General features: G+C 26.2%; 1 protein-coding gene and 1 long non-coding RNA gene across 3 annotated transcripts; one reads left to right on the top strand and one right to left on the bottom strand.

Annotated features, from left to right (window-relative positions):
- Positions 1-14375: 14375 nt before the first annotated feature.
- Positions 14376-36188, bottom strand: LOC129611103 (GATA zinc finger domain-containing protein 14). Of its 2 annotated transcripts, none has more exons than XM_055524054.1 (7): positions 36039-36188; positions 35053-35254; positions 30994-31775; positions 24910-25001; positions 19201-19942; positions 16684-17042; positions 14376-15724 (listed from the first exon to the last, which is right to left on the bottom strand). In XM_055524054.1, exons 3-7 carry the CDS (start codon positions 31229-31231, stop codon positions 15632-15634), a joined length of 1524 nt encoding a protein of 507 aa, XP_055380029.1. In that variant the 5' UTR covers positions 31232-31775; positions 35053-35254; positions 36039-36188; the 3' UTR covers positions 14376-15631. The 2 variants fall into 2 exon arrangements, with proteins under 2 accessions (XP_055380029.1, XP_055380030.1); XM_055524055.1 differs by having other exon boundaries at positions 35053-35155.
- Positions 33436-34315, top strand: LOC129611104 (uncharacterized). Its single transcript, XR_008697122.1, has 3 exons — positions 33436-33760; positions 33815-33863; positions 34139-34315. It is a non-coding gene; the product is annotated as an uncharacterized LOC129611104 (long non-coding RNA).
- Positions 36189-72089: the final 35901 nt, after the last annotated feature.

The following is a 72089-nucleotide window of genomic DNA, read 5'->3' as shown; positions in this document are numbered from 1 at the left end:
CAAAATATAAAAATACAAAATATAGTTATTATAGTTTCATATTTTAAAGTTTTTTAATAATCGACTTGTGCTATGGACTTTTCCAAGTATTAGAGGAGAGGAAAACATGTTTGTCCTGTATTGAATACTACAGAATGAAATTCGAATATGCATTAGTATACATGTACACACACATAACTATTCACTATAGAAATATAAAACCCACTCTATATATTAATAATTATAATTAAATTATAATATTCGATTCAGTAGTCGACTATAGTGTTTGATTTGAAATTTTTCCTTCTTATTCCATTGCTATTAAACATTAGTCTAACAACATAATAAACAGAAAAAATTGTAAAAAAATTGTGAAGTAAAAGAAAATTGAATACAACTTGCTGATAAAACTGGAAGCATATTCTATAGGTGATACGACAAGCTACATTTAAATGCATACGTATATTCATATGTACATACATACCCATGCATAATGAAATCCATTAATCGAATATAATGTTATGCGAGTTTTCGACATTCAATAAATTTTCAATTTAAAAATTTTTTATTTAAGTACGTTTTTCATTAAAAAAAAGAAAAATATAATATCAAAAAAATAATAAATGATTCACTTAGAAAATTTAAATTGTAAATTAAATTAAAAAATTATCGATAATCATATATTAATTGAATTTTACGATTGAATGTTGATTTGAAATTTGTAATAAAAATTTCAAGTTCCCGACGTGAGAAATTTCCTTCGTGACAAAATCAATTAAGTAAATTTTTATGTAAAAATCCTTACGCACAACTTGTTGTTTTGGAACTCTTAAGTAAATTTTGTGCGAAATATAATTTGAACTTTGTTCGTTTTGTTTCAGAATAATAACCCTATTAAAGTGGTTGACGGATTAAGCTCAAATGGAAAATAAAATAAATTTGTCTGACGGTAATTGCAAGGTTATATTATTTAATAATAATAACATAGTTGTCGGTCAGTTAAGTATAATGCAAAATTCATTCGAGAATCGCTTTCGAATAATGAATTTCTTTTTTAACGATTCTTCATGAACCTTCCCAATCTTTCTTTATTTCATGAAATATTCTATAAAAATAATAACAGAATGTTTTGCAATTATGATTATGATGTTTATATTTTCTCAGTGTAAAGTTTTTTCGAAAAATAATTTCATATTTTTAAAAGTAGATTAATTGCTTCAAAATAAAACTAGAAAATTACTTCATAGTCTTGCCAGCGTGTTTCGAATTTGTCTATAGAATGATATTCAATATTTTGAGAAACCTTTTGGCTAACAATTTTTTTTTTAAATATTGAATTTTGTATATATTTATGTGCACAGAACACATAAAACAAATATAAGATCGCAGTTATTTACGTAAATTGCAGTACCAGTTTAATTTTATAGTTAATTAATAATTGGGTAAAGCAGAAATGTTTCTGATTATACTTTTAATACTCGACTTATAGTCTATTTTAAATTCTAAAACAGATGAATAAATATTAAATTATTGTTTGTAAAATTGTTACCATATTTGGATTTATATCTATCAAACAAATTAAATCACTCTGTATTAGTTTTTAAACATAAGTTTGTTAACCTTTTAGTCGCAGTTAATTGATTTTGTGTAAACCAATTATGAATATTAAAAAGTTCAACCATAAAAATGAGGAAAAACACAACTGATCAGCTAAATTAAACATACAAAAGTATTATTGCAAAATTTCAAACAAAAAAGCAATACTAATTAACTTGAAATTTGTAAATTTGAAATTGTAAAATAATAAAATTCTAAATCATAATATTTTGTGCACTTATTGTGAAGTATTCATATTATATAAGTTTTTATGATATAATTAAATCGAGCACCGGAACTGAAACAAAAAAAAAAGAAAACTGACAGGCCCTGACATTTATTTGTACACGAATGTATGAATGTTCTATATTTATGATTTTTGAAAATTGATTCTAAAAAAACGTGAAAATTTTATACATTAATCTAGATAAGCGAACAATAAAATTAGAAATATGGACATACGTATATATATATATTTATGTATATTGCGTGTTGTATAAAGATTTTGTATTTTTCTTTTATTAATTGTGTTATTTTACATAATGTACATAATATGTAACTATAAGTGTGTATAAATAATATAAAATTTATATAAATAAAAATATATAAAAACGAGAATAAATAGAGCTGACTCTGTCAAGTCCCTGACAGTTCAGTTTCATTACGAATAGTTTTCTGTTTTATAAGAAGTTTCATGTAATCAGAATAAATTTTAAATAATTTTGAATACAGGTTTGTGAAATGGTTGCATATGGTAATAGTTTATGTAAAATTCAAATACTCCAGTTTAAATGTTTTCTGAGATTTGATTCAATTGTAATTATGAAATAAAAGTTTGTTTCTATAGCTTCAACATGAGTCTGAGATGTAAGCTAATTACGTTAAAAGTTTCATGACTTCATTCTGAAATATAACCAATTTACTTTGGAAGTCACTTTAATCTCGGTTTCAATAGTACTCAAATTAAACACAGTTCAATTTAATTTTGTGAGCTTAGTTTCATCAGTTATTGAGCTATAGCTGAGACGGACTGGCAAACAGAAACAGTTAATAAAGCTATAATTTTTTTTTAGCGTTAGCTGCATTATTTTTGAATTTTTTACAGAAAATGTATGACGAATAATTAAGAGCCGGGGAGGTTACGAAGTAAATTTTTTATGGAATATGATTTCAATACCATTGGTTGGTTTTTTGTTTTATGTTTTTATAGCATTTAATTAAATAAAATTTCAAAATTATTTGGGGACGTTGTAGTTAACAGGAATAGCAAATGTTATTATAAGCCCAAAATAATATTTATGATACATTTTGAATTTAATTTGTTTTTAAAAGAAAATTTCCAATGAAGTAAAAGACTTTTCTTTGCATGAAAAAGTGAGATGTTTTTTTTTTTATGTGGAAATAATTTTAATAATATTTCCGTTACTTATTTTGGTTGTAAACGATATAAAAAGAAAGCAACTCTGTAGACATGCAATTATAAAAGCATTTTTGCTGTCCCAAGTCATATAAAGCTGTAGCTTAACTTTGACATGTCAGTTTTTGTTTTTTTTATGCTTTTTTATTTTTGGTTTTTTTTTCGCGATTATGCCGGTACATATAGCTAATTCTTTTTGTTTTAATTTTTCTTTAAAAATTCACCTTATTCATTTTGCTTCATAAAATATGTATCTGCAATCGGTGAAAGCGAAAGTTTAAGATGCGAATCTAAAATTTTTGTTTAAACATTTTTATTGTGTGATCGTATATTGTGATTATTGGTACAAGAAAGAGTAATATGAGTACGAGCTCTTAAAACTAGTTTTATTATAAACATTAGTTATAAAAAGAGGAAATAAATGTTTTATATAATATTAGGAGTATGTATAATAAGCCCGAGAGTACATATGATACTATATACAATGTATTTATGTACATATACTCTTTTTTTGATCCATTGTTAGTAATATTCAATATATTTACGTTTTGTTATTGAAAAACTATTATTAAAATCTTCAAAATAAGTAAAACAAAAACAAAATCCAATAGTAAGTGTATGAATCCAATGAGAAAAGAGTAAAAGACGTGTTTTAAAAATATCAATTTGGAAATGTTGGCATACTTAAATTATAAATTTACGCAAATTTTTATATTCAGTTTGTGTTTGTGACTCACTTACTTTGTACCTTAATTAAAAGGCAGATAGAATTAAAGAAATTATATAACCGGTTTCTTCCTATATGATTTTTCTTTTAGTAAAAGATTGATTGAATTTTTTCGATTTTTATCATACCATTTTTATCATTTCTTTTTTTGATTTTTACCATTTTCGATAGCTGAAAGTTTAATGCAGTTGTTTGGATGTGAACAAAAACAAATTATTTAAAATTATATTTGTTTTAAGCAAAATACATATATGATTAATTAATAGCTAATACAAATGTGTGGTGTGGTTGTGCTTTCTTCTGTTTTTCTTATCAAAAGAAAAGCAATAAGTGTTATAATTGATTAAAGCGCTTTAGTTTTTTTATTTTTACATAAAAGTTATTAACATGTTGCGAAAGAGTGGTTCAATATCACAAGAAATTATTAAAAAATTATATAAAAAATTATATAACTTTAAAATTTATTAAAAATAATAATTTTTTTTGCTTTTTTTTTTTTGTAAAACTAGTAGAACTGCTTTGTAAATTATGATCTTAGCTGATGGACTTCGTTTAAAAAACCAATTAACCACATATGTATACGAGTATTTAATTTCAATTGAAAAATGATTTTAACAAGTTTAATTTAAATTTTTTGTCTGCTTGATTTTTTAGCACATTATACACGAAATATTTTGGTTGATTAATTTGTTAAGGAAGTTTTTATTTAAGATTTTGGCAGAAAAATTAACAACTTATGTTTTTGTACATGAATTTCAAGTTAATTTTGTTTTTTTGAAGCAAATATTTTTGTAACAAAATAATAATTATAGCATTTTAATAAATTTAATTAAGGATGGAAGTTAACATTTTGGAGGAGTTTTGAATTTAATTAAAAAAACTGGACCCAGAAATCTTATTAAATACTTATTGGATGCAAAAAGTTGTGGGGGGGAGGGGGAGGGAGGCGTACAGATATACTCTCTTTCGAGCTACAGCCTGTGAAAAAAAGTATTTGGTTTTTCCTGCATATAAATAAATTCTAATAGCTTCGAATAGTTATCACACTTATTGTACAGGGGATTGATTGTTCTTAATTCTTGGTCTTACAATTAATTTAATTTGAGTCACAGTTTTCGAGATCCATCTCGTCAAATTCAGAATTCATGGTTTTTTTTTTGAATTTTGTTTTTACAAAACTCGAATCCCTGAAATTATTTGCCATTTTATCCGAAACACCCTGAATAGATTCAGTTTCATTACAGCATATTCTTTTTGATTTAAGAAAGACTTAATTGTCGAATAGAAGGCTGTCACAATTTATAATTAAATATTTTTATTATATTTATTATTCAAATACGCATAACTTTTTCTTAATTTATCACAGTTATTTATATAACATTATATTTATACATAATAATATAAACTAGGTATTATTATTCACTCGTCCCTTAGTATTATGAAATTATAATATTCTCTTGATAATTATGATAAAAATATTATAAAATTGGAAGCTAAGTCAATCTCTTCAATGTATTTTCAGATGAAATTAATTCTTCCACTAAAAATGAAATTAATTTTCCAAAACATTTATATTTAAATTCATCTTTAACAATTATTGCTCTCATAATTTATAATTATAAAGAAGATCTCGGTTCTAAGAATTTTAATATTCATTAAATAATAAAATAATACGTTATTTATTTATTATTTAGTAAATACTAATGTATAATTTGTGTAAAACAGTAGCCTATTGAGAAAAACAATTTTATAATCTGGACAAACGTAGTAGATATAGACATCATTAAAGAGCAACATACAGTTTTTTGACCAATAAGCAAATTCAATGTTTTTTCTTCATAAAAGCTCTCCGGTCTTTCATGAACTATTTCCCATTAGTATAAAAAATGTACATGTACCTATTTTAAACAATTGATTGACTGATCCTACAACAGCTCAAAAATAATACCTTATTCTTATATGTAGACTAAAATCACTTTTTACTAAGTACATACTTGATTTTATTTTCTAATGAATAATTGCAATGGGTCGGTAGTATAATTTTCTTGTCTTTTCGGAAAATAAAACGAGGAAATTTGTAAATTGAATTTGAGGAATAATTTTGTTTAATTTATGAAGAAATTAGATTGTTTACTCTAATGTTTTTGCACTTATTCTACACTGTATGAGTAGAGTACATATTTATTATATATTTAATGAATTTATTTATTATGTATTTAATGAATTTTTTAAATAATATTAGTGTTCCTAATTTGTATATCTTTAGTTATAAGACCAAAGACTACAATAATCAGATGGAGTGTCATGATAACATTGTTTGGTTTTCTCTTTTTTGGTGAAAAGAGAAGTGAAAATTTTTCCAAATTTTCGCCGGTCTGTTATCTGATCTGACCTCCGAAAACAAATTATCTTCATGTAAATAATTTTTTATTTTACTTTAATTATGCACTTTCATTGGAGACAAGATTATTTGATTTTCCGTGTACAAAACTTCGAAGGAAATAAACGGTAATTTCTTTTAGAAAATTTAGCAAATTGCAAATAAAATCTTATTTATTACAAGAATGTTAAATTAAATTTAATATAAATAAGTAAATTCAATTTCAATACTTAGGTAATTGTAAAATTTTATAACTTTGTTACTTCGAAAATATTCCAAGATTACAGTTAATTAAAAATATCGATTAAATTTATTAGTACTCAACTATAATTGTTGACGACACGTTATATTTATCATTATTATTAATATATTGTTCATTTTTTGTGATTTTAAAATTTAGTATTTTAGTTGTTAAAATTGTTTTTAGCACTTTTCCAAAAATTTTTTGAAAAAAAGTCTTTATTAGTCCATCCGTCCGTCCGTCTTTTCGTGTGTTTGTTTACAAAACTTCTACATTCTTAATGATAGAAAGCTGAAATTTAATACGTACATAGATCTTTACTAGAAACTTATTTTCGTAGAACAAAATTTTTACCTAACTCCCTCCTCTAGAAGTTATACCCCCCCAAAACGCGAAAAATGTCCTTTTTTAACTATTTGTTGCAATGATTTGTTGAAACGGAGAAAGGCAGTGGCTTGCTTCCCCTAGTGCGGTATACTATAGTTAAACTTTAGAAAAACAAAATGGTCGTTCAAATTTACCGTTATCTAAAGTCCTTTTTTTCCAATATTTTGATGTCGTTTTTCTTCTAGACCCCAGCCTGTACAAGCTTGAAATTTTAGGGGCTTTTAGACACTTTAGATGCTTTATTTCGTTAGAAGAAAATTTTTTTCCATCTCCACCCCCTCTCAAGTTATCACCTCTTGAAATTTTTAAAATTTGAATTTTTGATACCTTATATTTCCGAAACCGCAAGCTTTTTCAAATTTCTATAAACACAAAAAGCTAACGGTAAATTCCATGACATTAAAAAATATAATTATTTTTTTTAACTCACACAATTAACCCTTAAAATCGAGCATTATATTAACCCTTGTTTATATTAATTTTTGCTTTATTTCAAAGACTGCATAAATGGTTAATCCTAAATATATGCAATCGTAGAAATAGTTTCGTTTATGAATGAAAATAATTTTAATAGTGTGGTGGATATACATAGATTGTTTTCAAAAGCAGTATTTTCACTTGTGGAAGGGAAAAGTGCTACAATACAAACCATTGGTTTGACCCAATTTTATTAAAATTGCTTTAAAATTAGGTTTTTGCTTTTTCAATACTAATAATAAAATTTTTTAAATTCTACACATGCAGAAAGGTAGTGACCAGCTTCTGTTACTTCGTGTAACTATGATGGAATATTCAAATGTCAAACTGTTGAAATTAACCGTTATTCAAAATCCCTTTTTCTTGTAGACGAAAGTCTAAAATATTTGCAGTTTTAGACATTAATAAGTAATTTATTTTATTAAACGAAAATTGTTTGCCACCTTCCCGTCGGTCGCTTCTTGATATTCGTAAAATTTGAATTTTCACCGCCTTGTATTTCCGAACAATTTCCTGTAAAACCCTAATTAAAGTAAATCAACTAACGTGAATGCTGATATAAAGAAATTACTTATCGTTATCCTTAACCACCCAATCCAATTATTAAATTAATGACTCTTTCAATATTTTTTTTTATCCTAAATGTATGCAATATTTTTAAATATTTTGGTAAATAAACAAATGAAATTTTAATGAAGTAAACAGTTCTTAAAAGTAATATTCTCATTTGTTCATGGACAAAGTGCTTCTTTACAAACCATTGATTTGAATTAACTTCACTTAGTAACTTTCTCTTTTACTGTTATTCTTTATAAATACTGTTTGAGCCTTGGTTTGTATAAAATAGTGAAGTTTAGAAGTCATTCCAACAATTTTTTTAATTTTCAATTACGTTGGTTAATTTTTTTGAAACTCGCTACGTATACAAAAACGACTTCAAATACGTAGCCGAACAAGAGTTACAAAATTTCATATGGCTTTTCAACGTCAGGAAAGTTCGTCTTTGTACTTTTTCGCAGTCTATAGCTTCTCAATATTAATTTCTACTTTTACAGCAAAACTTGTGAAGTTATCCAACAACTTTTCTCTGCTGCATAAGTTTTTCATCATAAATGTACTTTACCATGGAAGGGCGTCTCGATCTTACTTCACTGCACGTTATCGAATGCCTTTTTTCGTTTGGTTTGAAATTTCTTTCACTTTTTGCCTTTACAACGAATGCCGTACTAATTTGTTAAATATTATTTGACAAAAAACCAAGAATTTGACAAAAAATTTGTATTTGGAACTTGTAAAAAACTTTATTCTAAGAGTCTATATATAAATAAATTCACTCATGCTTTTTAATAATATAAAATTCATTTTTGTGTACGAAATTCTAATTTTTCTTTCGGTTTGACTTTTAGAATTTTTTTTTCTTCGTGATTGAACAAAAACAAATTCAATTTATGTTTCTTTACATACCAAAATATTGAAAGCGAGAAAAAGAGAAAAGTAATCTTATTTTTCACTCCATTTATTTCTCAATAGTATTTTTCTACTCATTCTTAATCTAATTCCCTATTTATTTTTCTAAATTGTACTGATTGAAAATTATTGTTTACAATAAAACGTGCACATACTATACGAAAATACATACATACGAACGACATACAGACATTTTCTACTCTATTTCTAATTTTATAATTAAATTTCTTCGAAAATGTGCACCGAACCATTGCCAAAATAAATGTACAATTAACAATAACTATTTTTTTAAAACTAAAATTACATTTTCTCTTCTTTGGAGTTCATTCATTAATATTAAAGATAGTGAAAAAAAACCGCGTTAAAATATAAAAGCAATTGTAAAAGTCAAAACTAACTACTGTAGTAATTAGTATTTCACTGACTTAGCATCGTAACTTACGAAAAGAAAAAAAGCAACGGAAGAGTTCTGTAACTAAGAAAAATTATGTTGCAAATAAAGTATATAGTCTTAATGTTAACATTAACTTCAACAAATATTTTCGGTAATTGTATGGATATTTTCAATTTTGAAATGTCAACACAAGACCCGTCTACTGAAGTCGTCCTAGAACCTCAACGAATATATAGAGATATTAAAAGATATGATAATAATATTGATAATTTTCGTAATCAATATGAGTCATATAAACAACAACAGCAGCAGTTACAACATTATAATGAGGATAATAATTTTGGATTTAATTCTAAAGAAAATTTACCAATACAAAATTATTTATCAGCGTTACAAAAAGGACATCAACAATTAAATTCAATTCAATATCCAACGGCAACAATTAGAATTGTAAATCGTCCATTACAACGTCCTAAGTATTATGGGACAACCACAGAAATTAATAAAATTCCAATGCATCATACAAAAAATTGTAAAAATGTTTCATGTAAACTAGATTGTATGAAAAAAATCAACGGTAAATGTATGATAAGTGAAACAAATTGTTTATGCAATAGTTGACAGATTGAAACTTAATTTTTGAAACTTTATTTATGCATAGCTTATATTTAAGTTATTTTTTAAATTAGAAAATGTGTGTGCATAAAAGAAATTTGTTTGTGAATAAAGTACAAATTCGAAAAAAATGATTTGTTAATTAAAAAACTAATCCGATGTTGTTAAAAGTGCATACTTTTTCTGGTTTAAACAAAATTAAAAGGCAAAATTTAAAAAAATTTAAATTTTGTGAGTCGTAAAGAAATATACGAAGCAATTTCTGCATATAATTCGTTAATTTTACTACTATGATTTAAGAATTATTCGATATTATTAAAAACGGATTAATGAGAAACTTGTTTCTTCACAATAATTTAGATAAATCATCCAAATCAAGTTCGATTTTAGATTTTGTTGTTCGCAATTAATTGCTACTGGTATAAGTTTTTAAATGTTAGTGATTCATCCACGATATTTCTTTTTGATAAACTAGCTAAGCTAAGTGTTTTGTTTAAACATACGAGCATGTTTACATATAAATTTAAGAATTTTTCCTTGAAGAGTGTAATATTGTATAAAGACATTAAGATTTCCTTTGTACGGAAGGGTGTAAAATGTATAGCAAAAATTCTGCAAAATAATTAAATTTATTAAGATTCGTTTGCCTGTCTATCTGTGTGCCTTGCTATTTTTTAGTTGCGGCTTTCGAACTTTTCTTCATAGAATCAATAGATTCTTTAACTTTTATAGTTGACTTTTGACTTTAGCTAAATCAATATTTAAGCGGTATTTTTTTAATAATCTACAACAACTATTTTAACATGGGAGCTTTTGCTCATGTCATCTGATAAAGAGAGATTTATTTAACTGAAATTCGTTTAATTCTTTGAAAAAAAACGATATGACCTAAAAATATTCACATTATTTTTTAGTTGGTGAGTTCTTGCACCTATAGACAGACGACTTTAAACATACAATAAAAGTTAATTTTTCGATACATTCCATAATATCGTTTCGATATATCTTAATGCCGCAATCAAGTTTTCGCATTTAAAAAGTAAATTTTTTTTGTAGTTCTTTACGATTTTTGTGACTACCAATAACATTCGCACTTTTGTTTATGGACTGGATCTTGCACCAGTGGGCCGCATATAATATTATTATTTTTTTAATGATATTATAAAAAGCCACAAATGTGTGAATTTTGGATTTTTTTTTTGAATTTTTATAAAATATAATAAAATATTTTCCAGTAATATTCAAAGTATACCCAGCAACACGTCATGTTAAATGTTTTCAAAACTACGTATTTTTTCCAATAAATTGAAATCGAAACAAATAATTGATTTTTTACTTTAAAATAAATTTTGTAAATCAATAACTGTTTATTGATTACACATGTAAAAATAATATTAGGACAAACGTTCAAAGCGAGTGGCCCTTCTTCCGTAGTTGTTTGCTGGAAATTGATCAGAGAATTATATTCCTAAAAATATTCCCAACCTTTAGCGAATTACACTGTATAAAACAAAGGTTTAAAAGATTTGACTTTTAAATAAAGTTATGGCAATAAAGAATTTTTGCTTTCTGGTAATTAAAACTATAAATTCGTTTTTAAATTTGGAACGGGGTCCGACATAAATAAGTATTATGTTTTATTTCTATTGCAATAACAGAAAAATTCACTGCATGAACTTAATATAACTTATAACATGAATTTACTGGCACAACTATCAGAAACTTAATGGAAATGGCTTTTTCATTTGTTTTGCATTCACTTTTAAACTTTTAGAACGTCACCGTTTTAGATATCTTACGTCAAACAAAGAACTATTTATTTAGCTCTAAATTTTTAAAAATTTCTATAACAACTGCTTTGCCATATTTTTATAATACTTGAGTTCTTACTACTGAAAGTAAATTATGAAAGTTATTTCAAAAAGATACACAACTCCATTTCTTTTATTTATGCAGTGGATGAAATTACCCATATATCTAAAAAAAATGAATAATTTTTAATTGAAATATAAAAACAAAAATTATTTAATTGTTATTCAATGTTAATTTATTACATTATATTTAAAATAATTAACTATCAATTATATTAACTATAAATGTATGTTTACAGAACTATTTTTCAATTTGTAATCAATAGGATAATTAATGGAAAAATTAATTTATGAATTAAAAATATTTATAAAGGCCCGTCTATTTATGTAAGTAAACATATAATATAGATTTATATATGTATATGTATATTTACAATATTATTCATTTTAAATCGAATTATGCGAATATTTTTTACTTCAAATTCATATTTTGACTTTAATTTTATTTTCCTGAAGGTACTTTGAAGAATTTTTAATTGTTTTATTGTATTTTTTTTTTAATTGTCTAGTTTATATGGCATGCAATAATCTTTATAAATAATTTTAATTTATTACTTTAACTATGCATTCACTTCGATCAAAGGACTTTCAAATTAACTAGGTAACATTAAAATAATTGAAAAATAAAAATGGCCGCGTTTAGTAAGTACGAGTATGGAATGTAAGCAGGGATTTCTCAACATGCAATAGTTCTATTAAAAAATTATTAATGCCACATTTGGTGTTTTAAAACCAATTATATACATACATATATGTACCTGTAATGTAAAAATATTAAATCTGTTAAGATAGGTACAAAATTTTCCCGCCTTACGATTTATATTTTGAGTCGGTTTTTCTTTGCTTTAACCCAATTGATCACGGCTCAATTTGCCACTTTAGTAAAAACAAAAATTTAATTACTGGTATTTAATTGTTTTATGCTAACTAGATTTTATAACGTTGACAAAATAAACCTTCTCGTTTAGGTTAGCATAACGATTTAGTTAATTAATTTGATCGAAGCGATGCATTTGACAAACACTTAAGAATCAAAATAAATTTAAATTTTTTATGTTTATAATACCGATAGTATCCTTTTATACGTCTTAATAGAAGTTTTTAGTTGCATAATAAATTTATTATTATACTGTAATGAATTTATATACTGTGTATTAAAATGTATAAAGTTTTGCCACAAATTTGGAGCACATTGCACATTATAAAAAATGTCGTATAACAATTACATATGTCAAAAAATAAACTTGATTTTAATTGAAGTATCTAATAGAAATTTTTTTGAAATTTCCGAAATTTCAAGAATAAAATTAATAAAAACCAATAAAAGAGAAATATCTAATAAAAATTCTCGCAGGTTTATTGGTACAAATCATTTTTGTTATTATAAATTGAATATGTCTGTCTGTATTGTGCAGTTATCCTTTCCTATTTGTTTAGAAAAGTTAAATGTGTGCGAAAAATGCAAGGTGTATAAAAGAGTTTTGCTTATATACGTGTTGAAAATAAGCGTGTTCGAATGAAATCGGTTTTTGTGCTTGATAGTTTTTTTTCTGTTCAAAAAAACAACAAAATGGCTGTTTTTAATTTAAGAGCATTGTTGTATATGTATGCATATATGTATATTAAAAGCTATGATGTTATAAAAAATAATATACACATTTAAACATTTAGTTTTGAACTTAAATAATTTAAGATTAAAAAAAAAACTTTTAAATTTATGTTTTTTAATATTTTAGCCACAAAATTATAGTACAAAATTCATATTAGGATTTTTTTAATTATGTTTTTAATTTTCAATATAGCAATGTTAGTTGTATATATATGTATATATGTATATTTAATATAAATATTGTTAAATTAAAGGCCTTGCTAAAAGTCTTTCTGTAAATAATTATATTTTAAATACATGTATAGGTTTCTATAATCTGATATAAATATAATTAATTTAAATAATTTTCATTTTGTTATACATTTATACAATACAACATTGTATATAGCCATATAGGTACATATATATATATTAATTTTCATATTAAAAAATGTTTATTTGGCTGAGTTAGTACCATACTGTATAATATAAATTATTTCGTTATGAAACGTTGATGATCTTATCAAAAATCTAATATCGTACTTTTGAAAGTAGATCGTCATATTCTCGAAGTCTTTATGACATATTATATTCCGCTTCTAAGTAATTCATTCATATATTCATAAATTTGCAGCCATTCTATTTTTCAAGAAGTTCTCAAGCTTTGGAGGCATACTATTTTTAATATGCCGTTTCATTACTTTATAAGCTCAATGTCAGTATAACGCTATACTAATAAATGTTTTTGTTCTTAGACTGTAATTAATTAGTGTTAGACTATTTTATTACTGATCACATTGCGAAAGTTATGTGATGGCATTAAATTTCGTATGTTGAACTTTTGACGCAAATGAGCTTTTCCGTGCTAGTAAAGCGTAAAAAATTATTTAAGATGTTATTATTTTTATTACAGAGAGATGTCTGTGAGATCCCCCTGCGATTGAGATAATGAACCAATTTTCACAAAATTTATAAATCTGGTTATTAAAACGATGAAACAAAATTTTTCAGTAATATAAGGGCTTCGAAACAAAATTTTTACTGGGGTCAGATTTTACATATTTTTACCAAGATTCCTTAGAAATAAGCTTATTGACAAATTATTTTTAAAACCTTATAGATTATGAATTTAGTACGTACTGTGTACATACTACATACTGTATATTCAAATTAATGTTCTTATGGCTAAAGTCTTAGCAAATTTTAAATAATTGTCTTACAATATTTTTGACAATTAATGTAAAATGTTTAAAAAAATTAGTAAAATCTCGTAACTTAAAAAAATTCATTGTACGTCATTATTTGTAGCACTATTTTAGGCCATCCAAGCAATATTTTTTTATAGTATTACAAACTCTAAAAATCTGTTTTAAAATAATAGGTAACACGTGAAAATAACTGCTAAGCATAGTGCCTACGGAATTTGTTATTTTGAGTTCATTTTTGATATACGATATTAGAAGTAATTTAATTTCGTTTTATCCAGATATGTATGATGGTTAATGAAATATTATTTCTAAATGAACACTTTGCTTTCGTGATCTGGGATAAATTATTGAATTAAATATAAATGAAACATCATATTAAAAGTGTTTTTCTGAATCCTACAATTTACCCCAATTTTTTTTTAATTACACCATTTTTTTTTGTCTGTGTATCATGCATACAAAAAAGGGACCCTAACTATACCGTTTAGATATTGATTTTTCTTCGTTTAAATAGTTAAATTTTTTGAAACGGAATATGAAATATTATTTTTTTCAAAGCGAAATATTTTAAATCAGTTTGTAACACTGAAAACATTTATTATACTATGGAAAATACATTTATTTTTAATCAAATTAATTATTCCTGACAAAATTCTAAGCTTTCGTAGTAAAAGTTTTGCATATGCAATATTAAATGAACTTACACAGTGCTTCCAGCTTCAAAAATTTGGCTACATGTAAAATGAACCTTAACCATTACTTTATAGTTAAGGTTTTCAATTAAATTTATAATTTTAAGTTACTATTTAATTATACTCTATATTCTATTTATGTAATTATGTAAATAGCTTTTAATAATATTCTTGGTAGTCCATAAATTTGAACAAATACTATATGTGAAAAAATATCAGTTAATATTTCGTAATTCAACTAACTTTAATTAAACTGGTTATTTTCTATGTAAATTTATTAAAATTTACAATAAATATTTTGTTACATTTAAATTGTATTTTGAATTCAAAATTTTTTTTATGTGTATAGAAAATTATAGACTTTTCTTCCAAAGATTCGCTTATTTTACAAAATTAATGAATGCATCACAAAAAAATTTCCTTTGAAATTTTTCAGAATTATTTTAGTTATTTTTTTTCGTTTTTTGTTTTGTTTTTTAAAGCTTTACTTTTACTTTTGAATTTTTTTTTGATTTTTTTTTTTTTTGGTTAATAGGCAACACCTTAACTTTGTAGAGGGTCTCAAATAGTTAAGGCAAATAATTGTTTTTATTTATAAAATAGTACAAGCTGAACCGTGCATTACTTCGCTTATGAACATTGGAGTACCAGCACCCAAACCGCCATCAGTTTTTTGATGTTCATTCTAAAAATATAGAAAAAGAAAACAGATTAAAGTTTAATATTTCATTTTAAAATTTATATGTATACATACAGGGTGATTCAGAGAGATATACAACATGTGTGTATATACCCATATATAAGTGCTTATACATATGTATATATGTATATATTTATATATATATACTTATACATATAATAAGTATACATTTTTTAAGCATATATGTATATACTTATATATATATGCTTAAAAAATTTGTTATAAGAAAGGATAACGGTTTGAGGGAAAGACTAAGGAATTAAGAACTTTACATCATAAATGTCTGTTTGCAAAGGTTCTACATGGATCAATATAAAAAGATGCAATTCGTAAATAAATTTTAGTAAAGGCTGTGTTTCACAGGAATAAAATTTTTTCGTGTCCACCTTCCACTCGAAGTTATAGTTGATCAAACTCATGAAAATACATTTTTTTTTGTACTGGGTCCAAATTCTATAAACCAAACGTATAAATATTTCAGGTTCCCGAACTTAATTAAAGCAAATTTCAGGTTTTCGAATTATTTTATTAACCGTAAGAAAGCAAAAGTGTAATGCTATAACAAGCCTGTCTCCCAAAACGGTACTCTTATTCTTTAACTATTCAATTTTAGTTTTATAGTACACTATATATACGTAAGAGTACCTCTGCAGAGTTATACATTATGTGGTAGGTATATGGTACCTCCATATATTAATTTTTTGAAAATTTTTAGAAAATAAATTAAACGTATGCCAAATTTCATGAAAGTACATGAAAGAAAAGGATCTTGATCTTTATTGTTAAACATTATTTATGCTCTCAATATGCTAATTATAAGTAAAAGAACTCAAATTAAATACTTGCTAAGATTTGGATAAGGATATAGTTTCCCTTATCTTAAAAATAGTTTTTTAATTTTATGTAATTAGTTTATATGTGTAAATGCATTATGCTACAATTACCTGGTCATATTCACAGTCAAAATAATTACTTTGACAATCCATACATCGACACTGGTCAGACATCTTACATGTTATTCCCCATTGTTTAGCTACTGCTTTGTAAATTTTCTTTGATGATTTATTACTTATAAAGTGTTGTAATTGCTCATGTGATATTGATTCAAGATTCTGCTGATTTGAATCCCAATTATTATCATTATCTTCATCATCGTAGTAGCTATTTTGTACATAATTTCCACTATTACTATAATTATCTTCATTATTCCTATTACTATTCTTCAGTTCATTCATTTCAGCAATATAACTGGGGCATTCTTGATCATTTTCTCCAGTACAGTACTGATGGCTGTGCATATTATCTATGTTTTTTTTAAATGAAAAAAAAATTAATTTGAAATATTTTATTCTAGTTTGGTGAATTTAGCAGTTAACTTCATAAGGTCTTAGTTATTCTTCACTAAAACATGTGTGCGTGTGGTACGACACTTAGCAAAATTAGGTCTCTTGAATTTTTAAATGTTTTGAAACAAAATAAGCAAGCTTAAAAATATCCTCGATATTTATATAGAAGTATGTATGAACGGCAGGAGATTCATTCATGATTGGTAAAAGTCTTACACGATAAACGATAAAGCTTTCATCAATATTCTGCTACTCACATTACTTGAGGTCATGTGATAATATTGAAAAGTATTTTGCATTACAGTGCAGAATTTCAAATTTTTAAATTGAATTTATTCAAAATATTAGAAAAATTGTTGAATACAAAATATTACGTTAAGGACGCGACTAACAGAACATGCGCGACTAGTTTTCAGAGCAGATGCTGTTTGGTATACACGAATGGAGAAAAAGTTACAATTCTGTTTCCCAATACAACAGCTATTTGTAATGTAGCAATTATTTTAAAAGAAGATAAAACAAGAGAAATAGAGTTGATACCGTGAACTCTGTGACATGCATATGAACTTGTTGCCTTATTGTGAACAAATTTGCAATAACTGACTATGGAACAGATTATGACTTTAATTACGCTGGATTAAACGGTTACAAACGGATTGGAGAATTAATAACACCCTTCAAACATACGTTCGCAAGGATATTATAGTTACCGTATTACCATTTCAATTTGCACACAGCAATTGAAGTTTTATGGTAGCTACCGCAAGAAATCAAGAAATTTCGATGACTTTTATCACACATAACAGTTCTAATAATATATTTGTTTGTGCGAAGTTTCAAAATTATAGCTTCCGTAATTTTAGAGATATATTCAAATAACTTGAAATAAAAATGAAGTTTCAGGGTAGCTACGCGAACCACTGATTTGATCACATCCAATTTAAATAAGACTCCGGCATTTACAATTATAAATCATTTGTGAAGATTTGGTGAGTTTAGGTCAATTAGTTTTCGAGTTATCGTTCGGACGAAGGGAGGAAGAGTCGGACGGACCTGCAAACGGATAGACATATCCGTATTATTTTCCAAAAAACCAAATTAAAAGGAATTCAAAATGAATCATTAAAATTTCACCAATTTTTTATAAAGAATCTCACAATACAAATAGCATTCTAAAGACAAATAAAAAAATCTGATGTGGTCAGCACATAACCGACCGCATTGTGTATTGTCTAGTTAAATGAAAGTGTTACAGAATATTATAAAAATGTCTGTTAAATACTTCTTTCCAATTTTTAGGACATTAGTAAGCTTATAGTTAACATAGCTAGAAAAATGTAAATATGGCTCTTAGTAGAGTTTCGCTTTGTGCTACCCGAATTCCCTGAAATGCTCGCCAGTGAGTTTCGGTAACAACCAGAACTCAAATATCAAATTTTCAAACATCAAATTCTATCAACCCGTTCCGTAGGTATAGTAAAAAATGTAAAATCAGCCCGCAGATCAGTTTTCGAGAACTGATCTTTCCAAAAAATTTACATGTTCATGTAACCAGGAATTCATATATTAAATTTCAAAGAAATCGGTTGATTATTTTTCTTTATATACACAAAAATGTATATTTGGCCCGTAGTAAACGTCCAGTTGCTGATGCCTGATTTCTTCCAAAAGTTAGGAATTTTTGCGGACGGTCGAGCAAAGCTTATATATGAAATTTCAAGAAAATCGGTTGAATATTTTCTTCAAAATGTTCAAACATGTCAAAAAGGCCCGCTCAAAAGTGCAGTTCCCGAGGCCTGATATATACCAAAAGTTGATCAATCCGTGCCATGGTAGAAATAAACTTACATATAAAATTTCATCAAAATCGGTTCAGGTGAACTTGAGATACACGCCTGCACACACAGACCGACAGGTTGCTAAAAATAGTTTATTTACACTTCCCTACTATGGAGAAGTGCATTCCAACCGAAAACTCGATATGCAAAATTTGTTGCCATCACATGACCTACCTATTGTTTACACAATACGGTCGGTAAAAATTAATAAACATACAAATATATACATATGTACATATATGTACGTTTGAAAATCGAATAGTTTAAAAATATTTACCGTATGAATTTTCATCAATATCATTATCAAGAATCACTCCTTCAATAACATTATCATCATTTTGTTCATGTTCATCATGTTGTTGTTGTTGTAGATGATTTTGTTCATGCTCTTGATGATATCTTTCATCTTTACTATGTTGTCGATTATTTGATGTAAGTAAAGATGGTGATATTGATGCTCCTGATGATGTTGATGCATGAAATAACGGTTCACATGAGCCGGTACATTCATCGTCATTACTATTTAATAATAAATTTTCTTGTGATGATGGTGGTGTTCCTGTCATTGTTGATATTAAATATTCTGTTGAATCTATTGATTCTTTACGATTTCCATCTATATTGTTCAAACCACATAAAATTTGATTTGTATCATCTGTTATATTTGAATTTATTGAAATATTGTTAATTTCGTTTCCGATTCCGTGTATATTATTATGAGAATTTCGAATAAAATTTGAATTTAAATTTTTCAATTGTGATTGTGCTATTGTATTATTAGCTGCTGTTTCATTTTCTATTGTAGATGTAGATAATAAAATATTTTTTGTTGTATTTAATTCCTTTAAATTTGTGTTATATTGTTGGGTTGATGATTTTATTATGGATGATATTTCTTGATTTACTTCAGTTTCAATATTAACTAAATCACCATTTACAATATTACTTTCTGATAATGATGATGCGATTTCTGTTGATATTGTTAAACGACTCCCTAAATCCAAATTTCCTAAATGCTTCTATAAATATAAATTACAGAATATTAATATCTAATATAAATGCAGATATTATACATCTTTTTATGCTTATAACTAGGTATAAATTGTATGAGTATATCTAATATCTAGAAGAATATAAAAATTAATGGATTGACTTTTATTGTTTTCTTTCCACTTTATGATAAATTAGCAAATTTTATGGATTGGATTCAATGATGGATGTTAGTATAAAATTACTTTCGTATTTATGCCACATCGATCCTGTCCACATGAACATATTTTTTATAAGTAAACTACAAGGTATATGAAAAGATGAATATGTATATGTAGATATGTAATTGTAGATTTTATAAACTGATGCTTTAGATCTCAGGTTGCTGATACCAGATTCTTTTAACATTTTTTTAAAATATCTTTTATTAAATATTTTAACACTATTTCAATTATAATTTCATTTTTCTCTGCATTTAATTAAAATAGTATTTTATGATCATCTTTGGATTTTAGTTAATTGAAATCACAAAACTAAATCTATTAAAAATTTTACCGAAAACATTAGAAAACTAAATTATTTGCTAATCCCTCTCAATTGTTTGTTTTAACAAAAAGTTTTGACTTCATCATTCAATTCAATTTCAATTTTTTTTAGCGTAAAACTGATGATATTTTTCAATTTTGTATGCCCACAACTGCTATATGAAAGTAAATTCGGGTCCCTGTTATTAATTATACATACTTATAAACCAAAATTTATGGTTTTTATAAAAGAAAATGAAAAATATTTAAACCCAGACATTAGATAAGGTTTAACATAACAAAAATAATACAATAATATTTTATTGGTTTGCCTTTCGTAAGGAGTTAAAACCAAGGCATGTAAAAACACCCATATTTGTCATAAGTCCGTTAACTTTTTCAAATTCTTTATAATACAATATATATTGGAAAAGATTCACTTTTATATTTCTTGCTCGTATATAAATCAGAGGAATTACTAAGTTTTCAAGAAATCGAGCTAATGGTTATAAAAAACGTAAAGTTTACATTTTACATTTACAAATAGTTTACTATTTGACAGAATACCAATTGTTTGTACATTTTAGATAAATATGAAAATGTTCACCTAATATTTTTATGAAAGAAGTATGTAGCTATATAAAATAATTACTATAAATATTAACAAGAATTAGAATAGGCTAACATAAAAATAATAAATTAAAAACTGCCAAATTTAGTACAAAACCTTGGGAACAAATCGACTTGCACTCAAGAAAAAACTCAAGTGTTATAAAAAAACTTCGAATCGGGCATTATACACAATTTTATTTTTAAATCAGCTCCAGGAAATCCTCCAACTTGCCAACGTAGTGAAAATTTTCTTTTAATAATTGATCATATTTTTAATACAATTGTGCACTTTATCACCCAATAAAGATTTTCTATGGCATAGAAAATATCAACATATTAGGAAGAGATTATTCTTTAAATTTTATTAGGGAAAATGATTATTTTTCTTAAAAAATTATTGAAAGTTAAGTGATTAGAAAAATATGCAATATTTCTTACACTTTTTTAGTATATTGAATTTTAGTGCTCTTATTTGAAAATATAAGTAAGGTATGGTCTCCTAGATTTATAAAATGTGAATGCATATTATATAAAAAAGTAAAATTCAATTAGAAAGTAAAATGAAGGAAATCAAATATAAAAATGCCATTATAGGATCTCACTCAGTTAAAAGAAATGCATAAAAATACTCGGAAGCCGGAAGTAGAAGGATAAGCAAGAAACTAAATTCATATAGTCAACTTTTATATAAAATTTAAGGACAAAATTTATTCTGTTATAGAGGCAATTATAAAAAGCTAACACAATTTTGCATCTAGATGTAAGGTCGAAAATATTTCAAAAATTTAGTTTCTATAGCTATAATGACAATTAAATAATAGTTTTTCGACACAGTTTAAAAAAGTTTATAAAATTCAAATGGTTTGAAAAATTGCTGGTTATAAATTCAAGATTCTGTTAGGGTTTGGAGTATAAAAATATGCATAATAAGAAAACTTTGTTCTACGAATAGATGCTAAATTTATGTGTATGATTGTTATTAAAGTAAAAAAGTGATTCTTCTTTATAAAAATTCTTGCAGTATTTTTTTGAATAATTGAAGTAGGGTAAACTTTCAAAAAAGTAAGGTCTGTTGCAATAAACAATTTTTGTTATTTAATAATTAAGTATTAATCAAGTAGTTAAATATATCATGTGATTTTATTAGTTTGTATGTTGTTTGCAAAAAATGCATAGTCGATACATTTGCAACAAATGCTTTATTATACATACTATACTAAAAATATTTAGATATGTTATATTTGTTTGAAATGTTTACACTATGCATTTTTCGCATGCTTTTAAAACACATTACACACGTTTTACTGACAAAACTATATGAGTGACAGAGGAAAATTTTTTGTATGACATATATTCTAGCTCTCAATGTAGCGCATCGAAAAAAACCAAAAACAAACTACAAATTTCGAGAAATTTCGAGTTTTAATAAAAAAAAAATTCAAAAAAAAAAAATTCCAAAAATAAAAATTTCTGATTTTGGCGAGCTTTATCGCGAAAAGTATGTCTCAAATCTAATTGATTGTAAGAAAAAGATTGCAAAAAATAGGACCATCAATTACCTGTGAAACAAGCACCTGGTAACAGGCTGTAGCTGAAAGTCTGCTGGAAAGTTTGCTGAAAAAATTATCCCCGAAATTATTTGCCACCTTTTGCGAAATACTCTGTATACATTAAAATTTTTACAATTGAAAAACATTTTTCCGATTGGCAAACTTTCTGAAAGTCGGTATATGAAACTATACTAATTTCACAGATGAAGAAAGTAATATAATATATTTTTTATATTTTATTGTAAAAATTTTCTTTTGCTTTCATTTATAGATTTTTTAAAATCATATTAAAAAATAAATAAATATCGGATACCTAGCACTTACACAATGTATGAACTCGAAGACTAAGTAATTGAGTTAGTATAAATGATTATATTTTTTAATGGCGTGGCATTACCGTTCGGTTTCTGGTTTATAGAAATTTTGAAAAGCTTGCAGTTTTGGAAACATGATTTCGAAGTTAATTTGGAGGAAGATGAAGCTGGAAAGAGAGTTTCTTTTCACAAAATAAACCATTTATTTCTGCAAACTAAAATTTTAAACTTCCAAAATTTTTCGTTTAAAGAAAACCGATGTCAAAAATTAAAAAGGAAAAATGGGTTTAAGATGATTAAGACAGGCGTTTTGCAAAATTGACAGAAAAACGGACGGAATGAAACAAATCCCAATATCATTGAAAACATGCTAAAACATTAACTTATTCCATAGAGAAAGAAACATTGATTTTTTGAATTTTTTAAATAATTTTCAAAATATTTAAATTATAAAAAAAAATGGAAAAATTTCTAAAAGATTTTTGAACATTTTGGCGAGCCCGCTAGAAAACATCATGGAAGCCGCGGCTGTCAACGCTCAAGATTCGCTGCTTTGACTCTTACCCTGTACTATTCTGACGAATCATGCTATATATTCCATAACACATTTATATTATATGCATAAATACAAATACATACATACATTTAGAAATTTTGTTTAGGTATAACAAAATTATTGGGGGCATATTTAAAAAGGTTAAATTGATCGATATTACATCAAAATGGGGAATTATTGAACAAAAATAAAAAAAGAGAAAAGGTATTACAACTTCCAATTCAATGATTACATTATCCTGGGGGAATATATTTTTTATAGTACATTAAATTTCTGCTGTATATGTATATTGTATCTAGGTTAAATTTGAATGTGAGTACATACAATATTACATTTGAAAATATTATTCATTGTGCGGAGGAGTCTTTGGTTACAAATGAAGATATTATGATAATCATAAATTACCTAATCTCTATTCTTTTTATAAATATACATATACAAAATATTTTGAAGAAGAAAAAGAATAAATTAAGAAATTTATTATTATTTTTATTAAGAATTTTTTTCGGATTATTAAATTTGAACATAAATTTGTGGTGATAAATATTATCTTTTATTTTCATCTAAAAAATTTTGATTTTATATTGATTTTGCAATATTATAACAATATCCATATACAGACGCAGATATTAGAGTAAAACTAAATTTCCTTAAAAAGCTACCACTGTTTGCGTAAAAGAAAATTAATGCAGTAGGAAGAAAATTAATGCACGATTGAAGTAAATGTTTAGGTGGCAGAAGACTTTTGAATTGTTTCATTATTTTTAATTTATGATTGAATAAAGTATTGCGAAATTGCAATATAGACTTTTTCAATCAATTTGCATGATCCGTAAAAATTAATATTTAAATCTTAATTCCTTTTTATATGACGTCTTGACGTCTTGGCTATAACGTCCGTAAAATCCTGTTTGATAATTAAACTTAAGTTTCAATTTCTACCAAAAACATTATTTTGCATTGTCGTTTAAACAAAACATAAAAATTTTAATATTTTTTTTTTTTCTATTCTTAGGTTAATTGTTTCCAACTGAATAAAAAGTATTCCACACATTCTTTTAAAAAACATAACATTCTAATCTACTCCGATTTTATACTTAATGAATCAAAATTTGTGAAATAATAAATTATTTAATCACAACACCGACGCTGTTGTAATTTTCTGACTCTTATAGAATTTTCAATATAAAAAAAAAAATAAGAAAAAAAAATTATAAAAAGTTCTTTCCTGCAGAACGTGGAGAATTAAAAATTAATGAGGGGAAAACTTACAATGGGAAGTTTTCACTTTCACATTATTTGAGGAATAAAATTTATGCTTTTGATGTGCATAACTTTAAATGTGATAATAAATACACATACTTATATAAATACGTTATGAAAATACATATTTATATCTAACTATATGTAATACTATATACAAAATATCTACATACTTACTTCTTCTAAAACACGTTCATAAGATGATGGTGAACTATTCCCATCAACTGACGTACCATCAGTCGTATGTGTAACAATTGGATTTGTATAACCTGTGGAAAATATATACGAAAAATTATGTTGGAAAGCAAAAAAAAAAAAAAAAAAAAAATTGGACTAAAAAAAGGAACAAAAAAAAATATCACCTGAGAAATTTTATTTTTGCACCTCTTACTTATATTTTTGCAATTTAATTTAAATAAAAACCACCATTAAAAAGGGTGGCATTATAGTGAGTGTCTGGTGTTCAAAAGTGCTCTTCGTTTTACTTCATATTGTAATAAGTTTTACATAAAGTTAATGTTTTTGTATGTTTTTTAATAATAATTTTTGTTGTGTTTCGTTTTTTCTTTTTTTAGTGAGGAAGAAACATGAAAATGATTTTAGAGATTATTAAAAATAAATTTGAAAGGAAATGTTGGAATATATTAAGGAAATAATCTTTAACAATAAAATATAAATGAAAAGTTGACAGAATTAAAAAGTATAATAACGATTTTTTTTCTCTTATACGTTCATTTAATATACGACTACACACAAAATTAACATGTAGAATGCTAAAGCTAAATTGTGAGTTATTCAAAAAGTTATTCAGAGGTTGAGTTGGTATGGTTTAAAGAAAGGTTTTCTGTGTAATGGAAATTAAATTCGCATCTTATTACATAATATAAAACAATAAATAAAAAAGGAAGAAAAAGTTAATGTGAAAGACGGGAATATAAAAATGTACGTGAATTCTTGTGGATATGCTATGAAAATGTCTTTGAATTTCCTCTTCGACAACTAATTTGTTTCAATAATAATCCTTAATTAAATTATTTGTTACTTTTTATAAAAAGTACTATATAGTGTTATACTAAATAAAATTTGTTAAGTACAACCAAAAAAACAAACATCAGAACGTAGAAATTTTTTGAGAGAAATGAAGAAATATAGCCTTTGCTAGTCACTTGACTACTCAAAAATTTTACAAACATATATTTAGCAAACTTCTTAATCTCAGCGGATCTATACAAAATATGAATGCAGAAAGGAATGATCCATTCAAAATGTAATTGTAATACACGGTGTTACAATTATGTTTGGAGGAATTTAAAAAGTGCAATGTTCCGTACTTAAACACAATGTTATAAATGAAGAGAATCTATTTAGAATGTCATAATAAATAAACTTAAATAAACCAATAAGCACTTCTTACTGATCTACGTTGCCTTATACTAAAGGGAAGAATTTTGACATACCTGATTAGCTTTTTCAAAAAATTTTCAAAATTAATTCCAAAATCCCGAAAATACATTTTAAAAATCGTTTAATGTCAGAACCAAAAAACAGAAATTAAAAAGAAATATAAGAAATGTAAAAATATGTAAGTTGCTTTTATTCAAAAGTTGAGCAAAAAGTAGGAGAAAGTAACTCAAAAAGAAGTTTTCAAGAAAGCTGGCTAAAAATTTCAGAAAACAATTGTTGGCTTTTTCCAATAAAGAGTGGAAAAATTGATATATGCATAGTTTGTGAACTGAAGTAACTGAAGTAAAGATGCGTACGAAGTTTTAATGCGTTTTGCGCAAACTGAAAAACTATAATTTGGATATACAATATTATTTTATGAGCATATGGCAAGTAATGATCGTTTAATGGATGAATAGACGATAAGACCACATACCCACATATTCTGACAGTCTCAAAATATTTATAGATAGTGCAAAAAGTGAAGGGAGAACTGCGATGAGGACACAAAACCATAAATGCGCTAATGACCCAAATCACCTCGAATCAATAAAATACACTAGATTTGAGATGGGATGCATTCTCTTCCCTGAAGGGCTTTTAAAATAATACCCAATAAAAATCCAATAACTTTTATGTTCTTGCAATGCCAGATTAACACATACGTTATATAATACTTATTGTAACTATTTTACCTAAATTTTGTATTAGACTGACGTATACTTTTGTGTAAAGCCTATTTGTACTTTATTTGTTACGATATTGTAAGAAAAAATTTAAATATTAAATGGTAGAAAAAATTTAAGATTTAAACTTAGTTTGACATGTAAATCTTGTAAAAATGTAAGCTGTAAAAATAGCTATACGTCATCATAGTTTGACAACAAAATTTATCTGACGGTAAATAATAGAAATTACTTAACTCTCATCAGATTTACTGTGAGGTTTTTCAAAGTAAAAATAACTACAATTCATTTTTTGCGCAAGTGTTGAACAGGGATCAGTTTGTTTTAAATTTTGTTATAATTTTCATAATTTCAATCTGATTTGTAAATAGTCTTCAGACTTCATCGTAGATTTATTTTTATATTTTGTGGTTTCATATTACATATTTTGTTACAACAAACTAACCGGGATATTGGCATTCTTAATGCCAATTTGGCATAATAAATTTAAATTTTGCATTAAGATTTCAAAAGATTATGGCAAGTGTATTTTTAGCATAATCGTCTTTTAAAAAATCTGATGTGATTAGCACAAAACCGATCGCGATGTGTATTGTCTTATTAAGTTAATTTCTAATTTTTAGGGCATTAGTAAGCTTTTAGTTAACATACCTAGAAAAACATAAATTTGGCTCTTAGTAGAGTTTCATTTTGTGCCATCTAAATTCCCTGAAGTGCCAGTTAGTTTTGGTAAAAACCAGAACTCAAATATCAAATTTCAAGAAATTCATTCAATTCGTTCCGTAGATATTGTAAAAAATGTAAAATCGGCCCTCAGACTAGTTTCCGAGTCCTGATCTTTCTAAAAAATTTATGGATTTATTGCTTTAACACTTCGAATTTAAATGTTAAATTTCAATGAAAGCGATTGATTATTTCTCTTTATAAAGGGAAAAATGTATATTTGGCCCGTAGTAAACGTCCAGTTGCTGACGCCTGATTTGTTCCAAAAGTTAGGAGATTTCGTGGACTGTCGAGCGAAGCTTATATATGAATTCAAGTAAATCTGTTGAGTATTTTCTTCAAAATTATCAAAAATGTAAACCAGGCCCGCTAAGAAGTGCAGTTCCCGAGGCCTGATATATCCCAAGAGTTGATTAATCCGTGCCATGGTCGAAATAAACTTACATATAAAATTTCATCAAAATCGGTTCAGCCGAACTTGAGATACACGCATGCACATACAGACCGTACGTTCCCACCGAAAACTCGGTATGAAAAAATTGTTGCCATCACCTAAACTACCTATTGTTTACACAATGTGGTCGGTAAAATGCAATGGAAAATTTTTGAAAAAAAAAGCTGCAAAGTTTTCTTTTTATAGACAGCCTGCTTTTATTGTGTGATATATAATCCTTATTATTTCTTATTTTGAATATTTTTAAGACTAAAAAGATGGTAACATTTATTTGCATATTTATCAGTTGTGAGCTAAAAAAATAATAAAGTTGGGTCAAACCAATGATTTGTATTGTAGCACTTTTCCCTTCAACAAGTGAAAATTGTGCTTTTAAATACAGTCTATGTATAGCTATCACACTATTAAAATTATTTTCATTCATATACAAAACTATTTCTAAGATTGCATATATTTAGGATGACGCATATATGCAGTCTTTGAAATAAAGCGAAAATTAATATGAAGTGGGGTTAACATAATGCTCGATTTTAAGCGTTAATTGTGTGAGTTAAGAAAACTAATTATATTTTTTAATGTCACGGAATTTACCGTTAGTTTTTTACGTTTATAGAAATTTGAAAAACCTTGCGGTTTCGGAAACATAAGGTGCCAAAAATTCAAATTTTACAAATTTCAAGAGGCGATAACTTGAGAGGGGATGGAGATGGAAAAAAATTTTCTGCTAACGAAATGAACTATTTATTAATGTCTAAAAGCCTGTAAAATTTCAAGCTTCTACAGACTGGGGTCTAGAAGAACAACGACATCAAAAATTTGGAAAAAAAAGACTTTAGATAACGGTAAATTTAAACGGCCATTTTGTTTTTCTAAAGTTTATCTATAATATACTGAGTTAGGGAAAGTAAGCCGCTGACTTTCTGCGTTTGCAGAATTTCAAAAATGCTTATGGTTTCATTGCAACAAATAGTTAAAAAAGGCCATTTTTAGGGTTTTGGTGGGGTATAACTTCTAGAGGTGGGGAGATAGGTAAAAATTTTGTTCTACAAAAATAAGTTTCTAGTACAGATCTATATACGTACAAAATTTCAGCTTTTTATCTTCAAGGGTGTAGATGTTTTGTAAACAGACACACGGACAGACGAACGGACGGACAGAGTGAAACTAATAAGCACTTTTTTTCAAAAATTTTTTGGAAAAGTGCTACAAATGGTTTGTTCTTTTTATTAAACACCTTTGAATTACCAAATTTTTTAAATTTGGCATTGTATTTTGCTTAATCTAGAACTATTTAATCGGTAAATATCCCAACACTGATTATACTTTGAGAAAAATAAGCTCAAACCAAATTAAACTAACTATTTGCGTTTCACTTGGAAAAAAACATTAAAGAGTTCTGTACAACTACAAGAATTTCAGAAATATTTTAATGTTTGTGAGGATAAAATAACATCTTACGAAAAACGTGTTGGTTATTATCATACAACCTTGTGTATTCCTACAAGATACATATATAATAAACATAATAGTATAATGAACTTTTTTCATCTTCAGGATGATTGCATACGTTAAAGCATCCGTTGATTAGTTATCTTGTGTTTACAGAAAATTTATTATAAAATTTGAAAAAATAAATGTTTGCTTTAATTTATTCTTCACTTTGAAATTGAAAAACAACTAAAAAAATAATGAATAAAAACAATGATTTTTTGTAGCACTTTTCTAAAAAAATCTTGAAAAAAAGTGTCTATTAGTTTCACTCCGTCTGTCCGTCGTGAAGCAGTTTTCAAAACTTCTACACCCTTTCTTCAGAACTGAAATTTAATATGTACGTACATATTTACTAGAAACTTATTTCCGTAGAAGAAAATTTTTACCTATCTCTCCCTTATGTCCAAGAAACTATAAAAATTTTTCAAATTTTGACGACGCAGAAAAATAGTGTTGGGCTTGCTGCACCCTGGCATACCATATTGAAACTTTAGAAAAACAAAATGGTCGTTAAAATTAACTATAAATTAGTTTTTAGATATTAGTAAATAGTTTAATTTGTTGAAAAATTTTTTTTTTCCACCTCCATTCGTTCTCAAGTTATCCCTTCATGCAATTTGGAAAATTTGGATTTTTTGGACTTTATATTTCCGAAAATGCAAGCTTTTCCAAATTTCTATAAATGCAGAAACCTAATGGTAAAAGCCATACCATCAAAAAGTATAACTATTTATGGTAAATCAATAACTTAACCGTCCAATTCGACCATTATGTTTATGTTAACACCCCTTTCAATTTTTCTATTTTGTTCATCCTAAATGTATGCAATTGTTATATGGTTAAAAATAATTTAAATAACGTAGTAGATTGTTATTGAAAGTAGTATTCTCACTTGTTCAAGGGAAAATTGCTTTTCTATAAACCATTAGTTTGATCCAACTCTACTGGTAAAACAAAATTAATGTTTATTATTTTTTGTTTCATCGTTTTTGCTACTTTCGTCTGTTTTTAAACATTACCAGGAGGAAAATAAAATTTTAAAATTAAAAAATTGTCTAAATCTAAAATCACTTTTAAATCATAATCAAAATACATTTGTTAAGAACACTGCGAATTTCCCCCTGTATAACACCTTTAATTATAATGGAAATATAAATGTAAACTAAAAATTGCTTAATCGGTTAACAAACATTGAAATGTCAAATGAATAGCAACATTTGACGTTAGAAACATTATAAGTATTCTAACGCAATTACAGTTGCCACGCAAATTTGTTTAGGAATGATAAAACAGCTTCAATATAAATGCAGCTAATAAAACGATAACAGAAGTTTTGTTTTGAAAATTTTATATATGTCAATATTGTGAATTGTGAAGTATTAATATAGTAAATATTTTAAAATATTTGTGCGATTGACTTAATGTGTAATTTAAATTATTTACATGAAGGTTTATATTACTTACCTAATTTTTCAATTGTTGTATTCGGCAGTAAGGATTTTTTATCATTGTTTTCAATTGAGATTAAACTGTTACAATCAGATGAATCTATTGTTGAATTACTGGCTCCAATATCCAAATTATTGTTATTACAATTATTGTTGTTGCCTAGTAATGATTGATTTACTTGTGGATCAGAATCGACTTCTTGTGATGTACTTCTTGAACTACCCATACGAAATTTTAATTTAAATGGCGCCATTTTAAAATATTGTTGTTGTTTCTTTTTTTTTTTGACTTATTACTTTTTTTTTACTTATTTTCTTATAATATTCTTATTAATATACGTAAATATAATTTCTTTTTATTTTCTAGAGAACAGTAAAACTACACACCAATTATAGAAAACATAAAAATTTAGAAATAATTGTGTATAAACAAATTGACAAGTTTGTAAAATGTCATATAGTGTCAAATTTTATAGTTTTTTATTAATTTAAATAAAAATTTCACATTTAGAGAACGCATAAGTTCACAACAATTATTTTTAGAAATCAAATTCAAGTATTGAAAAAAGGTAATAGAAATAAAAATATTTTGATTTCGTATAACAAAAAAGATAAGTGCACTTTGAAACTAATATATAAAACAAAAAGTGTAGTTAATTGATCATTTAAATTTATTTAATTTTAATATATTTTGTTTTATTTTATTTCTAATTTATATTTAGAAACTTCTAATTTTTTAGTAGTATTGCAGAATTTATGGTGGTATTTTTTTTTTATTTTGAAAGCTTAACTTTCAATCTGAAAGTAAAGGAAAGAAATACATCAAAATTAAGATTCATGACAGAAAAAACAAAATAATAATCAAAAAATGGCACACTAAGGAAATAAATTTTGGGAATGATTTTGATAGCGAGCATTTTGATATTAAATTGAAAATCAAAGCGTTAGAAATTAAAATGAATCGATTAAAATTCTGCTACGAAAACATAATTTCATTCAAAATAATTTTAAATTAAACAGGAAACGTGAATTTATAGCAATAAACATTAAAATCATAATAGAATAATATTTTTATACTATTATGATTTTAATTTATAATATTTTTGAATGTATTCTATTTACGATGTTATTATCCTCAATAAGAAACTTTATTGAATTCGAAACGATTTTCAAATAAAATGTTACCATTGAAATTTAATAAGTGGAGTGTTGCAACATGATATGAAAAACACAACTAATATGTATCCGAAATTGCATACACTGAACAAAAATTAGTAAAATTATACCAAGAGTTTCAGGAATGAAAAAATTCTAATTATATTTCTAATTACGAATTCTAACGATATAAAATATTCTAAATTTATTTCATAAATAAAACAGTGAAGTGTAACTTATAAAAAGAGGACTATAGACGCAAACTATTGGTGTGGATAGTTGTATTCTATTTTATTAAAATATTTAAGATGAAATAAAGAAGTGAAGTTGAAAATAAATAATAAAAACAATTGACAAATAAGAATACTTCAATGCAAATTCCAAAGATGACTTAATATTTTTATATAATTTTATTCAAGAAAATTTTATGCATGCACATACATACATATTTAAATATTTTAAAAATTTTTCAGTTTTCTGATCCAAAATTTCGTGTTGGTATTCCCCGAAAAGTAATATTACAAGAAAATTTATTTTGCAGGGTAATTTTTCACTCACACATCGACAAAAATGTATTTTGGCCCATAGTAAAAGTTCATTTGCATACGCCGAATTTCTCCGAAATGGATACTGGGTGGTGGTGTTATCTGTTGAAGCTTACGTGTAAAATTTCCATTTCTCAAAAATGATAAAAAACATAAAAATATAGTTGCTGAAGCTTAAAATACCCCAAAGCTGAACGATCTGTCATATCGCTAAATATAGACTCAAACATTTTTAGCAAAAAGTTTTGATCAAAATTCGTTCAGTCGAAATGGAGATAAAGGAGTGTTCAAACAGATATGGACTTTGTTGGACAAAAAGACTGACAAATAAACAGACAAAAAGAAGGTTTGCTAGATAAGCTTTTAAAGATGTATAATTCTAAATGTATAATTTATTGATGTTTCACTATGACGAAAAAATGCATCTACTGTGAAATTTGGCGCCTTCAAATAGACCTTCTTATTTTATGCAATTCGCCCGGTAATAAAAGAATTCGTTATAAATCGATTGTTTAGTAAAACTTGTCGCCACCTAAATAACACGTAATAAAAAGTAAGGAAAAATTCCACTCATGCTAAAGAAATTCAAACAAATTCATGGTATTGCGCAGTAAATTTTGCAATTTATCTGTGTAATATTAAATATTTATTGGAAATTATATCATCAAAAAAAAGATACATCGAATGAAAGAATGATAATAAATGGATAAAATAATTGAAAAATAAGGTATCGAAAAAAAAAAATAAAAATAATTTTTTTTTGGTAATGCAGCCACGTTATACTCGTATGTTTAGCTAGATACCTTTGTGCCACAAGCATTTAACAATATAATTGTATAGGGAGAAACAAAAAGGAATAAAGGTTATGAATTTGGAAAAACATTAAAGAAATCAAAATACATTTTTGGTAAACATACTAGTCAAACTAATAAAACGGAATAAACAGCATGTGAGTGAATTTAATGAGAGTATGACTTCATGGATAGTTGTATATACTTGCGACAACTTATATGTGCTCCTGATATGGTTTATTAATAAAAGCTGTTAGTGAGGTTTTAATTGCGAATTAGGCGAAATGTCAATGTAAGAAAGTTATGGTTCATTTATGTGGTTATGTAGTTTATTTTGATTTTTCAGAGAAGTTAATTTAATCAATAGGGATCGGAATTTCTTAACTTTTAGAGAGGTAAATATTTTAGAGGTAATTAAATTTGACAGAGGTAAATGTTGCAATTTTGATAACAATTTCCAAATGTTTATTTTATTACGAACTAACTTAGTTGGTAATTTTATCTTGAAATTTTAAATTATAATTAAAAAAATTCAACAATAACTCATTAGTAAACAAGTTGACCGTATTATTTTCTTGGTTGAATTTTTCGTATTATTGTACATATTTTATTTAACTTAATCATTAATAAGTACGTGTAGTAACAAATTCTGCTTTCGATTATTTTTCAGTTGCTGTTCGGTACTTGAATGATATACTTGAACTTAGTGCATGTATCTTTGAATTCTAACACTATTACAAAATTGATAAAATTATATATAATTTCAATGGAAAATATATCTTTAATCCAGCAACATAAAAAGAAAACATAAGTATTGAGCTACTGCAAGTTATCTAGTTAGAGCACGTTCGAATCGACAATTTATCATATACTGGCATGCCATTATGTAAAGGTCATCGAAATAAATGTTATTTCAAAACAGAGCCGAACTGGTCATATAACAAATTTAGTCAGTTCAACAATAAGTCATTTGATTATTTTAAATTTCATTAGCAGTCAAAATGACAATCTAGTGTTAAATAAATTTAAATTAGATAAGATTATAAAAAAAGGTTTTTGAAAATTAAAAAATTTTTAAATTTGTTCATTGAAATCAGGAATAATATTATTTTCATATCCAGTCAATCTACTTAAATTTAGCCAGGTGTTACTTAAACTTCTACGTTCTTACTTTAAATCATTATATTTCTTCGTTAAATTCATATTGTATTCATTTGTAATTAATTTTCTATTTTCTTTTAATTTTAAAAATAAAATTAGCTTTTTTTATTTGTGATGAAAAAAAATCTTATAGTTTTTTAACTTCAACTAAACTACTTAATGGCATTTACAGATAAAATGTACGAGAAAGTACTATCAACATTAGTTAATATAAAAGAAAAATAATTGGACTATAGTCCTTATTACTAACTACGTTAAAAATATAAAAAACAAAATTAATAAAAAATTAAAATTTAGCATAAAAGAAAAGTGAAAATTAATACTTTATTTATTGCTCATAATTGCATAGTGAGAAGAAGAAAAAACACTAAAATATATGTTAAATGCATTGTACATGTGTATGTAAAATGTAAAAGGACTCACCATATAGCATATCATCTAATTCGCCTTCTCTCTCTTTTAACATTATTTTCCAATATGACTTTAATTAGTTTTTGTTTTCTTTTTTCTTTTTTATATTTTTCCACTTATCCAAGGTAACAAGGTGAAAATAAAAACAATTTTTTTTTTATTTTCTTTGTATCTCTTTTTGGTTTTTTTTTGTTGTTGATTTCAAAAAGTTGTTCTAATTAGAAATTTTGTAAAAAAAATGTAAATTTGAAATTCTTGATTACATGTATTGTTTTCGTTCTTTTGAGGAGCAACTATATTTTTCTTTAAAATAAGCCAAAAGAAAAAATTTAAGTAAAAATTACATCCTTTTTTTTCAATCCCTGTGTGTATCCTTGTGTTCAATAGTGTTTTCTTTTTTTTGAAGATTTTGAAAATGAATGTCGCAAGAAATCAATTTATGAAACGTAATACATTAAAAAATTAATTCAGAGCATCTTTTTTATTAATGAACTTGAAATATTTCACAAAATTCCAAATAAATACAAAAGAAGTTACAAAAAAATTGTACATAATATGCGTGTCTTGTACACGTATACCAATTTTTTGCAATCGAAAAAATTTTTAATTCGATTGACATAAGCTTTCCATCAGAATTTATTTAATGGAATTTTCCTTTTTTAAGTAAGAAAAAACCCTCAAAATCAATGAAGTTTCTGTACTTCTACAATATTAAATTCGATTTTTGCTTCAATAGTAAAGAAAGAAAAATTTTTCAGCTAGTTTTTAAAGCATAATTTTTTTAAAATTCGCCAATCCCTGTTTAGAAAAATTAAAAGTTAAAAACTAAATAAAACTTCACGCAAAGATAAGCAATTAAAAATCTTTAACCAATATTTTTTCAAACAATTTTATTTGCAGGAAAAAAATATATTTTCAAGGATATTTTTTAAAATGTTTAATTTTTCAACTCAAAAGTGTGGATTCAAACTATTTTACAAAAAAAAAAAATTCTTTACCTTTCTTTCATAAAACTGTTTAATTAAAAAAAATTTTGTCAATTATTAAATTTTTTTTTTTAAATATTTTTCAAAGATTTTTTTGATATAAAATAATTTTTTTTTCTAAATACAACACAATAAATGAAATTTTTTTTTGTTTTATTGTAGCCGCGACACCATTTTGTTATAATTATTTCTCTTTAATACTGAGGAGAATATCCTTATGTATCGGTAACATAGAAAAAAGTTGTTAAATTAGAGTGTTGAGGGAAAGAGAATATTGATGAGTAACCATATAAAAAGAAAACATATAGTAGAGCTTTTTTAAATGCTTGTTTTAACAACAAAAGTGTGGTGAAAAGTATAAAAAAATTTTTCTGTTATTTACTTTGGTTTTCGGTTTCATCATTTTAAAAATGTTTTGGTAAACTATAGCTTATATACTCTTTTATAAATGAATAGGTTGAATTCAATAAGAGCGGCATTAGTTTTGTATCGGATGTCAAAGAAAATTTAATGCTGTTCTGTGACTTCAAAAATGTGCTTAAAACAAAATCTTTACATAGTACCTTATTCAAAAAATTTTGATGAAATAAGATATATGTAGAATGTTTAGCAGTAAAGCAAAATACGAGTACATAACATGATCAAATAAACACATTTTTTAAAGCATGCATGAATACTGTAAAAACTTTATTCAAAAACGTTGCAACTAAAAGCACTAAAAGCTTTGAGACGATTGTGGAACAGTTTTTTGTAAAATTTGTTATTAAAATTTTTTATAATTTTAAAACGTTTTCGAAGACACCTAAAGTTAGTCAAATAAAAACGAATTCTTACTAATCTTTTGTTTTCTTAACTTTTAAACCAAATTTTAATTTTCTTAACTATGTAAAATAATTCTAATTTAATTTTCTATAACAATCGCAAATTTAATTGGTTGCAGATTTTTAATTCACGTTGGTGGACCATGTCTCATCGGAAAACTCGTTATTAAACGAACCTTTTTCCTGACTTGAAGAGTGGGAAGAACCAATAAAACTACAATATTGTCCGAATGAATGCGCTTCCTCTGGTAAGTAGATAAAAATTGTAATTTTTAAATTATAATTCTTTAAGAAAATCTTTTTCCAATGAATCAAAGTAGTAAATTTTTCAGCAAAATTAGTTCCAACACCGTCAGTCATGTGTTGTTCACATGATTGGCTGTTCACATATGTATTTATATATGTATGTGCTTATATATTGTATGCCAATGTATGTATAACCTCAAAAATTGATTTTCAATGTTAAATAACAAAAACAAATAAAAGAAAAAGAGCTTTTTTTACATCATGTATTGCCTAGTTAACACAATTTTGTGTCCTTATTTTATTATGTACATACTTTTTTCCCTCTTGCTCCAATATTTAGAAGAGTAATCGTACATCTAGTTTTTATATTCTGATCTGACTTGTCTCATAAGATAAACATATTATTATCTATATATACATACATATAAATTTGTAATATATGACTCGGACTTTTTCTTTTTATGAATCTCTTTTTTTTTTGTAGTTTTGTTTTCTTCCATTTTGTATTTTTGAATATGAATTTTCCAGTGATGTAATTAATTAAATTTTGAAAGTTATTAGAAATAGAAAACCTATTTCATATACGTTTTGAAGAATAAGGTACCAACCATGCATGTCTAGATTTTAAGCGAAATAATTTAGATTTATAAACAACAATTAAACTTGCTTATTTGAAAAAAATGGTAAAAGTAAATAAAAAATGTGAAATCTCAAAATACTGTTCGTCTCTAATATAGGGCCACTCATGAAATTTAGGTATTATAAATTAAAAACACTTCTACTTCTTGGACTACCTAGTTAAGTTAAAGGAATTATAGCTTTCAATAAGAAAAATACTTTTCTGTTGCCTTCTTATTTCATTAGAATTTGAATTAAACGAATAATTTAAATAAATTCGGATGAAACTAATGTTGAAATTTTAATGTTAAAATATTGCATACAATCAGGATGAGGATAAAACTAAAGAAAGTCATAATAAATATAAAAATTTGATAAGATTTTTTAATTAATAGAAATAGAAATGAGTTGTTAAAATTAAAATTTATTTTAATTTTAAGACCCGCTGATTTATGACCATGATAAACCGGGAAAGATAATTGCTTCTATAACGAGATGAATCATTTGGAAATGTTAGAACTTGATTACGTAATTTTTTACGTGAGATTCATATATTTTTATAATTCCAGTTGAAGCTAGAAAAATGTGTTGAAAATGATGAGCTACTTTTAATGGTTTCAAAAAGAAATTATTCTACAAATTGTGGGATGTGAAATAAATTTTTAGCTTTTTTCAAGTGGATTTTGTACAGACAGTTTTTAAGAACATATGTACCTTATTACTAATAGTTATATTTTCATCTGAATGTACTCAATTAGAGAATATTAAAAGTATGTTTCTTTACCTTTAATTCATTTGATGTAAAATTCAACAAGTATTTAGATTAATTTTATTGTTAATTAATTCAGATCTTATAGCTAGAGATGTGTAGTAATATAGAGTAATCTAATTGTCAAGTAATTTTAAATTTTATTTTATTTTAGTTTTTAATGTTTTTTTCTCTTAGATTTAATATACAATAGAGTTAACAACAGAAAGTTTCAGTTATGCAAATAGCATAACGGAAATTATACGCATATTAAATTTAGACACTATAGTATTTTTGTACTAAAAGCAAAAGCATACCCCGCATTTTTTTTTGAATAAGCTATGTACTCGTATAAGCTTTACGTAATTTATTTTAATTACAATATCATCAGCAACAAGTCAATATATGTATATTTTAAAGAAATCGGGTCATGTAAATTTTAAATAAGCAGAATTGACCACGCGCCATTACAGCCCATCTGTTGTCTTTTACCCGGCAAATAGGACCTGAACAAACTTAGCTGGACATCATCCAATTGCAACTAGGACAGCTTACAAAGAAGTACATTATGGTCAACACAATTAAATGACTTCTGCAACTCAATCAATAAACAAGTAGTATATTTTTTTTATTTTCCATCAATACTATTTGTAATAAAGTCAGTTAAGGCAAAACAAGCTTCCATCGAGTTTTTCTGAAAGCCACACAATTTCCCATGTAAAATATTATTTGAATTCAAGAAGGAATTTTTGAAAACGAATTCAGAATTGAAATCGGGCGATAATTCGATGGATTTGTTTTATCACCGGCCGTGTATATCGAAATATATGGCGATTTTAATAATGTAAAAAATTTACGGAGAGACAAAAGGAGAAAGTGTCAAAGATTTTGGTGGAGAGTTAATTTAAGAATAATAATTAATGATATATTAATATTAGGGTTAAAAAAATTGCAGAGGTGCTCACCTGTGTATTGTAATTTAACAAAATTTGGTGAATCTTTATATTTACATACTTATTCAATTGCGAAAATAATTCGGTTTCAGATTTTTAAAATCATTATATAATAAAATAATTTTATATTAAATTATATTTTTGGTTTCTAATAGTAAAACCATTGAAATTGAGAAAATCATATTATGAAACATGCATGGCGTCAAAGAAATTTTCATGGTTTCAATATAATAAAAGACTTTCATGGTTGAGTAAAGCAAATTTAGAAGATTATCACGTGCCTATGATTTTCATTTAAACTCACTCCAATGAAAATTATAGTTATCTGGTTCTCAATATAGATATGAAAAATACATGAATTCATGTAAAAAGTTTTTTTTCCTTATAAAAAGTTCCTTTCAAGCTTTTTTTTTCTTTTTATTAAATTTTTACTATGTACGTTTTCGTATAAGCGTACAAATATATTTATATATGATCGTAGGTATATATAATAGAGCGCAAAACACATTTTGTAATTTTTTTATAGGTTTTTAATTTCATCAGTATAAATCGAGTCCTTCTTCATGCTGATGTCTAAAGATATTAACAGATTTTTAATAACTTTATGGAATTGGGAGGAAACCTAATCAAGTTAAAGAAGATTAAACTAAGAACTTTATAATTGAATTTTAACTTTTTTTCCCAAAGATTCACTATTAAGGATTCCCTTTTAACTTTTTAAGTCTTTGCTGATTTTTTTTCCTATAATAGAGCAAAAGATAATTGATATTTAGTTGAAATGTTAAAAAAGGTGCAAGTTAGACCAGATTATAAAATAAATATTTTGCCCTTCAAAATCATTATGCGGTTCACGTTGTCTATTATACCAAACTACATACATATAAATAATACGTAATTAGGTTTGTAATCAAAATTCAATAAGGATAATATTTTTAAGTATATGTGGCTTATATGTTTTAAATTTATGTGATTATTATTTTTATTATGATTATATAATAATTTCGAAGGTTATTTTTATGAGAAATGTTACGGTTTCATTTCGCAAACGCAAAATAGATATTAAAATGTTGTTATTCATGTACGTATACACGGTGATTCAGAAAGATATGCAACATCGTTTTTAGACGGTAAAAAATTGGCAAAACTTTTGTTTCGGAGAAGATGCTTGATCTTGAAAGATACAGCTTTAAACATAATTTCATTAAACTTCTATTTTGTTTTGCTTAAATTTTTTTGCTTTTAAGTTTCGTTCCAAAAAAATAGAAGTTTCAAACAAATAGCTTTCGAAAGAGCTAATAAAAAGCTTGAAAATAAGAGAGTACATTATTTATTCAGGTACTTTCCGAAAAACAAGTTTTGGAACTTGGGAAAATCTCTAATTTTTCCCATTTTTAATTTTTTAAATTCTTGAAAAAAATTTATACAGAAGTTTTCCCGATATTTCAGCTTTAATTAAAGCCGCCAAAAGGGCCATTTGAAGTCACAAAGTTACTTTTGATTTTGATTCAGAGATTTTTAAAAAAATATTTCCTTGGAGCTTCTATCTTTTTTGGAACCAGTTCCAAAACAAAAATTTTATACATTTTTGTTCATCTAATCAATTCTATTTATTGTTGTACACCAGTACACCTTTTTTAATCACTCTGTATATGGAGTATATGAGTGGAAGGTAAAATCACTAAGTGGTTTCCTTGAAATATAAAAATTGAGTTATACATTTATCGATCTTTCGATTAGCCTAAAATAAGAAAAATTGATCGGGATTTCAATATAAAATTTTAATATAAATGATTACTTAATCTTTAATAGGATTAATTTTTTAGCTTAGTTTACGTACTAAATATTTCATGAAGGAGAAAATTGCCTAAATAATTTCAAATTTTTATTATGTTCTAAATTTTTTACTCTTGTGTAAATATCTGCTGCGACTTTACGTGGTGCACATATATATGTGAATTGTAAATTAACAAATTTAGGTTGAAGCCTGCATATAAATCCTAGTTAATTAGTTATTGTAATAGTTAATATAACATTAAATTCAAACGAAAGAAAATGGTGGTGACATTTTCATTTTGCGTCATCCGTACAAAAATTTTGTAAGAGTAATGATGCCGGCTGACAAGAGTTTTCATACTGCTTTTATTATGAAATGTAAGTATTTCAGTAATATAATTAATTTCCTTATTTTAGGAAATGTAAGCGAAACTTCATGAATAAGTTAGTATATTGGCATAGCAAAAGAGAGACACCTTTTCGAACGGTTGCTTAATTTATTTTAAATCCTTTTAAGCTTTTTTATTTCCCACACATGACTAAGTCATTTTTGAAGTCCTAGTGGCTATTGTTAAAACTTATACAACTTCGATCAAATTTTGTTAAGAATAGTGGCCCCATTTTTTAATCTTTTTATCCAGGATGAAAATTTATAAAATGGATAAAAAACTAAAAAAAAATATTTTCTTTCAGTTTTGGTGAATATACTCATAATAGACTAATTTAAGAAAAATAATAGAAAACATGATAGGATTCGAAACTTCTGTATTAGAAAGGTTCCAGTAATAGTTAAGTAACTAATTAATAATTTTAAGGATCAAAAAACAAAATATTTAATTAAAAACTGCGGCTTTCAATTAAATTTATTAAAGTTATTACCAAAATTCTACAAAGTTTACAAGACGAACGATAAATTTATTATACTTATGACCACATAATTAAAGAATTTGAATTAAATTTATATAAGTACCCATTATATCAATTAAAAGTCCATTTATTTAAGTAATCAATTAAGTTTAATTGTTATAATTTTCATTTTTGTTTATTCTCGTATACATTCATACATGTTTAATCTTCAATTCCGCATGCAATTAATAGAAAAACTTCTTTATTTTGCAATGTACTCTCTCATGTATCTGCCATTGACCTCAAATTTACATATTTAACTTTATGTTCTGAAAGAAATATTAATCACCTTTATATTTTGTTAAAATATTGATCGAAATTTTTATTTTGCTTAAAATATCGATGGCTTATCGAGAAAATCCTCTATCCAATATTCAAAAAATTTTAAAATAATTATGAAATTAACCTGCAACAAATTCATACTACTGGTTATTTTACTGCCATATTTTAGAGAATAACGCATCTTTCTTTTAATTTACAGTCTGCATATTTGTGAAGAATAGTAGTGAATATTTGTGATTTTTTCTAAATTATTTAAAAATGTGAGATAGAGGGTTTTCGCTGAAATTGTACGATTATACGATTGTACGATTGTAGCAACATGTTTTCGTAATAATCGTGCTCTTCAATAACGCATCGCATACATAAAATGACTCATCTTTAATCCATTCATAACATTTTATAGAACACTTAAATAAATATAGTAGACAATTATTTTGAATAAACTTGAAATATGTGCGCCCTTAAATATAAAACATTTCGATAAACTTGAACTTTTCTTATTTTTATTTGAACAGCAGTTTACAAAAAAAAGTATGAAAATTGTATAGAGGTGAAAATTAAAAGAAATTTTAAATACATATGTAAACATTTTTGTCTTATATTTAAAATAGAAATTGTAATAAGAGAAGCTCAACTTAATGAATGTTAAAACCAAGCAGTCAGATACGAGACTTCATTTTGTAGCATAAAATTATAACAAAATCGTATTCGGATTGTGTATTTCGCAGAGAATTTATTAAAGAAAATATTTATTATTTTTGAGCGTCCAAATAAAAGTAGAATAATGTTTTCTAAAGGAACGATGGTTGCAATCACATCAATTTTAATTTTTGGCACGCAAGTAATTTTTTTTTTTGTGATTTTAAATATGGAAAATCAACAAAATTTAAAGATTTTGTAGAAAAAAATTTATCATACTCAATCTAACAATTTTTCTTTGTTTTGCAGGTTCTCATTGGTTTTCCGTTTCCGTTTAAATATTCTTTGTAAATGTTTGTGTCCGGTTTACAATTTAAGGTGTTCCTATTATTTTGCAAGCAAAATACAAGAACTAATTCAATTAGATAATAAAGGTTTTAGATAATATTCCTATATTTAAATTTATATTAAGTGTAAAAAGTGATATAATTTATTAAAACAAAAACTATTTCTAATTGTCGATCGTGTTATCATTATAATTTTTAATTTAATTTTATTTTGTTTTTGAAATATTCTTAAATTAGATAGCGTTTGTTACAAATTTAATATCTAACTTTGTTAATAATAATAAGTATACTAAATTCATATTTGTGTACATATAAATTAATGTAATAAATACAACACATATTAAATTTTTAAATAATGTCAATTATGACAGAATGGTTGACAGAAGTCGGACACTTTATAAAGCTGTTTGAAGTATTAGAATTTTGAAATTAATACAGATTTATTATGAAAATAATTTAATCAATTAATGTTCGCCTATAATTTGTAAAATAACACATTTATTTTTAACAATCCCTTTAAAATTTAGTATCTAGATTTTATAGTTTCATAAAGATTGAATAAAACCAATTGATTTAGTTTTTATGAAAGAACTTAAATTGTCAATAGGATTAAGGAGATTTTGAAAACCTCGAAACTTAAAAAAAAACAAAGAGAGAGGTACGGTCTAAAAATTAGTTGTAGTTCTATGTAATTGATTATTATAGAAAATAATGTTTTCACTGAGATTTGACAAGTGAATTTTACAGAAAAAGGACAAAAAAATGCATCAACTGGCTTCTTCTATCGCGATACAGCATTGTCAATAATGTTAAAATAATAAAGTAAGCACTTAAATTAACCGTTATCTTAAACGTTTTTTACCTTTTGCATTAAATTTTTCAAATCGTTCTTTTTTGGGCACTACAGTTAAGTTTAGAAATTGGAGTAAGCTATGTAATTTCAGCAACTTCCACATATTTATAGATAATTTATTTCATTAGAAAATAATTTTTTTTTTCAATCTTCTTCCGTTCTGTGTTAGCGGCGTTCCAAAATTAGCAAAATTTTAAATTTTAGAAAGTCTGCTCTTCTGACTAATTTTATAATTCCATAAATTTGTTAGATCTTTTAATTTTGGTCTCATCATATGGTGGTAATGCAATATTTGTGATAATTATATGAATATATGTGTATTAAGAAAACAATAGAAAACGAGAAAAAATAGAGTTGACCGCGTCAACTCTGTGATACCCGTGCGATTTTGTTGTCCTATGTGGGAATAAATATGCCATAACTGACTGTGGGACAGACTTTGACTTTAAGTTGCCGTATAACCATATTAAATTATGCAAAATTTCAGTGCTGTGTTTTTAAAATTTTCTAAGATATCGCAAAACTACTATTGAAGTTGTATGGCAGCTACCAGAAAGAGCCAAGCAATTTTAACGAATTTTATCAAACACATCGGCCCTACTAATATATTCACTTGTGTGAAATTTAGATGTCGCGGTTTTTATAGTTTCTAAGATATAGCCAAATAAATTTTAAAGTTTTATGGCAGCTACACGAACCAGTACCCCGATCATGTCCAATCATTAATGAACTTACCTCAATTAGTTTTTGAGTTATCGCTGGCACGGACGGACGGATAAACAAAGCTAAATCAACTCAGAATTCGACACTGATCAAAAACATACGCTTGATTCTATATCTTAGACCGCTATTTCATAGCGTTACAAACGGTAAGGTAAATTTAGTATACTTAAATGTTAAATGGTATAAAAATGTTTCCGTTATATTTTATTTAAAAACGATGGATTTCCTACAAATTTATTGTATTCTAAAATCGCTTTACCAAAAATTTTAATAGAGAAATTTTTTAAAAATTCGACATTTTTGTAATGTACCCATTCATAAGTTTCATAAAAGAAATATACATAGTATTTGCTGTAAATAAAATAATTTTTGATAATTTTTATAAATTTCTGTGTATCAAATATCATAATTCTGTAAATCAAATCAAAAAGATTTCCTTTTCAAAAAGTAAATTGTACAGTTCTATTAATTTTACTATACTATAATTCGAAGTAGCCCATTTTTGGATCGCGCGATCATAGACGTAAGAACTTTAAAATTATTTTTTATGGATAAAATTATCTAATTTATCTTCAAAGTCATATTCGAGTTAGTTAGGTATTAAAAAGTTTTCTTAGATTCGGTCTTATCACTTTGTAGTTCCGAAGTTTGGTATCACATATCCTGCGTTAATTGTTTTAAGAACAGTTTAGCAGAAGCATTTACGTTTTTTCTAGTGGGTTTTCGTTTATTCAGTTCTAGAATAGTTCTAACAGTACTTCATGATTTAAATTTAAAATTAAAAAAAAATTTAAATTTCAAAATGTCATATTCAGATATTGAAGGGTTAATAAAGTAAGCAGCGAATTGGGAGGCGAAAAGTATTGGGATACAATTTTATAAACAATGTCATTTCTGTTATTTTCGAATGATAGATTATTTAGAAGTTTCAGAATTCGTAGACTGCGTAGAAAAAAGCTAAGCTAAAGTTTTTGCATACTGTTTAACGTTGCAACTTAGAAATTTTAGTTCTAACGTAGAATAGAACTTGCAGCGCAGCGTGCATAAACGAAAACCTTCCTACACTGACCATACTATTTTACTCTTTATAGATATACAGGGTGATTCTAAAAGATATACAACAATATATTCCATTGGTTAAAGGATCGAAAATGGTTAAAACATTTGTTCCGAACTGGGTGCCAAATCTCAAGGATTTCCGAGTTCCAGGGATTTTAACGAATTTTCCGTTCTGAAAAAAATGGGGACTTCAAACAAACAGTTTCTGAAAAATCTAGTAAAGGGCTTAAAATAAACGTGTTGCTTGATTCAGTATTTTATGTTTCTTCGGAATACAAAGGATTCGAACTTTAGGCAAAATCAAATTTTTCCTTGTTTTATTATTTCAGTTTTTCGTGAGAAATATTTTAAAATCTTGAAAATTTTATTATAGAATTTTGCCCAGCAGCTAAATCTTTAATTTAAGTCCTCAAACATTAAAAAAATTTTTATGGTACAGAAGATAGTACAAAAGCCACAAATTCAATTAAAATCAAACCAGATGTTAATAAAACTAAAATTAAATTCAATTTTATAATCCTTTATCAAAAAATTTGGAAAAACATGAATTCCTTGTTCAAAAAATTCACAAATTTCTCAAAAGAAACACCAAATTCTCCTGTGAAATTCATTTAATTCGGCAAAAATTTATGTTTTTCTATTTTGAATTAATTGTTTTACTGAACCTCTTTAGTTGCGTCTACCTTATGCCAATTTCTAAAAGATATACATATAGAAATTTGTTTACATATTTGTTTACATATTTCTAAAAGATATTTTGTAGAAATTTGTTTAAAATTTATTAAACCCATTAAATTATTTATTAATTATTTAGTAACTCCATAATGTTTATTCCATGTTATTTACAAACTCCATTTTGTATAAAAAAATTAAATTCTATCAAAAAAAATTTTCCCATTAAAATAAATGTGAAAACTTGTATGGCAACTCTTTAAAAATTCACTCTAGCTGGTTAATTTTAATATCTTCACATGCCGAATTGTGTCTAGAATCCGAAAATATTTTTTTTAAATTTTTAAACCGCACCCAATGTGAGAAAAATGCATTTAAAAATTTTAAACCATATAGGTACCATTTCTTATAAAATTTGGCAAAAATTAAAAACCTATCACTTTTTTTACCAAGAAAAGTTTCGAAAAATAATTTTTGGTTACTAGATTTTTTTTTGTTTTTTCAAAATGAAAATTCTAGTTTTTCTTTTCAAAAATTTAAAATTTTTTAAAATCGATTCTTGTTTTTCAAATTTTAATTTGAAAAACAAAAATTAACTTTTAAGTTTGTATAAAATTTCGTTTCAATTTTATTGTTATTTGTTACATTTCAATAAAAACACTAGAATTTTGTTTTTCTCTTACAAATGTCAACTGTTTTTTTTGAGTGACTCTTGCCATAAAAAGTTAATGATAGTTGATAATTACAGCGCTTAAAATAAGTAAAAATCAAAAGTAGTGAAAAATGGGGGCTTTGAAATCTTTACATAGAAATAGTTTTTGTGCTAAATTTTCTGTACCATTTTTCGAATGTTTGCGGACTTTAATTAAAGCTTAAGCTTTTGTGCAAAACTCTATAACAAAAAATTTCTTACATTATTTAGTTAGAAAAAACTGAAAAAATAAAACAAGAGAAAAATTTGATTATCCCTAAAGTTCGAATATTTGTTATTCTGAAGGCACATAAAATATAAAATCAAACAGCATGACTATTTTAAGACCTGTAGTTCAGAAACTGTTTGTTTTAAGTCCCCATCTTTTTCAGAACGTAAGTTATAATCAAAACAACTTGGATAAGTAAAAATTTCGTTAAAATCCCTGGGTCACAAACCCTTGAAATTTGACACCCACTCCAGAACCCATTTCCGATCCTCTAACCAATGGTATATGTTGTTGTATACCTTTCTGGATCACCCTGTATAAGAGCTACAAAACGGCATATACAAAAAAAATTCTATCCTTTTTTCTTGACTCCTTATATAATCCTATCTTAAATATCCTATTTGTAAAAACTATATTCTCTTACTTTAAATGTTGTTTTAAATAAAGTTGGGTCAAACCAATGGTTTGTATTGTAGCACTTTTCCCTTAAACAAGTGAAAATACTGCTTTTAAAAACAGTCTATGTATATCCACCACACTATTAAAATTATTTTCATTTATAAACGAAACTATTTCTAGGATTGCATATATTTAGGATGAACCATTTATGCAGTCTTTGAAATAAAGCAAAATTTAATATAAACAGGGGTTAACATAATGCTCGATTTTAAGGGTTAATTGTGTGAGTTAAGAAAAATAATTATATTTTTTAATTTCATGGAATTTACTGTTAACTTTTTGCGTTTATAGAAATTTGAAAAAACTTGCGGTTTCAGAAATATAAGGTGTCAAAAATGCATATTTCACAAATTTCAAGAGGCCATAACTTGAGAGGGAGTGGAGATGGAAAAAAATTTTCTTCTAACGAAATGAACTACTTGTTAATGTCTAAAAGCTCCTAAAATTTCAAGCTTCTACAGGCTGGGATCTAGAAGAAAAACGACATGAAAAATTTGGAAAAAAAGGACTTTAGATAACGGTAAATTTGAACGGCCATTTTGTTTTTCTAAAGTTTAACTATAGTATACCGCGGTAGGGGAAGCAAGTCACTGCCCTTCTGCGTTTGCAAAATTTCAAAAATGCTTATGGTTTCATTGCAACAAATAGTTAAAATAGGCCATTTTTAGTGCTTTGGGGGGGTATAACTTCTAGAGGGGGGGAGATAGGTAAAAATTTTGTTCTACGAAAATAAGTTTCTAGTAAAGATCTATGTACGTATTAAATTTCAGCTTTCTATCTTTAAGAATGTAGAAGTTTTGTAAACAGACACACGGACAGACGGACGGACGGACGGACAGAGTGAAAAAAATTTTTGGAAAAGTGCTAAAAAATTGTTGAAAATAGTATTTTGGAAAACCTCTTAACTGCTCTTCTAATTTGAAAATAGAAGCTAAAATTAAACCAATTTTGGCAATGTACGAGTAATTTAAATTACATTTTAGTTTTCTTCTTTAATTTTCTTTATGTGCAAAAGCGCAAATAATGCACATTGTAAAAACAGTGCATATCTGATTTTTCAACACAAATTGAATTAAAACAATTAAACGAACGAAATATAACACTAACTAATAAAATTGCTATATACCGGTTAGTTATAGTGCGCAGCAAAAGAGCTTTCAAATATTTCTAACATTACACTGCTATGGTGAAGGTGAATACGTCGAAATATTAAAAGCTTTTCTAATAAATATAAAAATAAATGTCAACTTACTTTAAAGAAAAAGTTTTATGCAGAACATGAAACATAAACAAAAAAAAACTATAAAATTTGATTATTTTCTATTTATTATGTAGCCTTTACTTGCAGCATTTATGTACATAGATACATATGTACATATGTACACATTTATTTTCTAGCATACATAATAATATTAATCATGTTTTTAGGTTTTTATACAAGAAACAGATTAAATGTTGCAAAAATTTTCTTATTTGTTCTCTCGCAATATGAGCAAATAACTAGGTTCGTAAAATTAAACAAGACCATAAAATGCGATGTCTTTTGCAAGTTGTATATATGTACATAGTAAAAGTAAGGCTTATATGAAAATTAAACAGCAAAATAACTAAAAAAATATAATGTACAAAGCGATTACAAATTATATATACATATATGATATATGTATGCTAAATGCGCATACATAAATTTCATTTTGATTAGGTCGTTCTAATTGAAGAATAATAGAGAAGCTTGATTGCTTGAGTATATTCGGATGACACTTTTTCTTAAACATTCTCTTAATTTATTGTAAATGGATAACATTCCAAATATTTATGACAAGTCTTTACACATTAAAATTTTATACAATGCCTCAACAGCCCCGTATTTCAAAGATTATAATTAGTAATAAGTGAAATTATTTTACAATACAATATAATATGTAGGTTTGTTAATAAGCAGAAGCATTAGTAAAATATTTGACGAAATTTTTAAAAATTGCTTTTTCACTAAAAAAGTTTCTAAGATACATAAATTTTTTATAGACTAGTTGATTTTGGAAATGTTGCGAAAATGAAAGGATCATCTAGACCTAATAAAATTTCTTCAAAGTTTATTCTATCAAATCTTAGAGCAACTGACTTCTGCAACTGACTTCTGCTAGTCGTTTAGAAAAATTAATATTAATATAAACATATAATTGTACTGCTAGTCGCACTAGGGGCTTTTTGTTTTAGGAATTAATTATAGGATTCTAGTTTTATATATATGACAGTATCTTATATAATGTAGTATGCAGATTGTTTTTAATAAATAATTTCAGTTGTTCAAGAGAAAAGTGCTGCTTCGCAAATCATTGGTTTAATTCAAACTTTTCAAATTTCAATTCTGTTTTGCTTTTGTTCAAACTTTTGTTTGAAATGAATTCTAAGAAACTAGTAAAAATTTAGTACCTCAAACAAATTCTTATTTAAATTAAAATAGCTATAAAATTTTAAATTTCTATTCAAACATCTTGGTTGTCTGGTCAGCACTGATCAAATTTTTTACACTTATTTTACAACTTAAATAATGAAAAACAACAAATACGCATACATACGAATGTATACAACGTATGTTCGAAGGGTATACTAAATTTGCCTTACCGTTTGTAACGCTAAAAAATAACGGTGTTAGATATAGACTCAAGTGTATGTTTTTGATCAGCGTCAAATTCTGAGTTGATTTAGCTTTGTCTGTCCGTCCGTCCGTCCGTCCGTCCGTCCGTCCGTCCGTCCGAACGATAACTCAAAAACTAATTGAGCTAAGTTCACCAAATTTTCACAAATGATTTATTGTAGTAAGTGCCAGAACCCTATTTAAATTGGACATGATCGGGGTACCGGTTCGGGTAGCTGCCATACAACTTCAAAATTTATTTGGCTATATCTCAGAAACTATAAAAGTTATGGTATTGAAATTTCACACAAACGAATATATTAGTAGGGCCAATGTGTCTCATAAAAGTCGTTGAAATTACTTGGCTCCTTCTGGTACCTGCCATACAACTTCAAAAGTCATTTGACTATATCTCAGAAACTATTAAAGCTATGGTATTGAAATTTCACACAAACGAATATATTAGTAGGGCCAATGTGTCTCATAAAAGTCGTTGAAATTACTTGGCTCCTTCTGGTACCTGCCATACAACTTCAAAAGTTATTTGACTATATTTCAGAAACTATTAAAGCTATGGTATTGAAATTTCACACAAACGAATATATTAGTAGGGCCAATGTGTCTCATAAAAGTCGTTGAAATTACTTGGCTCCTTCTGGTACCTGCCATACAACTTCAAAAGTCATTTGACTATATCTCAGAAACTATAAAAGCTGTGATATTGCGATTTCACACAAGTGATTATATTAGTAGGGCCGATGTGCTTGATAAAATTCGCTAAAATTTCTTGGCTCTTTCTGGTAGCTGCCATACAACATCAATAGTAGTTTGGCACAACCAGTATTTTGAATAACATATAGTACTGAAATTTTGCATAAATTAATATGGTAATACGGCAACTTAAGGTCATAGTCTGCCCCATAGTTAGTTATGGCACATTAGTTATTCGCACATAGGATAACAAATTCGTACGGGTATCACAGAGTTGACAAGGTAAACTCTATTTTTTTTCTCGTTTTTTTCTATTTCTGACATGTGAAATTCTATGCTATATGAAATGCGTCATTGAAAAGTGTTAAAAGTTGTAATCATACCTATTCATATTTAGTTTTTTTATTTTTAAGTTAAATAGATGTAGTTCAATGCTAGGTAATATGCTTAGTACAGTAGACTTTTATATACTCAAAAAAAACCCAAGGGATTTTGGCATCAAATAAGGAGAATCAAATGTACTAGAATATTATATAAGTATTTCCATAGAATACAATATTAACGATTTTTGAAGATTAGTGAAATTGATTATACATTAAGTAAAATATCCATAGTTTAGAGTTCGATGGAACCCTGGCTTTTCAATTTCTAGGAAATGAAAGATTATTAGAAAAAATCAGAAATTCTATAATAAGTAAAAATGAAGTATCTCGTTTTTCTCAATAATTCCAAACAAAAAATTTTTAATTAAACTATCAAGTTCCTATTTTTAGTACATTTTACAATTAACATTACGGAAAGTTTACATTAATGAGTTCATTAATAGCGGTGCGTGAATATGTAGCTCACTAAATGTTACAATAAAATTTGCATAAAAATTCTTGAAAATAGTTAAAATTTTCATATGTTTATGTTAAGTTTTTCTTATAAAACCAAGTTTTTTTCTGGAGTGTAAGGTAAATGAAAGGATAATCTAGATTTAGAATGATGAAGTCAAATTTTTTTTCCCATTTTTGTTTTTAGTTCTTTTTTTTTTGGAAATTGCCGACTGTATATCCAGTTCATATGTTGGGTTGAGTGTGAAGTTTGTATATGTGAAGGTAAAAAGTAAAAGTTTTAGTGAATTAGCTTTCCAGTTGAAAAATTACTCGGTTACAATTACGATTTTAGGAGGGTTTTAAATGAGTTGAATACGAGGTGTCATACGTAAATATTATATTACATCTAAAGTAAATATATTCCAGAAACTTGGCAATACAATCGAGATAGTTCAACTTGTAGCAATATTTATTGTAGGCATTTTTAATACAGGAGATGTTATATGTTACGGGCTGTTTAATCCTTTGTTAAATGTGGCGATGATAAGTATTACTGTATGATAGTGTATTATGCAATGTAACATGCAGTTTAGGTTTTGCAATTACTTCTTAATTTTAAAGTCATTACACGCTTGTATGTTAAGCAATTAAGCTCCTGCGTTGATATATTTTGTACGTATGCGCTCCTTCATATAAATTATAAACTAATGAACAAAAAAAAATAAGAAATCGAAAATAAGAATAGCAAAACTAAAAATTGAATGCCGGTTCTGGGACTTACCAATTAGTAGAAATTAAAGTATTTTTTCTAAAAGGTAGGCGAATTTGTTTTTTAATTTGCTTTTAGAAATTTTTATGCGATAACGCGCCTCGTATGTCACAAATACAAAACAGCTTTTTTGTACATAATCAACACATTGAATGTACATATGTATAAAGGTGGAAGCAAACTGTAAACGATGTTCATAATAAGATTGTGTTAGTCTATATTTTATCATTTAAAGGAAGTAGAAAATGAAAACTTGATTGTATATTATATAAAAAGAAGAAAATATAAAAAACGAGAAGCACCTGTCAGATTCAACTGCATGATATGTAATCTGACGAAGAAGGATGATAATTACGGTACTTCATATACTTATTTTCAGTTTTCCTTTTGTTGTTTTTCTCATTTGTTATACACTTTTCTGTTACTCGTATAAGTTAAATAATACCATAACAGATGGGATTGTTTTTTTTTATAAAACTGATTGCAAAACTTAAAAATTTAAGTCAGAAACGTCATTTAAAGAGGTTAATACTTAAGTATGACTTTGGAAAAAAGGGAAATTGTTGAAAATTTCGTATTTAATCAGGAAGTATAATTTTGAACCCTGATTTTTTTTAGGAAAAGCAAAAAATAAAATAAAATCGATTTTTTAAGCATTTAGAAACTTCAAGTTTGGTAAACTTATTAATGGTTTGGGGATTTAATACTTGGGGATAATTTTACATAATCGATAAGAAACGTAGAAACTAGTATTTATTTTTTTTCATAATATGAGAAGGTCACATGTTTTGATATTTGAAAAAGAAAAAGGAGACACCGTGGGTATAAGTCATTTTATTTTAAAAATTTATGAAGAACTTTCATGAACGCAGTGAAAAAAAATTCCAAGACATAAATACCCGATAGCAGTTTCATAAAATTTCAAGCGTTCAAAATTTTTTCTGAGAACTTTAACATTATCCTATTTAATCATTTAATTTTAGGTAGCGTAAATTTTAAAATCTAAAAATTATTAAGTTTTTATCTGAATTTATGAATGACTCGTGATTTTCTAGTATTTCAAAAAAAAAAAAAAATAATAATTTGCGTCCCAAAATTGTGGATAAGGTGCGATTTAAGAAGAAAAATAAATATTTGGGATTTCACTAGTTTTTTTTTTAATATGTAAGTATGAATACAATAATTGATGCAAGCTTATATAATGGAATATTAGATTTGTGAAATTAAGAGAAACCTGATTCCATTAAAAACATTTTCAAGTGAAATATTTGGTCCCAATGTCAAAAATTAATTAGATTAATCAGATTTCGTGTAAACTTCTAACGCTGCGCTGCACAACTTACCTTCGCAAATTTTACATCTTTGTCAAAATTTGTAGCTCAGTTATATCTTAAGTACAAAAGAAACTATTGTATAACAGACAAGTAATTAACAGTGACTAAATTTTGGAACTAAGAATCTCATCTTAGTTTAAAGGGTTACAGAATAAAAATTCCAACTTTAAGAGTTTCTTTGTTGATTCCATACTAATACTATAGCTTAGATATTAAATTTCAGCTTTCTAAGAAATCAAAAATATCCCTAAAATTTTCATAATCATCAAAAATAAAGTCAGGAATGTAATAAAACAGGGATGTAAAGATATAAGAGTTATGCAATTAAAACTTTATACGATTAATTAAATCACTATCGACTTTTTATCCCAAGAATTTTAATTGCGTTGCATAATCTAAACCCAAGTAATGAAAGTTTAAAAAAACGCGATGATGCGTTTCTAAAAGAGCTGCATAGTGTCGTTGCACTTTGCTTTCGTTTGGCTCGTCTTACGGGAGGCATAGATTTTTTTGGGCGAAACTATTTACGTAAGGTCCAAAACAGTTTTGAATTCATTTTCACTCATATAATACAATTCTAAAATATTATTGCACTTATATCAGGTACGTTTAATCTATAACTTTTTTAGATGAGAAATCAAAACAGGCTCAAACACATACAAACTATCTTGGTTATAATAAAAACAAAATAAAGAGATTAAATTTTAGGAACATACGTAAAATTTTTATTTAAAATTACAACATAATTTTATTTTTATCCAAAATGGTTGCCTTCAGCAAATATAACCAGTAACCTCAAACTTTGCTTATACTCACTTCAAATATTGCATGTACATTATCAAACGTATCTTAAAATAAAACACAAAGACTACCACAAAATCAAAACATTTGCTAAAACAAATAAGGACTGTGGGACTTACCACAAAAGTGACAACAAGAAACGTAACAAAATATTTTACTTGATGTAAAGATAAGGTAATCTAAAGTGCTTAATGAAATGATAATAAAGCTTATGAAAATGTTAATGTATAAACATGTATGTTCATAAACACAAATGTGTATATATTTTATAAATATATGTAATTTGTACATGGTTACATATGTACGTAACCATTACATATCGAAAATATTATGAGAACATGAAAAGAACTCGTTAATCTCAGATTATTTAAAAAGCTTCTTTTGAATTCAAGGTGTGTGTGTGGTTCTATACATAACATTCCATATTATATTTTTACGTATCCTGTTGCCTTTAGCGACAAATTCAAAAATTAAAGCGTAGGAAGGTACTTATCTTGGTGTATGTATGTATATATATTGTTATTATCATTACTTTTCACCATACTATATGTACTTAATAATATATTATTAAATATTACAGTTAAACTTTGCAAATATAAGACGCGTATATACAAACACATATTATCTTAAATTTAATGAATGCATTCAAAATCGTAATATGTATAGGTTATTATCCCTTTAATAAGTCTGGAAAAATATTTCTGCGTAGTGATAAAGCAAAAATCACTACATAACATATGTATATTTAGTATAACATTAACTTTAAAATAATATCTTTATCATTTTTTGAGTACCTTAATTTATAAGACCATAATTTAAATGATATATGTATGTAAAAGATATAAAATGTCAAGAAATAATCAGCGAAAAATTATATTTTACGCTCTTGAAACTTTTTGTGTCTTACTAAGCCTTAATTCGTTGATTAAATACTTATAATAATTAAATTGAAATATATATGTATTTTGGAATGTTAGAATAATGTATCTATTTTGGAATTTAGGATAATTTATAAAAATTTTAAATTTTTACAATATGACTAGTCAGTTTTGATTCCAGTAGTTTGTCATAATAATTATTTGGGTTCGAATAAATTGTAAAAAATTTTAAAAAATCTGCTGTGGTCATCACAAAACCGACCGCAATCTGTATTGTCTAATTAAGTGAAAGTGTTACAGAATATTACAAAAATGCCCGCTAAACACTTCTTTCCTATATTTAGGGCGTTAGCGAGCTTTCAGTTAACATACCTTGAAAAACGTAAATTTGGCTCTTAGTAGAGTTTCGCTTTGTGCAATCCAAATTTCCTGAAATGCTCGCCAGGTAGTTTCGGTAACAACCAGAACTCAAATGTCAAATTTTAAGAAATTCCATCAATCCTTCCCGTAGATATGGTAAAAAATGTAAAATCGGCCCCCAGATCGGTTTCCGAGCCCTGATCTTTCCAAAAAATTTATATTTCATTGTTTTAACATCCTGAATTTAAATATTAAATTTGAAGGAAATTGGTTGATTATTTCTCTTGATATATCTCCACAGTTGATCAGTCCGTTACAGAGTCAAAACAAACTCCTTCAAAATTTCATGAAAATCAGTTCAGCCGAACTTTGGATAGCGACAGTTGCTAAAAATAGTTTATTTCCACTTCCCTACTATGGATAAGTGCATTCCCACAGAAAACTTAATATGTAAAGTGAATCGCAATGGATGTATAATGCAAAATAAAAAAAATCTGATGTGGTCAGCACATAACCGACCGCATTGTGTATTGTCTAGTTAAATGAAAGTGTTACAGAATATTATAAAAATGTTTGTTAAATACTTCTTTCCAATTTTTAGGACATTAGTAAGCTTATAGTTAACATACCCAGAAAAATGTAAATTTGGCTAGCTCTTAGTAGAGTTTCGCTTTGTGCTACCCGAATTCCCTGAAATGCTCGCCAGTTAGTTTCGGTAACAACCAGAAATCAAATATCAAATTTCAAGAAATTCCATCAATTTGTTCTGTGGATATGGTGAAAAATGTAAAATCGGTCCGCAAATCCGTTTTCGAGCCGTGATCTTTCCAAAAAATTTATATGTTCATTGTTTTAATACGAGGAGTTCATATATTAAATTTCAATGAAATCGGTTAATTATTTCTCTTTATATACACAAAAATGTATATTTGGCCCGTAGTAAACGTCTAGTTACCGATGCCCGATTTCTTCCAAAACATACGAATTTTTGCGGACGGTCGAGCTGAGCTTATATATAAAATTTCAAGTAAAACGGTTGAATATTTTCTTCAAAATGCTCAAAAATGTAAAACAGGCCCGCTAAAAAGTGCAGTTCCCGAGGCCTGATATATCCCAAAAGTTGATCAATCCGTGCAACAGTCGAAATAAACTTACACATAAAATTTCATCAAAATCGGTTCAGCCGAACTTGAGATACACGCGTGCACACACAGACCGACAGGTTGCTAAAAATAGTTTATTTACACTTCCCTACTATGGAGAAGTACGTTCCCACCGAAAACTCGATATGCAAAATTTGTTGCCATCACATAACCTACCTATTGTTTACACAATACGGTCGGTAAAAAGTGCTCTGCACTTTTTTATTGCATTAATGTTTTTTGTCCAATGCAGCATCGTGATGAAAGTTTATTTTCTATATGACTTTTAATTCCTTCGTAAGTAGCTTATAGCTCGTACATACCTGCAAGTATTTTACGTTATCAAATAACTTGCAGCTTATATTTTTCTTTTTGAAAACATTCCAACGGAGTTGACTATTCGTTTGTTGACTAGGTTATTACGCTTTATAATTTCACATTTACGACTTGTCGTTAGCTATTATGCAAAAACAATTTATTAACAATTTGTTAGAAACCGCTGCAAAATAATATATTTTGACAGACATAAAATAAATTTTTTATTTACTTTCTCTACTAAATTCAAAAAGTCAAGACAAGTTTTTTTCTAAGGCGCAAAAAAATAGAATGTAGCACTCAGTTTATTATTCCTTAAACAATTGTACTAGCTAACAGGCGGTTATAATATTACCCCGAAGGCACAACGAGGCAACTAAATATATAAAAACTGAAATGGAGAAACTATATTGTTTTATAAAGCTGCAAAATTTATAGAAAGCATTTTTCGTCTAACAGTACCTCGTTTTAATTTTAAATGCCTTTTTTGGAAAAGTTTTGATTTATTTTTTACGATTTCTGCAGTTCCGAAGGTACTACTTAAACCTACAAAAGCATAATTTTTATAATTTTTTATATATACTTATGGGAAATACTCGACAAAAACAAAATGTGCTCCACTGCTCCCAAATCTGTGCTTAATTTTCCTTTAAACTTTTGCGGAAATAAAATATAAAAATAAAATCTAAATGGAAGAATTTTTATATTTTTAAATAAAAAATTGTTCAGAACAAAAAATCTAATTTTTGAATTTAATTGTTTCAATTTAATGTTTGTAACGAGGAAAGTTTGAACAGAGGAATTTGTTTTAAAAATTAAACATTTTTTTTTATTTTTCAAGGTAAAATTTGTTATTTGATTGTTTTTGTTGCTTGTAACACGTGCTTTGTTTCGTGATTTTATAAATTGATTTTATAAATTAAATTTCTGGCAAAATTTTATTGGTAAATTATTATATATTTAGATTGCTTTTTTGTAGACCGGCAATGTTACCAACACCAACACCTTGTCAAATTTTGTTTAAGCAACGAATCTAAAAAAATTCGTCTAAATTTTATTATTTTAAAAATGAACCCTTTTCACTTATTAATGACAACTAATTTATGACATAAACTTAGATAGATTTATACTTATAAACTCGACATAAGCACGGTAACGATACTATGCTTTTGTAAACTTTGACGCGCATACTGGCGCAATCTTTATATGTAAATTTTTCTTCATTTAAGTACATATAAATTTGTAATTTCTTAATCTTTCTAAAGGACCGATGTCTTTAAATTGACTATTAATTGGCACGTTTATAGACTTTTGTAGTCGTTTAACCCATATGGCGACTTAATCGTGATGAATTGCAAAAATATAATGTGCAACAATGCGCAAAAACATTTTTAAATGTTTAGCTATTGTGATTACGTCTCTTAATTTTTCTATATAAGCATTAGAAAGAACCATACGAAAAATGTCATTTTCTCAAAGGTATTTTGCCGACGGAATATGGTCGGTGATGAAAAATGAAAGCTACATTTTTTTTTTTTTAAATTAAAATTAACATAACATAATGTAAAGAAATTGTTAAAAATTTCTCAAACTAATAATTAACACTCAAATTTAAATTCTGTAATATTAAATATAAATTAACGGTATAGTTTATCGAGATTTTTTATTTAATCTAAAATCTAATTTTTGATTTTGATCTATATTATGTATAGTACTCGTAGAATACATGGAAGAATAAATGTCATATTATTTTAAATTGAATGGAATAAATTTTTTTTTGGAAGAGAGATGCTGCTCCTTAACTTTTCAAATGACCTACATTTAAACTATATAGCAACTTTAGTCAATTTTTACAAAGTTTATTTCGGAGATTGTTATCATTCATATAAAATTAAACAAAATTATTTAATAAATTGTTTGACAAGTTCTTACATTGACTTGAGTCCTTTTCCGACATTTCCCAAATTATTTGTAACAACATGACATGAAATATGTTTACAATAAACATTAGCAATGAAATATGAAAAATTATTAGCAATATTTTTAGATAATAATATGCAAAAAAAAAAAAATAAATAAAAAATATTCGATCCTTTTAGTTGTTATAAAAATTTGTGTGTGTGTCGTTTTATTCACAACGTCGCATTATTCATCTACATTTATTTAGCTTATCGATTTTTTTTACCTTTTTTATACTATAGATAAATTGAATAAGTAAAAAAAAAAAATTTTCAACAGACCCAATTGTTCACATAGCAATTATTATGTTGCTCTGCTACATATTACTTTTTTACAAGCCGTATATCCTTTAAAAATGGAAGGTATTGTGTTTATGCGAAGCTTTATGCGAACACATTTGTTTAAGAGAACGATCTAAAATCTAAAATGATTATAGTTATGAAAATTGCGTTCCACAGAAATGAAAATTTATATTTGATAATTATTGTACTTGAATGCAGCTTTTTCTCTAAAAGTAACCCATACACAAAGAAACCATAAAGAAAAGGCAAAAAGCCTGACTCGAAATTTTCTTACATGTACCAATTTTCTATTCGCCATTTGTATTTTTCAACAATTTTCAGAGATTCGTAAACAATTCCAATTTTTTTTGATTTTTGGAAAATGATTAGTTTCATCTTTCTTTATAAGTAGCGAAATGCCTATTTTGAGACAAACTTCTTCGAAGCTTACATATTCATGTGAATGTGAAAAAATAAAGTTTTGCTAAAAGTAGCTACTTCTGTGGGGATATATGGAACGTATTTCGCAATAAGCTTCATCTTAAAGTTTCTAAGATCAAAAGCATCTTATGATAATCGTAACTTTTTATACAAATACGACTAGACAAGATGTTTAGAATCTTTATTAAATTACGGTTCAGACGAATTATTGCAGTATGCGTACACAGTTACAGAACCAAAAATATGATGTTGCTTAAAACTTCTAAGAAATCTTATTATTGCAGTTGTTGTAGTTGATGTTTTAAAATACTTTTATTCCAGTTATGGTTTTTAAATCGAAGTACACGGTCGAGAATCTAATACCAAATCAGCATTTTTAGAAACAACTTAAAAAAATACAATCTTATCAATCTGTTATTGAGCGCTCACATCGAATTTCTTGGTTTTTGTCTTTTATTGTTATTTAACTTATATGATCATTACTTGCCTGTTCATATAATGATTTTCTATGCTTTTTGTGAAATACCATGATGACTCATCTTGATTTTTTTGTGTATAAAATTAAATAGAATAAAAATTTTATAATGTATGCTATAACCCATATAAACGAATAAACGGACAATGCAAAAATATTTTTTTTTTTTTTTTAAAAGAGCAAACTGGTAAGGATGTGTTTTTGTCTATTTTAATATTTCTTTGTTACCAATTCAGAATTGTTATTACACAGTTCAGGTATGCTTTTGTTATATTTTGTTTCTTTAGAAATTTTTTATTATAATATACGTATACTTTATTAAAATAAGGATATTTAAGGGTTAGTAGGAGACTTTATATTGATGTGTATGGCTGTTGAAGAAGCACGACATAATTTTGAATTTACTTTTCAAAAGGAAAAAAAATAGATCAAATTCGACACAAAAAAAATATGAAATCTGTGACGATGCTTTTTTATCTCGTTTTATTTATCTAGATCATATTAATAAATAAAGAATATCGAAATATTGTTATATAACAATGAATTTAATTAGTTGTAGAAACTTAATTAGATACGTCGTACAAAATTTAATTCTTCAGCAAAAATTTCAGATTAATTTTTATAAAATTTTATATTTTAACACGCAAAAGTATAACAGTATTGTGCTACAGTATTTCATGTGTATAAAATGTGATAAAAATTTCTGACTCAGATTTTTCTTTCTTTTTTTTTTTTTTAAATTTTGTGTGAAATTTGACGGGCCCATATACGAATAAATTATTTTAAGAGTTGCATACCTTCTTTTACGAGTAACACTGCTTCACAGTATCAATATTTTGTAAAATATTTTTAAAATCGTTAAATATTTTCTAAAAAATGATTACTTTGGAAGTTGTATGGCAGTTGTATGAAAATAATAATCGTGTTACTATAATTTGTTACTATTTTTAAAGTTGTGAAAATTTATTGAACTTAGCCTAATTAATTTTTGCGTTACTGGGGCGGGTGAACAAACGGAACTTAAACGACTTAAAACTCAAAAGTTAAACAAAAACATTGCTTATCAGATCATAACTGTACAGCTTTATAAATGACAAAACGGTAATTTTATATGTAAATTTATAGAAATATATGCAGTTGAATAATGGGTTTATTAAAAAAACATTTCACCAAACTAAATGATTCATTTCGTTCCCTTGTATATTATATAAGTTGAGATTAAAAGGCCTTGCAAAGAACAGAAGAAATATTGGCAAAGCAAATTTAAAAAAAAATAATCCATCCAGGACAATTAAGAAATAAGGTGTTTGCAAAAAATAAAGCGAAGCTAGCAAATGATTCTTGTAAAAGATTTTCTAGGAACACGCTACATAATGTACTTAACATAAAAAGAAAATACTCCATCTGTTGGGTCTTCAAACTGTGAAGTCTATTATAATATTTTAAATTAGGTAATTTAAAAAATCGCAGAAGTTTTTGATTGAATTAAAAATGTACGATGTACATGTGCAACATCAAGAATTTTCATTTCAACTTTAATTTTAAAAAAAATATTTTATATAAAAAAAATAATGCTTTATATTTTTATTTTAGAGAATATTTTTATTTAGTGTCCTTGTACGGATTTTAAATATATGTATGCATTTCTAGATTATATTATAATTTTTCTACATTTTTATTCACTAAAAACCAAAAGTACACACATTGAATTTCACATTCCTTATTTTCATCAAAATTTAAATTATTTCTTCTCATAGATTCTACGAATATGTTAAAATCGCTTTCTTTTATTTGCATATTTCAATAAAATTTTTTTTCTATATATACAAAACATATTCAACGAAAAGTAAACGGAAGAACAAAGACAATAGGACTGAACAAGAAAGCAAAACAAACTCTTCTTTGGAATTTTTGAAATATTCTTCATCATTATTATAAAGCAAACGCATATGTACCAGAAACACATTCATATGTGTGCTTTTCATATGACATTATAATGTAGCCCTTTTATCATAATCTTCTACTCTACCTTACTATAATTTTTTAAGTAATCGAGTTACCATTTAATCTTTGTCATGTAACAAGAATAAAATTTTTATTTTGCGATAATCAATCTGTGAGGCTTTTCGAAAATTACAAGGTACCTAGTTGGTGAGTTGGGAAGTTGGTATAAACCAAATTATATCAGTTGGTAAATTTTTTTCTATATCAGAAATTTAACATATTGATTGTATGGTTTTTTTTTAAAACTTATGAGTTCTAGAGATAAAACGTTCTTTTTTAAGCCCCGCTTTTTAACGTTATAGAATTCCAGAGCCCTTAAAGTGCCATTTTCCAACTATTTGTCATATCAAAGTCACAAAAATTTTTAACTCCTGAATTTTATATTCGTAGCAGCGAAATTATTTCTTATCCAGAAAACTATTTAGCTATTTTTCACAAAAACTTCATCTTTTCAAGTTTAATGTCTTGGGGAAAAACTCACCTTAATTTTTAAAAAGCTAGACAATTAAGGCAATAAATTACTTTATCCTTGTTTAATTTTTCCATAAATGAGCCTTCATTTTTTTATTTCAATTATCAAGTTGCTAATAATACAAGAAATTAAAAAAAATTACAGTATTGTAAAAGTTTTGTAGGTAGTCCGATTAATTATTTTGTAAATACACTAGTTCATTATACGAACAAAGCAACTGATGATGTCACTGGAACAAAAAATTGTGTCACGTTTCTATACTGAAATTTGTCCTTTAAATTTTGAATAAGGATATGGTTATCCAATTTGTTAGATCTAATATTTAAAATATAAGATCGTATATAAATTGTAATGATTGTGGAATAAAAATATTTCCGAAATAATTTTTCCAATTTTTCTACTTTTTTTTTTGTTTGCTTTGAATATTTTTATTTTCCATATTTAAAAAATTCCTTTTATGCGAAGCACATAAAAATAAGAAACACCTAAAAAATATGTTAATATACACTGCTCTTAAATTTTAAGGATATTTGTATATACATAAATTTTTGTATATTCCGAGTATTATAAGACATATACATATTTTGTTAGTAAAATTCTGTACACAAGAATTTGCATATTTAGATATTTATGAGGTCCAATACTCATTTGTTGTTCCTAATGTTTTATGTGTATATGTACCAATATTATAAGGTTTGTGCTCATAGTCTTAAACATAATACATACGTATACTCCTAAATAGGATTTTTAAAATGTTTATTAAGTAAATTCTAGAGATTACAACAACTTCTGAACAAAAACAAAAAAGGAGCCAAAAGAAGATGGGAACAAAAGAAAACTACACAAAATATCTCAAATTGTTTAACATAATTTCTCATAAATATTTCAACCAATAATTTTTATGACGATAAACAATTATTATGGGAGCAAAGGTGATAGAGACCTTAACATATTTTATAGGCATTTTTAAATTTTAAATTTTCATTATTTTATGAGACAAATATTTTCTCCAGTCTGGAGAAAATGTAAAATTCAAAGAAAACCATCATAGAAACTGAAGAAAAAATATAATTCGTAAGGTTTTTGAGGAACCATCTCTTTTAAAGAAAAAAATTATTGCATAATACACATGCATAGCTACGAGTATGAAAGATTTCTTAAACTTTGGTTTTTTTTTCTTCAAAAAATCATAATTGTATTTAAAAACAAGAAAAAATAGAGTTGACCTTGTCAACTCTGTGATACCCGTACGAATTTGTTATCCTATGTGCGAATAAATATGCCACGTCTGACTATGGGACAGACTATGACTTCAGGTTGCCGTATTACCATATTAATTTATGCAAAATTTCAGTACTGTGTTTTTTAAAATACTATGTGTGCTAAACTACTATTGAAGTTGTATGGCAGCTGCCTTATCAGACACATTCGCCCTACTAATATATTCGCTTGTGTGAAATTTCAATACCATAGCTTTAATAATTTCTGAAATATAGCGAAATAAATTATGAAGTTGTATGGCAGCTACCCGAACCAGTACCCCGAACATGTCAAATTTAAATAGGGTTCTGGCACTTACGACAATAAATCATTTGTGAAAATCTGGCGAACTTAGCTCTATTTGTTTTTGAGTTATCTTTGGGACGGACGAACGGACAGACAGACAAAGCTAAATCAACTCAGAATTTGGCGCTGATCAAAAACATACACTTGAGTCTATATCTAAGACCGTTATTTCTTAGCGTTACAAACGGTAAGGCAAATTTAGTATATCCTTCGAACATACGATCGTACGGATATAAAAAGCTCTGAGCCCTAGTAGGGTGGGCGAAAATTAGCATAGATCTTACGACTTTCTACGATGCTCCTTTCATTACTGTTTCCAAATTTTAGATATTGTTCTTACTCCTATGACCCCTTGAATTAGAAAAAGAAGATTTAAATTGTGAAAAGTAAAAAAAAATTTTATTTTTTTTCTTTTTTCTTGGTTAGCGTACACCTGATATCCTTGATAATTTTTTTAAAAGTCGCTAAAACATTTTTTGGCGAAACTATATAATTAATTCTTTCAATTAATTTTTGTTATAGGTGCACATTAGTTTTAATAATTTATAGTTAATTTTATTTTATCACCATCTGTAAGCATCAAAACAATGATACCTTGTTTTCTTTCCCGGCAGCAAAGTTACGCTAAATGAGTGACATTGAGTTTAAAATTCTATAGCATCTATAGACTGAAAAGTCTATAGTCACGATTCGTGTCAGTACCACAAATATGTGTGAAACGAGTGGACCTATATACAGCAACGTAATTTAAGTCGCCTAATTAAAAATTAATTGATATTTCTTTATAATTTAAATTTTGTAAAAAATATTTAAGTTTAACAGCTTTTATTTTATTTTCTATTATCTTAAATTATGTTGTTTTATAAATCTTACATTTTTATGACCGCCCCTAGAAAGCTATTAATAGGAAATTTCTTATTTATTTTTGATCAACAATTGAAATGGAAATTTTCAAATAAATAGCTTTTCTTGCATGGCGTCTGCTTAATACTATTCTCAGAATGATCGGATATTTATTGTGTATTTTCATTAATCATTTCTTAAGTTATCAAATATACGCTTATAATAAATTAAGCGAAATTAATTTAAATTCAGTCAACAACAGAATATTATATATCATATATACATATATATTTTTATATATTATGAAAAACGGAGCAAAACCAAATAAATTCAGGTTCTCTTTCACATTATGAAAAAATATTATAAAAAAATACCTAGATTTTAATATGCTCTCGTGCCATTCCATAACATCGCATAAATATTTATAGAAGAAAAAAAAATTGAAGAATATTTAATATAAGTAAAATCCGTGCAAATTATAATTAAATGAGGAAATAATACGATTAAATAAACGTGTACGCAAAATAGTCAGCAGGAAATATTGAACAAAAGTTGCTAATTAGCAACAAAAACAGCTACATTGTAAAAAAGGCTAATTAGTTATAGGATACAACAACTGCAAACAAAGCAAATTTTATGAAAAGTAAGATAATAACAATAATTAAAAAAAATAAAGTTGGGTCAAACCAATGGTTTGTATTGTAGCACTTTTCCCTTCAACTAATCAAAATTCTGCTTTTAAATACAGTCTATGTATATCTACTTATCACACTATTAAAATTATTTTCATTCATATTCAAAGCTATTTCTAGATTTGCATATATTTAGGATGAACGATTTATGTAGTCTTTTAAATAAAGCGAAAATTATTATAAAGAGGGGTTAACATAATGCTCGATTTTAAGGGTTAATTGTGTGAGTTAAGAAAAATAATTATATTTTTTAATGTCATGGAATTTACCGTTAACTTTTTGCGTTTATAGAAATTTGAAAAAGCTTGCGGTTTCGGAAATATAAGGTGTCAAAAATTCAAATTTTACAAATTTCAAGAGGCGATAACTTGAGAAGGGGTTGAGATAGAAAAAAATTTTCTTCCAACGAAATAAACTATTTGTTAATGTCTAAGAGCCCCTAAAATTTCAAGCTTCTACAGGCTGGGGTCTAGAAGAAAAACGAAATCAAAAATATGGAAAAAACGGACTTTAGATAACGGTAAATTTGAACGGCCATTTTATTTTTCTAAATTTTAACTATAATATATCGCGCTAGGGGAAGCAAGCCGCTGTCTTCATGCGCATGCAAAATTTCAAAAATGCTTATGGTTTCATTGCAACAAATAGTTAAATAAGGCCATTTTTAGGGTTTTGGGGGGGTATAACTTCTAGAGGGGGGGAGATAGGTAAAAATTTTGTTATTCGGAATATTTTTTCGGAAATTAGTTTCTACTAAAGATCTATGTACATACAAAATTTCAGCTTTCTATCTTCAAGGGTGTAGAAGTTTTGTAAACAGACACGCGGACAGACGGACGGACGGACGGACAGAATGAAACTTGATGAATGAAATAAGCACTTTTTTTTCAAAAATTTTTTGGAAAAGTGCTAAAAAACAAAATACGAGTGTACAGCAAAAAAAAAATTTCCTGGAAAAGTGTAGTTCATGCATTCATTAATTTTTTTTTTTCATTGTAAGAAAGTTTATTGTGTTAACGTCCTATTGAAGAGAAACAGAAGAGCTGAAAGCTCTATCAGCATATGAGCATGATACTATCCAAAAGTGTAATTAACGTAGAGATATGCATGTTTTTTGTTTTGTATACAAGGATTCAAACACATGTAAGAGATAGTAAAGGTAATTTCTTCTAATAAATGAAAAGTTTATCGATAAAACATAAATATATGGCATAGAAAAATAGCTAAGAAATTTGAATTTGTATGCTTTCAATATTTCAAGATATTCGAATAATTGCAAAATAAGATCAAACATCCTGTTTGACAAAATAAGTACTATGGATTTTCTTAATTTTCAATTTTTAATTTTATATGTTTGCCTTACATTTTAGGTTTTACGAAAATTAAAAGTTATTATAAAATCATTAACTTTTCATTTACTGGAATTCAATATTTAACAAAAATGGGTATAGTTGACCGTGTTAATTGTATGATTACAAACGGAGAGGGGCAAATTTATAATATAATTCGAACATACGTTCATACTGTTTGTTCGTATTCAATCGATTTGAATATGTTTTAAAAGCAAAATACTGTGCAAATCTCTTAAGTGATTTCAGTTTCCATAATACCCTTCCAGTTTTGCAAATATTTCGACTACCATACAAAAATATGTATTTGTTCTGAAATATATTTCGACAAACGTTAAAATTTATGTGTTATTCAGTTTTCATTTATTTTTAACAAACGTTTTCAATAAAGAAATTTCAAAACAGATTTTCTAGTCATTGAATAACTTCACTTCGATGTTCTAATGGCCGTATGATTTTTTTTCTACAAACTTATTAAAAAAGTACTTTTCTTATTAATAAAATTCGTAAGTGTTTTTGACTGTTGATGCAACAGAAACTTTGTAAATTTTTTGATAAGTCGATTGAAAAATGCTTTTGTGCAATAGGACGCAAGAAAATCTTATTATCTCCCACCATCAATAATCTAAATTTTCCCTACTATAAAAGTGTCAAACCTATTAAAACAGAAGAATGTTTGAAATTTAGTGTTTTAAGCGCTAATGTACTCACATTTATATTCACAAACCGGACTGGGTTCACAAACCGGTATATGTGAAATGAATGGAGTTAATATGGGAATGCGCAATAGTTGTCTTTATGATTGTTTAGAGGAATTACAAAAATTAAGTTCCTTTGGAATAAAAACAAACATTAGTTTCACACTAACCTTATTAACCTTATTAACAACTCTTAAAAATTTTTGAAAAATTACGTTATAAGTACTCTACCTAAGATTATATAGCCACGTTTTTGTAGATACTTCATGCAGAGAGTTGTATAAATTTCTGTTAAATAAATCTGAAAAAAAAATGAATGTATACAAAGAAAGATAAAGTGAAGTGAATGTTTTATCACTAAAAAATATTGATAAGATTAATATGAAAAACTTATGTGCACAATTTTTTATTGTTATGCCCAACTACATATTATGTATATGAATACACTCAGGAGTCTACGTGTAAGGACTTTTGCTCTACATTTATCATATCATACTTATGTATTCTTTACACACGAAAAAAAATTGTTCATCTTGTAAGACATTAATATAACATCAATCACTTCAAGGGCAATATTGTTAACACATTATGCTTGTAATGAGTATTCTTGATCAAAACAATTGGACAACATCAAGATTTCTCCAAATTTTGTAAATCTACGTTAATATTTTAGCAAGCATAACATTTTTGGAGCAATATAAAATATAGGATATATTATGTACATTGCATATATCAGCATAAATTAAATTCTAATGTTAAAATTGTTGGAAATAAAGCTGTATCAAACCAATGATTTGTAATGTAGCACGTTTTCCTTCAACAAGTGAAAATACTGCTTTTAATAACAATCTAGCAATCTACCTACTACATTATTTAAATTATTTTCATTCATATACAAGTAAATTTCAATAATTGCATACTTTTAGGGATGAGTTAAGAAAAATAATTACACTTCTTAATGTCATGGCATTTAACGTTAGCTTTTGTATTTATAGAAATTTGGAAAAGCTTACAATTTTTCAAATCAAAGGTACCAAAAATTCATATTTTACATTTTTTGAAAGGTGACAAATTGAGAGAGGGTGGGGAGAAAACAAAATTTTCTTCTAACGAAATTAGCTATTTATTAGTGTCTGAAAGTAGCTGATGTCTAATTTCAAAAATTTTCAAAAATTTGGAAAAAAAATGTTTTTTATATAACGGTAAATTTTAACTTCATTATTTATTAATAAATTATTAAAAAAGACTGTGCTATAATTTTTGGAGGAGGGTGGCGATGTTAAAAACTTTATTTCAATGCAAATAAGTGTCTAGTAAGTGTCAAGGGTGTAAAAGTTGTGTAAAGATGTCCATGGTCGGGCAGACGGACGAACAATATGAAAAAATAAGAACTTTTTTTGGGAAAAGTGCTAAGAAGCAGTTAATTTTCAAAACACACATACATGATTTTTTAAGTTACGATCAATAAACAATTCGGGCAAATCGAAAGACACAGATTGTTCGACCAACTTAATATAATACTTTCTAACTTTATTCAAATATGTTATAAAACAAAATGTTAAAGCAGTAATAACAAAACTAACAGTTCTTCTTCGAAAATTTGTTTCACCTTGAATTTTATGTTCACCGTCGAGCACAAAAACATTTATGTTGAATTTTATGGGTGTAATTCCTAAAAAATAGGTGTAACCCCTAAAGAAACTATACATAAATACGTATAATGTTAGAACTTTTTGTATTTGGCGGAAAATAAATTTATTTTACCTTTAGTATGCAATTAGTTTTTATATTTTATTTATGCAGCTTAAAAAAATGTTATTTTGAATCCTCAATAAAAATTGGCAACGATTTCGTATCAGGGTCTGGAATTTTCGTTTTCAATTAGTTTGCAATAAATCCCGTAAAATGAACCTTTTTTTTGTTTTTTTTAGCTTTTACTCTTTATTTATGAAATGAATACCTTAAGTAATTTCTTATTAAATTTAAAACCTCATCATTTTTTCTTTTTGAAGTTTCATTGACTACTTGGTCTACTTGCTCCTCTCTTATCGTTATTTAGTGGACTACCTGTAAGCTAAGAAAAACCAACTCAAATTTATTCAAAAACTTCAAAAACCAAAAACCCTTATTATGTAATCGATATTTTATAATAATTTACCTTCTGAAAAAGTAATTTTTCTACACAGATAAAAAGTCCTAATAATTACATGAATGTTGAAAAGTTTTTCAGTTATCTTCGTTCGCGAACAGAACTCAAATATTAAGTTTCAAGAAATCCGATTAATTATTTTTATTAATTTTTAATCCGATTTAAATTTTATTAATTTAATTATTAATTTTATTCCCTAAAATTTTGATTATTCATTGTTTTTACACCAATTAATATATTCAATTATGAAAAACAAAATTATTTCTCCATATATCACTTCACCCCGTAACAAAATTACATTTGCTGGCATATTAGATAGCTTCTCATATATTGTTATGACTGCGCGCATCTCAAATTTGAGATATATGAACTTCCGCACAGGCACTTTATTTATGCTTCTCTAAGATAGAAAACTGCAATTTCGACCGAAAACATGACATGCAAATTTATTGCCATCACATCCTTTATTAAAAAAATGTAAGCTTCTAAATTAAATTGACAAATCAACAATACCCCTACAATATTAGTAACAATAAATTATACGACTGATTTTACTTTTCTAGAGTTAAGTATTTGGTTTTGGGATTAATTAGGATTGATTACATCGATTTCAATAAAATTTTGAAGAAAATTTTCCTTTTTTTAATTTAAAATATTAAGTATTTTTATATTTGAAAATCACATCATATTTTACTTCGGTTCTGTTTTAAATTTTTAGCTGGTTCTCTTATTATACATATTATACCGCCAACATTTAAAATTATTATAATTTTTTAAAGATCCTTTGGGTATATAAAGGTTAAAATGTTATAGCATATTTATAAGAGTAAAAAGCAAATAAAGATGAAAAGTAAAGCAAAATATAAGAAGAATTTTGTGTATCAAATTGCACATAATACTTATCATCGCTTATTCAAAACCAAGAAAAAAAAAAAAAAATTTAGACAATGAAAGTAAGAAAAAAAAGAAGCTTTAAAAATGAATTCTGAATTTCGAAAAATCAGAATCAAGTAATTTACATAAAAGTCCTTGGAGAGAGTTTTATTTTGAATAAAAATAAAATGAAAAATATAAAATAAAAAATATCAGCATTTGTGTATGTGTACACTTGTATACATGGAATGTCCTACTTTTATCCTTATTCAAAATCTTTTTTTCAATTTTATAAAATTAATTTCTAAGTGAAAAGACTTCATTTTAAATTTTTTTCCCATATCCAGGCTTGTGAGAACTTATTTATTTCAAGATTATTTTTAAAATAATAAATATTATTATACGAGATAAATTTATACTTTTTAAGGATTGTAAGCTGTGACCTAGAAGACAATTTTTTTATACTATAACTTAAA

The sequence above is a fragment of the Condylostylus longicornis genome, unplaced genomic scaffold (genome assembly GCF_029603195.1).
Source record: "Condylostylus longicornis isolate FDR11 unplaced genomic scaffold, ASM2960319v2 ptg000048l, whole genome shotgun sequence".
NCBI lineage: Eukaryota > Metazoa > Arthropoda > Insecta > Diptera > Dolichopodidae > Condylostylus > Condylostylus longicornis.
The sequence above is the reverse complement of the archived record's forward strand: the minus strand, read 5'-3'. Positions and strand labels throughout refer to the sequence as shown.

Bases quoted from the DNA above. Each gene is read 5' to 3' on its own strand.
- LOC129611103 (XM_055524054.1), bottom strand. From the start codon at position 31,231: ATGGCGCCATTTAAATTAAAATTTCGTATGGGTAGTTCAAGAAGTACA. The intron at 25,002-30,993 runs GTAAGTAATATA...TATTTTCCACAG, and splicing joins TACAACAATTGAAAAATTAG to GTTATACAAATCCAATTGTT. The intron at 19,943-24,909 runs GTAAGTATGTAG...TTATATTTATAG, and splicing joins ATGAACGTGTTTTAGAAGAA to AAGCATTTAGGAAATTTGGA.